Source organism: Prosopis cineraria, unplaced genomic scaffold (genome assembly GCF_029017545.1).
Source record: "Prosopis cineraria cultivar Desert tree isolate PC_DT_omini unplaced genomic scaffold, ASM2901754v1 PC2, whole genome shotgun sequence".
Classification (NCBI taxonomy): Eukaryota; Viridiplantae; Streptophyta; class Magnoliopsida; order Fabales; family Fabaceae; genus Prosopis; species Prosopis cineraria.
In genome coordinates this window covers 21,214,225-21,286,313 of record NW_026555333.1, presented here as the reverse complement: position 1 = coordinate 21,286,313, position 72,089 = coordinate 21,214,225, and the positions used below count along the sequence as shown (strand labels likewise).

General features: G+C 28.4%; 3 protein-coding genes and 1 pseudogene across 8 annotated transcripts in view; all 4 read right to left on the bottom strand.

The window, feature by feature from the left end:
* LOC129302358 (tropinone reductase homolog At5g06060-like) overlaps positions 1-430 on the bottom strand; it is a 2,768-nt gene extending 2,338 nt beyond the window's left edge. The window contains exon 1 of the mRNA XM_054941176.1: positions 255-430. Within this exon, the coding sequence (XP_054797151.1) occupies positions 255-331 (77 nt within the window). The 5' untranslated portion in view covers positions 332-430. The remainder of the gene's footprint in view (positions 1-254) is intronic.
* A 35,555-nt stretch (positions 431-35,985) lies between these two features.
* LOC129302355 (tropinone reductase homolog At2g29170-like) lies at positions 35,986-40,067 on the bottom strand. 6 transcript variants are annotated; one of them, XM_054941172.1, is made up of 6 exons: positions 39,990-40,067; positions 39,381-39,491; positions 38,879-39,086; positions 37,212-37,428; positions 36,710-36,816; positions 35,986-36,599 (listed from the first exon to the last, which is right to left on the bottom strand). In XM_054941172.1, exons 2-6 carry the CDS (start codon positions 39,458-39,460, stop codon positions 36,423-36,425), a joined length of 789 nt encoding a protein of 262 aa, XP_054797147.1. In that variant the 5' UTR covers positions 39,461-39,491; positions 39,990-40,067; the 3' UTR covers positions 35,986-36,422. The 6 variants fall into 6 exon arrangements, 4 of the variants coding, with proteins under 4 accessions (XP_054797147.1, XP_054797149.1, XP_054797146.1 ...); XM_054941174.1 differs by lacking the exon at positions 39,990-40,067 and having other exon boundaries at positions 35,986-36,619; positions 39,381-39,584; XM_054941171.1 differs by lacking the exon at positions 39,990-40,067 and having other exon boundaries at positions 39,381-39,579.
* Positions 40,068-44,843: 4,776 nt separating this feature from the next.
* On the bottom strand, positions 44,844-49,875 carry LOC129302359 (tropinone reductase homolog At2g29170-like; annotated as a pseudogene).
* A 5,266-nt stretch (positions 49,876-55,141) lies between these two features.
* On the bottom strand, positions 55,142-59,035 carry LOC129302357 (tropinone reductase homolog At5g06060-like). Its single transcript, XM_054941175.1, has 5 exons — positions 58,876-59,035; positions 58,408-58,615; positions 56,253-56,469; positions 55,714-55,820; positions 55,142-55,594 (listed from the first exon to the last, which is right to left on the bottom strand). The coding sequence occupies exons 1-5, from the start codon at positions 58,953-58,955 to the stop codon at positions 55,421-55,423; spliced, it is 786 nt and encodes a 261-aa protein (XP_054797150.1). The 5' UTR covers positions 58,956-59,035; the 3' UTR covers positions 55,142-55,420.
* Between the last annotated feature and the right edge of the window lie 13,054 nt (positions 59,036-72,089).

Here is a 72,089-nt window from a genome sequence, read left to right as displayed (position 1 = left end):
CACAATGTACAAGAATTCTACATTTATCTTTCTCTCTCTATATATATATGGAACAAAATTTATTTATATAAAATGCAAAATACTAACACTCTCACTTATTTGCATTAGGAAACTTCAGAAACCCTCACTTTACCAGATATAAATTCAATTGTTTGCGGGAAACTGAGATATATATATATATATATATATATGACTAAAGAATCAAGAAGACGAGATGAAATATAACACACAGAGAAAAGAGAGATAAAGCAAACCCGATTCCTCTGGTTCCACCAGTAACAAGAGCAGTCTTGCCCTGAAGAGACCACCTGCTGATATTTGCCTCTGCCATTTCTCTTTTTCTTTCTCTCCACAACTTCTAAGCTCTCGAAAACAATATGAATGATCCTTAATTTACTCTGCTCGACTCGAAAGGTTTATATATATATATATATATAGAGAGAGAGAGAGAGAGAGATACAATGCATGTGAAAAAAGAAAGCTCTTTCTATGATGAAAAATTGTGAAGTTCAGAGTGGTGAGCTGTAATAAGTTTAAGGAACAATATGAAAGAATTTAATATTTGATAAGGGCTTTCGAATACTTATTATAATAATAATGTCACTCATTATTTGTTAAGTTTTACTTATTAAAAATCCATGCCAAATATTAATTCTTTCAGGCTCCATCGATATTCTCCCAAAGTTTTTAATTCAAAATAATGAGCTCTAGCATTTTTTTTTAATATCAAAAGTAGGTAGCAAGTAAGATTGAACTAGTGATCTAGCGCTAACAAAAAGCAAGGGGTATGTCATTAGGTTACAAGGCAATTGATACTCTAGCACGTTTAAAGCCGAGCATGGACATTTTATAAAATGATGGGTCCTACATATACTTTTCCCCAAAGAATTTATTTTATAAGCAAGCCAATCTGAGACAATAGTTCTAGGCCAAAACAGTTAAAAACCTTGATTATACATGCAAGTCCATCACCAATAGTACACAACATATCACAGCGCGGCTAATTAATTTGGAGAGCCATTTAATCCCACACTTTCAAATTTTTTGTCTTTGACTTATTACGTTGTCATTATATGTCACATGTAGCTGTCGTCTATCTGACAGTTTGTTTTAGTAATTTTGTGGTTATAAGAAATTGTCAGCTGATATTTTTGAGATCCCAATTATTGCCTGGCATTTGTTTCTTGTTTTTCTTCGCATCAATCAAATTTTGAAAGTCATATCTTGAGTCCCCTAACTAATCTAAATTGAAGTTATGCTTGGTCAAACTATGTGATTGTAAAACAATTATGCAAGACTTAATTTTGAGACTTGTTGGTTAAAGGGGACAGGCGCTACAGCTCTTGAACCAATTTTGATTGGTGAATTTCTATGGAAAATGAAAATGTTTTCTCAAGATTAACATTATTCTTATCATAACCAATCTAAAATTCATGGTAATAAATGGTCAAATTAAGTACTAATGCTAGTCTTTTTTATGGATATTTAAATTTATTTTGATTTTATTCTTCTATTTAATTTAATATTTGTTTTTAATAGATGAGTAGTATAAAATAAAAATGAATCCTTCAAATTAAACTTATTTTCAAAGATAAAATGGTTTAAAGAGATTTTTTATTTTTTAAAACTAGTGTAACACTCCACAAGAAGTTAACAATTATAGTATGGGCCAAGAGACTTGGGGCCTGTTTAAAATTGTTTTTATTTTATTATTATGAGAATTAGTGTTTTATAAAACATGTTCTAATAAAAAATAATGAAAATAAGTATTTTTCTCATTCTTCCTTATTCTCTATAACAATAATCCCAAAACACTTAAAAGATATTTTCATTTTTCTATTCTCTAAAATAATATCTTTTTTGGTTTCCCAGAACACTTTTTAAAAATTCAGTGTCAATTTTTTTTATTTTTTGCTCTAAAGAATAGAAAACTATTCTTAAAACAGATTGTCAAATAGGCCCTTATTTTGCCAACATTGATTTAATATTAACTACAAAAAAGGGCAAACTTGCATTACTTTTGAAAGATTTGCTGCATATTATTTCATAATTTTTTGGATGCTTATAGCTCTTTCAGAAATGCTTCTGAGTAAAAACTAAAATTGCACTTTACCCAAAATAAATATAACATAAAATTTAAAAAATTAAGAATATTAAATACTAACCTTCCAAATTATTGTTTAAGCAATAATGAAGTAGCGAATATTGAATGCAAAACAAACTCTATGTGACTTGAACTTTATAAAAGAGATTTGATCATATTATTTTGAGATAGCAAGAGGTATGAATTTCCGAAATTGGATGAAAAACTTGCAAAGAGTATGCACGGTTCATGTGCTAAATTTGAGTTTCAAAATGTAGTGATTTTGTTAACCCCTATATATATATATATATATATATATATATATATCTATAAGAAATGCCAGTTGTAAATATATTGAACATTAATTGTGAATGAATATGAACAAGTTTTAATTGTAAGTTAAGGATTTAGAAACCCTAGCCTTTCATGTTTCTAAATATATCCATTCCCACAGCTGATTTTTTCATAGATTCACAAGCAACTGTCCTATAAATGTACATGTGAGTGTGACTATATGTATATCCACAATTGACTTTTTAAATATTTGCAAGTAATTTTTCTAAAATTAACAACTAACTTTTCTTAAATTTATGAGTCACCCTCCATTGATTATTTCAATATAAGTATTTTAATTATAAATAAAGGTTATGATTCTTCAATCATATTTTAAAATTCAAGATCTTTAATTTAATTAATTAGCCTTAATATCTTTACAAAACCCATAATTGTCATTTTCCATTTATTATATATGGAAGTCCATCACTAATAGTATAAACTTTTGACAGAGCAACTAATTTGAAGAGCCATTCAATGCCCTGCTTTTAAATTTTTGTCTCTGTCTTATTACATTGTCATTATATGTCACGTGTAGCCTTGTCAGCTGATATTTTTGGGATTCCAATTGCCCAACATTAGTTTATTTTTTTATTTTTGAGTATCAATCAAATTTTGAAATTCATACTAAGCAATATTCTTTTAAAAATTAGACTGGATGGTCAGATTGGTTAAACTGTGAACCAAAACTATTAACAGCTTGATTTGAAAAAAGAAAAAAAAAAGATTCACATGGTTGAGCCTGGTTTATAAGAACTAGATTGTTATGGAAAAAAAATTAAAGAGATTGAATTTGTCTCTTATCAAAGTCCAAAGATTGAATTAATAATTATGAAAACGATCGCATGAATCAAAACTTATATTTTGTTTTCCTTTTTTATATCATAAATTCAATTTCTTTGTTGTCGTATGAGTCTTCAAAAGCCAAGTACTCGTGATGCTTGAGGATTGTTTTATGATTTTTCTTATTTATATTATATCTTTTTGAAGATGAAAAGCTTTTCAAGTGTATCATGGGAGCCATATATTATTAGACTCACCCCTAATTAAACTTTCTTACAGCTCAGCACTTGACTTTCCAGAATCATAGAAGGCAACCTCATTTTCTCACATGGTCCACATACTAGATGTCAGTAATCCTTATATATAGCCTTTTGAGTTTGGAGAAGATATATATTGGCTGAATATTATAATATAAAATATCTTTTAAAAATTTTGCCTGATTTAAAATATAGGACACACAATAACAAAAAAATAATTTTTTCATCGAGTTTTCTCTTGAAAAAATATTTGGAGAGAAGTTCTCTTAGAATTTCTCTTAGAAAGTTTCTTCTAATCAAGGAATTTCTCATAGAAACGTAAATAGAGAGAAATTCTAAAAGAATGATGAGAGAAAATTAGAGAGAAAAAAATCAGTTAATGATGGGAAAATGTTGCCTCAATAAAATCCGTGAGAAATATTTGACAAAAACAAAATAAGTGACAAAAAATTACAAATAAGAACTCATTAAATTTCTCTCAATTTTTTTCATGAAAAAGTTTCTTATGAAAAAATTTGAGAGAAATTTAAAGAGTTTTCTCAAATAATATTGAGATAAATGTTCTCTTAAAAAAAGTTGAGAGAACTTTCTTTCAAATTAAGTTGAGAGAAATGTTCCCTCAGACTTTTTTGAGAGAAAACTTGGACAAGTCAAAAAGAATTTCTCCATAATTAAACTGAGAGAAGTATTTTTAGTGGTAAAAGCTTGGACAAAGTGTCTCTCAGAAAAATTACAAACAATGTTTTTCACAGTAAAATTTTTCTCAAATCTTTCTTAGAGAAACTTTCTTTTAAAATTTACCATGAAAAAATTTCAAATTTCTCTCAAATTTTTACAAGAGAAACTATAAAAATCTATATTATATATGTTATTACATATTTAGTACTCATATTATGTATATTATTGAATGATACGGTTTAGAATGCAATAAAAGTAATTGTAAAGTAAGAGTGCCTAGACACAAAATAGGGGTTGGGTCTAGTGTCATAATATAACGATTTAACGTTTAAATCCTTGTTCAGAGAGTTTTTCAAATTTATTTCTTGACCATACTTCAAATAAGATTACCTCTAATAAAAATATACATTTATGCAATTTAAGGAAATAAAAACAATAGGGAGTAGATGTGGGATGCATGAAATAATGTTAATAAATTAATAATTATATATATACATAGAGAGAGAGAGAGACAGAGAGAGAGAGCGGCAATGTTTAGAGTAATATATGATTAAATAATATATGATCATGATTTATATAATAGTATCAATATTAATTTTTTATACACTAACATATATATTATAAGAAAGTTTGCTAAAAAAATTATCTATATTAGTAAATTGCATTATATTTTATTTTTATAATTGAGAAAAATTATTTATGTAATTATATATATAAGTTATTTAGTTTTAAAATATACAAAATTAAGTGACCCCCAAAAAACAATATTAAGTTGAAGTTTCATGGATTTCTAGAATAATTTGCAAGTATATTGTTTTGGTTTACATTTTTATAGGTTTGTTAAATAATTTTTATCTCTTTTCTATGGAGAGAATAAAAAAAATTGTTGTGAAAATTTCTCTTTATTGACAATAAATTATTGCTGATAAAGTTTTTTCTCAAAAAATTTAAAATTTAAACATAATTATAAATTAAATTAAATAATTTTAGAAAAATATTTTTAAAAGTTTAAAAAAATAAAATTTAAAAATATATTATATTAATTTAAAAATAATTAAAAATTAATATAATTTAGTTTAAATCATACTTTATTAAATAATTGTATAAAATTATTGATTAAATTATTAAAAATAATTTAATAATTATTTTTAAATTTCAAATAAATTAAAATAATTCAAAAAAATATGTTATATTATAAATTATTTTTTAAATAAAATAATATAAACTATATAAGAGTGTATATTTTAGTAATATATATTTAATTTTATTAATTTAAGACATCAAATTCACAACATTTTAACTTGCAATACCTTAGGCATTAAAGACAGAACTTACGGTCATGAGTTCTACTCCAAAATATGACATATTTGTAAAATAAATATATGCACGACATGGCTGAAATAAGGTGGATGACATGCCACAACGTGGCTCACATGTGGGAGGAGATTGGAAGAAATAAAATTTGATGTTAATATATTTTTTAAATTTCTCATGTAATTTCTTTCGATATACTCCATGAGACATGTCCTCTAGAAATGTTTTCATAAAAAATTCTCACTGAAATTTCTGATAGAATATTTCTCTTAACTAAATTCAAAATAAGTTTTTCTCAAATGATTTTGAGAGAAGTTCTCTTAAATTAATTGTTTCTAAACATTTTCTCTCATACTATTCTGAGAAAAAAAATTTCTCTTAGAACATTTTAAGAAAAAAAATTACTGCAAATTTTAACTCATTTAATTTTTTTTGAAAGAAAATCTGAGAGAAATCTCTTTTATCTTAGTTTTTTATGTTTGCTCTTAGAATAATTCTAAGAGAAATGTGTTATTTTGTTGTAGTGGTGTTGGATAACTTTTATATTTATTTTTTTTAACTATATCCCTACTTCATTTATTACTCTTTTTGAAAAAATCATGCACTGAAATTTTAATTAGTATTATCAAGGCTCTTATCTAGGGTATTTGATGAGGGTATAAATGAAAAGATGTGAATATTTTTAAGAATTTAAATTTTTGACTAACATTGTTCATAAACCATAAATTAGTTAAATATGACTTATATTATGATCTAGAGGGAGTAGCTCATATTATTGTTTATATATATATATATTATTTTCATTGTAAGAGAGAGCATATATATATATATATAGAGAGAGAGAGAGAGTGAAGGAATTGGGTTAAGTTGTTTTATCCTTTTCAATCTTTCAGTATTATTTCTTATCTTGTCCTTCATTAAATATCTTAGTATTAGTATGAGAATATATATACCCCTCTTATCTTATTTATAAAGTACTTTTAATATATTTCATCGAAATTAAGAAAAACTTTAAAATTTATGAACTTTATTTAGAAATTTAATAATCTCTCAACTTTTTCCTATTAAATATATATACTTTAATAACACATTTTTTGTCTTCAATATCTAGTGGAAGATAGATAGGGACATTTGTGATAAAAAATTAATGAGGTGACTTATAAATAAAATTAAATTTTTTTCTATTTTATAAATAAAACTGGAGGGAGTATAGCACTAAATTTAACTTGAGTGTAGTGTGTGGGAGTTCCTACACTTTCCTGAATGAAGCGAGAGTATTAGGAATTGTTTGATTTCCATTTTTTAAAATTATTTTTTATTTTAAAAACAAAAATAAAAAAACTCATTTAGATAAGTGTTTTGGATTGAATTGTTTCCAAAAATTATTCTCATTTTTTTGTTTTTTAAAAGAAAAAAATTAAAATATTTTAAAATTGTTTTCATTTTATTTTTCTTGTTTTCAAAACACATATTACAATTAACTATTGGAAAAATATTGTTAACTTGATTAATTACCATCATAAACCATTACACTATTAATCATTAGCAACTATCACTATCAACCTAGTTTTTAATTTATCAAGAGTATTTTTTTAATGAAGGAGTACCTCACAACATGCAGCATGTCATACATGTGCTACTATTTTTTTTCTTTTAATATCTACTTCCTCCATTTAGAAATATAAGTCATTTTTTATTAGGTTAGATGTTAAAAGATATTAGACAATTTTAATTTTTTGATATGTAATTAATGATTTTTTTTTCAAAAATATATACCCTTGATAAATAAATCATCCAACTCTTGTCCTTTAAGTAAAGGACCCTATTAAATAAAAACAAATATGGAAAAATGATATTAGTTTAAAAGCAATTAACCAACTTAATGAAACATGTAATTTGATTAAAAATGTATTATATTTTTTTTTAATAAATAGGGTATCTTTTGTAGATTCTCTCACTCTATGGTTTTCTTGCAAACAAAAATCCGTAAGCGAAGAGTAAAGATCACCTCTCACAAGTGTTGTTGTGAAAAACGGGTTGACCAAAGGGCTTCACGTTTGAAGGATTATGTTTATGATAATTATTTATTTATTATGGTAAGCTAATGTCTTATCATAATATATTGTTCAATAGGTGAATGATGTGGGAACAGTTACAATGAAACAAAATCAAGAATATACATGGGAAGATTTCTCTTTTCTGATTATCACAAATCTAGAATCTGCATATCACATAAGGCAACTTGCATATCCTCTTCTAAAAGCTTCAGAATCCTCAAGCATCATTTTCATATCGTCAATTGCTGTGTCAGCTTTAAATACAGGATCCATATATGGTGTAACAAAAGGTAATTAATGTATATCTCTCCGTTTTTTTTTTTTTCCTTTTTACACCAACAATAAGGCCCACCATTTGGTGATAATAACTGAGGAGATGAAGCTTTGGGAAAAGATAACATATTTCATTAATAAATTTTTGAAATGTAGAAGCATTGATCCAATTGACCAAGAACTTGGCATGTGAGTGGGCAAAAGATAATAGAAGAACAAATTGCGTTGCATTATTAAGCATCACCAAGACACCTCTTGCTGATTGAGTAATTATTCTATTTCATCCTTAATTTTTTTAGGGTGTTGAAAGATATTTTTACCTCTCAACTATTTGCTTAAGAGCCTCTGGTATTATAAACTTACATGTGATATAATTTTTCTCTTCACTAATTGAAAATGATGCATTGGGCATTCTGCCGTTAAAAAAAAAAATTAACTTTAGTTATTAATTAATGAATCAAAAATTTGTTGTTTTATGAGTCATTATTGTCTTTCTAGTTTATCCCATATACAACGTTTGTTCTTTTATTTTGGAATATATTTTTGTGTGTGCATGCATGCCCAAAAAGATGATGAGATGGCAATAACAAGTGTTAAATATGCTGACATATGACTAATAACACTGTTAATTTGTGTATTGAGGTGGAATTATGATTCAATACATAGTATTGTCTACCCTATTATATTCACGTTTTAATCTGTTGAATCATAATCCAACCTCAACACATATTAATGGCTTAGTCACGTATCAGTATATTTAATATCGTTACCTCATCTTTTTTTTTTTTAAATTTTTGGACATATTCAAAAATGGAGAAATTAAAGTTGAAGATATGGAATAGACCTGAGGGACATAAAACAACAACAAAAAATTACAAATATCTATACCAAAATACGTTATAATTATAACTACAATGACCAAGAGTTATATTTTTCTAGTTTATGTCAATAGTTTTGTCTTGGACTTAAATTAAGTTAATTATCTATGTTGTGAAAAAATTTCATGATGAAATCAAAACTATTGTCTTTGCATCCATATTGATCACCTAGTATATGGTCGTAATAATGTTTGAAGGGAAAATAATAATTAAAAATTTTATAAGAACATTAATGACAGTTACAAACCTTAAATTATTGAAATCTCACTAACAAAATATGGTCCTTACTTGTAATTAAAAAAGTATGTATAGTTAGTTGGAAAATCAACAAAATACACATGAGATTATTTGTAACATCAGTTGAAAATTGAGAATTTACGAAAGTCAATTGTGAATTTTGTTTTTTAGTTGTCAATATTCAAATAAACCACTTGAGAAATCAAGAAAATATATTTGATATTATTTGTGACATTATTTAAAAATTCACGATAATCAATTGTGAATTACAAGCTAATCACTTGTGATTTTTTACTATCATTTGGGAAATCAACCAAAAAAAAAATACTTGGAAATATTTATAATGTTAGTTGGGAAATTACAAAAGTTCATTGTAAATCTCAAGCCAATCAACAAAAGATACTTTATTACAAGTAATAAGAACTCTAATTTCTCATTGGAATTTCAATAATTTAGAGACTATAATTATCATTAATATACTTATAAAGTCTCTGATTATCATTTTCCCCCTTTTTATAGATAATACTACATAGTATTGAATATATGAGAATTTTTGGAAAGCTGTTCGGTTTAAATCATAAAAAAAGAGTAAAATATGTTGACCTCCCTTTTAGTTCATCTTAATTATAGATACATCCCTTCTATTTTTAAAACCTATATGAACCTCCCTTAGAATCAATAGTTTCAAAACACTAACTTTTTTTCTATTTTCAAAAATTCATTGTCATCACCATTAATTGATTGTTAAGTTATATAAAATATAAAAAAATTAATGCATATGAGTTTAAAATTTTATTCATATTTTAAAAATTTTAATTAATTCTAGAAATTTTTATTTAGTTTTTTTAAAAAAATATAAATACAAAGTTTTCTAAAAGAACATTTCAAGCATGTATTTAAAAAAACATAATGAAATAGTGATGTAATAGATAATAAAAAAATAAATCAGTCAATATTTATTTTCTTTAAATTTATTTAATTTAAAAAAATATTTCTAAATTATTTATTTAACTATTTTCATAATTATTTAAATTTACTGAAATTGAGGGGGAGAGAATTAAAAAATTGGATTATAAGGGAAAATTAATAATTTTAAGTTTTTTAGCATAATAAAAAATAAAAATTAAGGTATCTTACAATATTTAATAGAGTATTCCTAATGGTGTTAGAAATTGGATTAATATATAAGTTTTGAAAATAAAAGAGGTATTTATAATTTCAACAAAATATAAAGGAAGTCATTGTAATTTACTCTAAAAAAATAAGGAAAAATTGGTGAAAAGGACCTAGTTAAAAGCAAAATTAGTCCTAAGGACCCAATGTACTTGAAGGACCAAGGCTAATATTTTATTTATTAAATAATTTGAACAAATGACTAAAATGCCTCTCCATGTTAATTTTTTTTAAAAAAGGCACAAAATCTATTAGCCACTAGAGCTCTAATCATCGATAACTGAAGCTTTGGCAAGTGATAGTGCACCTGCCGAAGCTCCAACCAGCAAGTAAAGGGTCGTCAGAAAAAATTAACACCCCTTGATTATATGTAATCATCAAGGATTACATATAAACTTAACAACTAGAGGGTGTAAGGATTTTGACTTAGAATGTAAGAGTTTTGGTTTGGATGCAAGGAATTTGGCTTGGATGCGAGGCTTCTAGCTTGAGGTATAAGTTTATGACTTGGGTGCAAGACTTCTAATTTGAAGTGCAAGGGTTCTAGCTTATTTGGGATGCAAGACTTCTAGCTTAGGTGCAAGAGATCTGGCTTAGGATGCAAGGGATCTAGCTTAGGGTGTATGTGTTCTAGCTTAGGGTGTAAGGCTTTTGACTTGGATAATTATATGTAATATCTTATAGATTACATGTAAATAAATATGAGAAATATCACGAGTATACCTGAGGAATAATTTACATGTAATATCTAACAAATTACATGTAAATCAAACACACAGAGAGTACACCCCTACCAATCCCATCGAATTTACGTGAAAACAACTATGGATTACATGTAAATCAAAATGAAAAAAAATTGTGAGCATAAGGAATAATTTACATGCAATTTCTAGTAGGTTACATATAAATTAAACACACAAAAAGCATGCCCCGTCAATTCCTTTAATTACATGAAAATAACTGTGGATTATATGTAAATTAATATATGAAAAAACCTCACGAGCATGACTAAGTAATGATTTACATGTAATCTTTAGTGGATTACATGTAAATCAAACACATAGAGAGTACGCCCCCATCACTACCCCTAAATTACATGAAAATGACTACGGATTATATGTAAATTAATATATGAAGAAATTGATGAGCATGCCTGAGAAATAATTTACATATAATATCTAGCATATTACATGTAAATTAAACATACAGAAGCAACCATTGTCGATGCCCCTGAATTACATGAAAATAACTATAAATTTCATGAAAATGACTAAGCTAAAAGCTTTACACCTTAAACCAGATTTCTTGCACCTAAGCCATACCCCTTATACCCTAACCCAAAAACCTTGCACTTAAGTCATACCTCTTGCACCCAAACTAAAACCCTTACACCCAAGCCAGAATCCTTACACCCTAAGCCGCAACATATACACCTTAAGAGCTAGAAGCCTTGCACCCAAGTCACACCTCTTACACCCAAGCCAGAACCCTTACACACTAAGTCAAAATCCTTGCACCCTATAGTTTTGGTACCCTAAATCAAAAAAATATATCATGGGGAGTCAGAACAACATTATGCCCATGTTAAACTACATCTTATCCTATACAAAAAAAAACAAATAAGGGAATACTTACAATAAGTTCTCTCTTTTAATTAGTATACATTGTATAACAAGCCATGTTAACAATGTAACATGGAGGACAACTAAATTGTCATGAAAAAATAAGTAAATGTGAAGAACAAGGATGAATGACAATAATTTCAATAAAAGAATATTAATTTTATTAGGTTTGGTTTATCTTTCTGTTAAGTACAATCAAAATAATAAACAAAGACCATAGGGTACCCCATATTAAAAAATATACCATAGGGGTTAAGAATAATATTATACCTATGTTAAACTATATCCTATCCTATACCAAAAAACAAATAAGAGGGATGATCATAAGTACACTTCAAATTACAATCACAATTTTTCATTCAGTCTTCTAAGGGAATCCCTTGATCAATATTTTCTTGTAGCTCGCTTGATTTATGATATGCATGTAAAAGCTTCTTAACTTTAACTTATTTTTTTCCTCTTTAGACAAAACCTTGTGCTTCGATGCCTTAAAAATATTATGTCTGAAATGAAAATTAATATCTGTCACAAGTAAGTCATTCAAGCATTAATACATAATACCCACAAAAATACTAAATATGAAATGTACTTAAACATCCATGTGACACTTAAATTTTGAAAAAAAATGGAAAGATGAGGGGGAAGCACATCTAACACATATTTAAAATTAATCCCAAACTCAGTTTCATGTCTATCAAAAAGAAAATAAACACATGATGAACAGATAATGGCACTTTCACACATATAAGCACACACTTTCATATTTTAGATTTATCTTTTGCTTTTAGTCTCTAAGAGTAACATGCACTATAACCAATAAGCATAAGAACTTTTCTAAAGTACATGCATAAGATTGTGATGTTAGTCCTATGACAATCACAATTTAACTCCTCATTTTTGACAAAAGCTAATAATGAAAGAGAAATCATCTATACATATGGTGAGATTTTCATACTGATGAAGTGTAAAAGAGATATACTTAGAAGTAAGCAAACCAAATGAAACAAAAACTAATAAAACTTTGACTTTGATATGCAAAAATCCAAAGTATATCCCTCTGATTGGCCTGCTTTATGTTTATCCTCTTTGGGTACAAAAACTTGAGGACAAGACTACAATGGAGCTAAGAGTGCCTTAGCTATTGTTATTGCTTTTGAAGTTAGTAGTGTTCCATAATCTCCGGTTGCTCCAGGAGCTTCAAGAATATCAATTCCAAGTGATAAGCTTAGGCCAGCAATTATTTTTGTTGGAGCTCCCATGCATGGCCACAAGCCATATTTATTTACCAGTGGAGTAACTTGTAAAAAGCAATTTAAAATATATGCATATATAAAACATGTAAATGAAAACATTAGCATCAATAAATTATATTGTAATTCTGGATATGTTACATCTATTTCTCTTATTTGGGATGAAACATCATGTGTTTTAACATCCAATTATTTTATCAAGTTTGTGATCAAAGGCATAAAAAAAACATAAATCTCAAGGTATATAATAGCAACTATACTTCTACCAGAATAGCCAACACCATAATTATTTTCAAGTTTTAAATATTGTTAAGTATTTCCTAAAAATAATTCACTTTAAGTGCCTTCCTCTAAGGTAGCAGACTATGCAAATGGATCATGCTATAAATTTTGGTTCCATTAAGCAGTATTTTCATGTTTGGTAACTAAATGAATGAAATGTGATAAAATTTTAAATAACAAACTTCAATTCAAATACCACAAGCTCTTAAAAGGACTACATTAGCTATGTTCCCATACCATAAGACTCTTGGTATGAGAAGTACACAACTTAGTGAAAGTATCAATTCATTTATAAAAAGTTGCACTAATCCTGAATTGAATATTAGTCAATTCTTCAATGTCTTTGAACAAGTTGTTGTGGATAAGCGATATAATGAATTGCAAAGTGACTTCAACTCACGCCAGAAGTTGTCAAGGTTAATATTAAAGAGTTCGTCTATGCTGCAATAGCTTTCTCAAGTTTACACACCACCAATTTTTGACTTGTTCCAGCATGAGTATGACTTACGTGATGCTACATGTATAAAAGAGAGGAAAGAAAGAAAAATAGCTGCAGATGATGATGCTCTTGTTATTGATTATGTAATCACAATGGTTGATAAAAAAGGAGAGTGGAGATTGACATTTGAGCCATCAAGAGAGGATAAAGAGGCTGTCATTACTTGTAATTATAAGAAGTTTGAACAATAGGGAATATTGTGCTATCATGCATTGAGGATATTGTATGACCAAGATATAAAGCTACTTCCAAAGCAATATGCATTAAAGAGGTGGACAAAAGAAGCAAGGTATGGTGTAGTGCGTGATAATAAGGGAAAGGAAATTGAAGTTGATCCTAAACTAGAATGCTCAAATCGATATAGGCAATTATGCCCCATGCTCATAAAATTAGCTAGTGATATATCTGAATGTCCAGAGGCATTCTCTATGGTTCATCAAGCAATGCTAGAGCTTAGCAAGAAAGTGTCTCAACTTTTTATTAACCACTCATTAGATAGTGTTAATAATGAAAGGGGTGTTGATGATGATGTTGGTAAGAATGATGGTTCAAGCATTGGATTCAAGAAGAGAGAACGCGAAAAGATTAATCTAAGTTGGGTCGACAATCCAAGTTAAAAAAGAAAAAAAGTTAAGACTTTAAAAAAATCTACTAACAAGTCTTCACAATGTTCAAAGGTATAATTTTTTTACTTTGAATTTTTAATAGCATGATTTTTTTATGACATTTAACTGATATTGTTACAGGACACACAAAATATATTAGAAGTGGGTAGATCATCATCTTCGATACAATATGGCCCCCCTGTGTCAAATATGCCAGTGCAAGTGCAATATGATGCCCCTATATCAAATATGTCGATGCAAGTGCAATGTGGCCCCCCTGTATCAAATATGCCAGTGCAAGTGCAATGTGGCACCCCTGTGTCAAATATTCCGGTGCAAGTGCAATGTGGCCCCCTTGTGTCAAATATCCCAGTGCAAGTGAAATGTGGCCTCGTTGTGTCAAATATATCGGTGCAAGTGCAAATGGCCCCCTCGTGCCAAGTATGTCGGTGCAAGTGCAAAATGGCCCCCTTGTACCAAGTATGCCTGTGCAAATGCTATATGGTCCCCCCATGTCAAGTATGCTAGTGCAAGGGCAATATGGCCCTACCATGTCAAGGATGCCGGTACAAGGGCAATATAGCCCCCCCGTGTTAGGTATGCTAATGCAAGGGCAATATGGTTTGCCTGTGCCAAATACACCAATAACAACACAACATGATCCACTTCAAGTAAGTCAAATGTCATTCACAACATTGACGATGGTAAAGATATTATATTTCAAGTTCTTATTCTCAACTAACTTAAATGTCATTCATAACATATTTCATACTATTGTCATTTTATTTTTGTGTTTGTAGGATTCATTGAACAATAATGTGAAGTCACTTGAAGCAATTGAATTTAGTCAAGTATTTGAGAAACGTAAATCATTGTCTAAATGTATTGAAAATTTTATTACAATTCAATTACATTACATTGTTTGAATATAAATTGTTATAATGTTACAGATTCAAATCTGAATGTGAATACAAATCCTCAATTGTGAAGTCTTCATTTCAGTCCTAGCCTCTTGCTTCAGTCTCCATTCTGTTCTTAGCAGTATACACTTATGGGCTAGTCCTCTTTTTTGTCATGCAAGCTCCTTGCTTTGATGTTTGTTCTTTTGCTATAATGCTGCCCAAACTCATTTTGTATACCTGTAAGCTTGCTTCTTCCTGTTTTGTAAAGCCCAAACAAATTTCTATTTTTGTAATCTACACAATTTACAGAGTGTAAGAGAATTATCCTTAGACAAGGAAGAAAATGAAGCAAGGCAATTCCTAAATGATTAGGTGGTCTCTAGTCAATTTACAGTTGCAGCTGGGCTTGGCAAATTTGTATTGCATGTGCAAAGTTCTAATGCATGTGTAAAGTTGATTTTGACTATGGGCTTGGCAACTTTCGATCTTCAGACCAACGTGAATAAGAAAAACCTTAGGAATTAAGAAAATACTAAGCACTGTTCCTCAAATATATATATATATATATATTAAAATTGAACCAACTTGTGAGGAAACGTCCAACCTGAATAAAATAAATGTTACAATGAACCATACATGAGAAAGCTTCAAAATCACTTAGCATCTCTCTCAATCTCACTCATATTACATAAGAATCAGTTGGGTCAGGTCAATCATAAACCACTACCAAGTTACCAAAGTGGAGAAAACAAGAGAAAAATAAGATATCAGCAACAATACCAAACTATCCACGCTTGTTTCACTAGAAATTGGCCAAAAACACAGAAATTAAAAATAGTTAATTCTCATAATCAACAAGGCAAACAAATATAGTGCATAAACTCAAGGTGCAACTAAAACCAGATAATGACAAAAGCATAACAGAGCAAGGAAGAGGTTCCTGGGGCTGTGAAACAACTTTGCCTAGAATTGGTCTAAGAATCAATCATTCATCTCATCTAAGGTTCCTAGGTCTTTCACTTCAAACCATTCATATATATAAGGTCCAAGAATCAATCATCAGAGCTGCCTAAAATTGCCTTAATCGTAATTGAGGATCATTAATTAAGCTACCTCCAACAACAACCCCAAAGGATAAACAAAAGACAAAATTTTCATAATTGATATAGAAGATTCATCAATTAAACATTCTCCTGTTCAGAATCATCCTCATTAAGGAGGTCGAAGGGATCAATGAAGAGATAAACAGAGCAAAACACTGACCTAGATGAGGAGATAATTAAGTTGATGGCAAGATCAAATAGGTCAACAGGGAGAAGACGAGGTGAAGAGAAGTGAGGAAGCTGGAGTTGAAGCTCGATGCTAGTCTGATGGTGCTGGTGAAAGTAGAGTTAGTTGGAAGGTGGCCAGGTGGGGCTCGGAGGAGTGAGACGACGATTCGGTTCAAACTTTAAACCGGAGCGCAAAGATCAATCTCTCAGATATCCTCCTTATAAAGCCGACAACCGAGAGCGAGACAAAGGAAGACAGCAGTCTCGAGAGGGAGAGGGCTGCGTCTGCGAGTGTGAGGATAGAAAGCGTCGAGATCAGTATCTCAGATATCCTCCTTATAGAGCCGACGACCTAGAGCGAGACAAAGGAAGAGAGTGGTGCCGAGAGGGAGAGGGCTGCGTCTGAGGGTATGAGGATGGATAATGATGCAGACGGTCAGGATTGCAATAAGAAATGAATAATGGAGATTTCACCACTAATCAAAACGATGTCATTTTGAAGGAATGGAGAAGAAATGCACAAAATGGAAGTGGAGACACCCTTCACCCTAAGAAGGCTGGCTCACAATAATTTTTTCTCGCATTATTATATGTGACATGTGCCTGTGATGCATGTGACAACTGTTTTACCACAGTAGTTTTGTGGTGATCAAGAATTGTCCACGTGTATTTCTGCTGCACTACTCAAACAATTGCATGGATCACCATCTTTAGAGTCGTGAAGACAGCGGACGGGGCAGCACGACCTCCTTTAATTTTTTTAATTTTTTTATGAAATAAGGGCTATGTATTTTCAACTTCTTCAATTGACACGTTGTAGGAGTCTTAAAATATTAAATAAATTTTTTATTTTTATTTTATATGTTGCCTTTTATGCATGTATAGATAGTATAATACAATTGTCTCCGTAATTTAAAAATATAGTTATCATACATTTTACTTATTTTTAAAATAAAATAATATCACACATACTCTTAAAGTACTGATGTCATTTAATTTTAATTTTATTTTATTTTTAATGAAAGAAATTAAGGAGAGTTATTATTAGCAAACTTTGTCAAGGCAACAAAAAGATATAATTGACATAAAAAATTTATGACAATTGAATATAATTACCATGTTCATATATTTATTTACCATGATTTATACATTTCAATCATTCCATGTTTATAGAAAAGATGAAATTTTTATTAATTTAATGATAGTTTATATTGAGAGAGAAATTGTTAAAAATTTTATCATATATATGATAATTAATAATTTTTATGCAATAAAAAATCAATGAACCGAACTTTGAAAAATAAATGAATATATTTATTTTTATTATATATTTGTAAAATTGAATATAAAAATAAAATTTGAAATATTTATATTATATCAAGGATATATATAAATTTAATTTTCTTTTGATTATTATATACTTCTTTCATTAAAAAATGTAAATTATTTTTTAAAGGGTTAGATGTTTAAAAATATAAAGAATTTTTAATATTTCAAAATGTAATCATTGCTCTCTTTTTTTTAAAGTACCTCAATTAAATAAATCACTTTATATTTACATTTTAAGGTAAAACATTCTATTAAATAGGGATAAATATGAGAAGATAAGGTTAGTTTAAAAATAAACAATTACTTTATTAAAAATTGAGATTCAATTAAAAATATCTTATATTTTTAAATAGAGAGAATATGCTTTATCATCTTGTTTTCTTCTGAGAAATTTTCTAGCTCCACATCTATTTGAAGTGTTTATAATTGATAAATAGCCATTGATTATGAGAAGGAAATTTTTAGCAGTATATAACACGATTAAATATTTAAATTTATGTTTGAATTAATAAATTTAAATTTAATATCTTAAATTTAAAGTGTCATATTTAAAATTTATATATTTATTTAGCAAAAGAATCCATGTATTTAAATATACTCTAAATGATAAAACTCTTGATCAAATTACTCAAAATAAGTTTAGCAATATAATGATGATAAAGTTGCCTCCCCCATGGTGTATTTCTCAACAATATTAGAGCCTGGTCTACATATTTGCCTTGCTATTTGTTTCAGTTTTGATTCTTGTACGGTCGGAAAAATCTCCGGGAAGCTTCGGCTCTCCGGCAGGTCCGTTATGGATCCGGATCAGGTCATGCAATCCGTCTTCATGGGGAAGACAAGGCACGCGATACGCCGTTTTCACTCTCTGGAAAACGAAGCGTCGTTCATGTCTGATGCGGGTCGGACAAGTTGTTTTGGGCTCCAGAGTTCATTTAATGTTTTTGTACTGGACCCTTTTTTTAGGCTGAAAATTTTGTTTTGAAGAAACTTGTTTTTGGGCTATTGTTTTGGGTTGAAAAAATTGTTTTAATTTCTGAAAATTATTTGGGTAATTTTTATTATGTCCCGGAAATTAATTTGGGGTAAATAAATAATATTGGGGTTCTGTTTATTTCAAATATTTTATTTATCATTATATTTTGTTAATTGCTTGTGTGCCAATTTAATTTGTTTAATTTTCTGGAAATATTAGTTTTGGCTATTTTAACATGAGGAAAATTTTTCAATATTTAATTTTTTGTGTTGTTTAATTGCTTTAGATCTTGGAAAATTAGCTCTGGGAAATTATATGATTCTTGGATTTTGCAAGATTATATTTGAGTAATAATTTGTTGATTGTTTGGCAAATAAAATAGTGGGAGATCTTGCTTGATCATTTAATCATATGTTGGTTTTATTGGTTAAATAGATTAAATTCTTGTTGAATTTTTGTGCTTATATTTTAGATGCACATTTTCGATATTAATGATTAGCATGGATATTTTAAAGGACTAATCACAGTATCCTTATGTTTGTTGATGCATAATTAATCAATATGGATTTTAAAATATCAATTCTAATTTAATGTGTAGTTACAAGTTATCTTTGCCCAGAGAGAGATCATTATAGTTGCATGATTAATTAGGATCGGATAGAATTGGCCTTGTATTTCCTAAGTAGCCCACAGGTATTATTAGCAAATATAAATGTATTCTAGTTTAATCCATTATAGATAAATACATGCTATGCAAGTGTCCTTGCCCATGAGTTGATATTAGTGATACATATTCATACTCGTATTCTTTACATGGCTAAACACACATTCATGGCACAATTATTTTGCTTGCCTCAAAACTACTAAAATGTGAGTTTGTAATCTTGCAAATCCTATATCTGTCCCCGGAATTATTACAGATGTTGCCAACAAAATTATTCTAGATGAGACTAACTACCCTGATTGGAAATTAAAGATGAAGTTCTATTGCATCTTGGTTTTGCAGATTTGGATTTTCGCTAGAGGTTTGACGAACTCCAACAACTAGCTTATGACTACGATGATGACCAAGAAACATGGAACTATTATGACCACTAGGAGCGATCTAACGGCTTATCTGTAATGCTTATCCAATCAAGGATCAAAAGAAGCATTCAAGGTGTTATCCCCACATGCAAGACTACGAAAGAATACCTGCAGCTTGTCGACAAGCAATTTAAACCATCTGACAATCAGATGGGGGCACTATTGTGTTTGAATTATGCACCATGAAGCTTGTACGATTGGTGGGGTGAGACATCATATTATGAAAATGAGGGATATTTCTTTTCAACTGAAGCACTTTGAAATGTAACCTACTGAGCAATTCCTATAGTGCAGCTTATATTGAATTCACTTCCTATTCAATATGATGCTTTCAAGGTTTCTTATGACACACATAAGGAGAAGTGGACAGTAGATGAGTTACTAGCCATGTGTGTTCAAGAAGAGACTAGCTAGATTGCAGATGAATGGGAGAGTTCCATCAAAGGAAGCTCATTTGGTTGAGAGTTCCAAAGTGCTAGAAAAGGGAAGAAAATTCATCTCCAAGTAGCTATGCACAAAAGGGATGCTAAGTGCTTTTTCCATAAGAAGAAGGGACAAATGAAGAATGAGTACTGTCTTAAGAGGAAGGCTTTCTTTGAAAATAAAGGTATTTGTAATATCCTAGGCTTCAATCAATAGATAATAAATTAATTAAAATGAATTTCATGGCATAGAAATTATTGAGCATTTAATGAGGATTAATTAGGAATTTAGAAAATAAGCAAAATAATTAGGAATTTAGAAATTATAAGGCTAAGTATCTAAATCTTGCCCGTGTTAAAATGTATAGAATAATTGAGCCACAAGTGTTTGTGAAGAGTGCCAGTGTGGAGGATATGAAAGTGGGTCAGACTAAATCAGTGTTGGATGCAAACGGCATTCTAAAGGAAGAAGCTGATAGGGGACCATGTAAAGAGAATGGGAGGAACACAGAGATACTTATGGAGGATGGAGATGAAGTAGGCTTCGCTTCGAAAGACTGTCGATTGTATGATTGATTGAGGTACTTTCTTCCTTCAATCTGTTTTTACGTTTAAGTTGATTGTATGGAATTGCCGCGATGCGGCTAGTGATAGATGCAAACTTGCTATGAAGGAAGCGTTGAGAATTCATAGGCCAAATATTGTGGCTTTGCTTGAAACCAGAATTAGTGGTAGCAGGGCTGCTAATATTATAAAAAATATGGGTTTCTATTTTTCTTAAAGAATGGAAGCTAAGGGTTTTATTAGTGGCAGTTGGTCGTGTTGGAAAGATAATGATGTGAATGTTGGGGATTTGTGTGAGGAAACTGAATTTATGCATGTGAAATTATCAAAACGAGGGTTCGTAAATTGGTTTTGTACTATAGTACATGCAAATCCTCTAAGTACAGGGCGAAAGAGTCTATAGAGGTAGTGGACTAGTATTGCACATGATTTGTTAGAGCCCTGGTTGTTGGCAAGGAATTTTAATGATATTGTGTCTATGGCTGAGCAAAGTGGTGTGGTTAGTCCTAATGTGAGATGTTGCTATGCTTTTAATAATTGGATCCATGCACTCATTTATTTGGAAACTGTAAGGCCTAAGTTCACTTAGAGGGGTCGGAAGCGGGATAGAAGAGAAAGGGTTTACGAGAGATTAGACCGAAGTTTATGTAATGCTGAGTGGCAGTATATTTTTCCCAAAGCAGTTGTAAGAGTTTTGCCTTGTGTTTCTTCAAATCATCATCCTATATTGTTTGATCTTATGCCAATACAGCTGGTGCACAGAAATAGGACTTCCAAGTTCGAAGCAATATGGCTTATGCATCCAGAATTTAAGAATTTTTTTAAAGGAGAATTGGAGAGTAGGATTAAAAGCTCATAATGCAGTGATGGAGTTTTGTGAACCCCTAAAGAAATGGAATTGGGAAGTGTTTGATGATTTGAATAGAAGGAAGAACAAGTTGTTTGCAAGATTAGAAGGGATTCAAAGAAAGTTAGGCGTTGGTAGAAAGCCTGTCTCGAGGATCTTAATCAGCAATTGCAAGAGGAATTGATGGAGTTATCGCATGTTGAAGAACTTCACTGGTACCAGAAATCAAGAGGTGTTTGTTCAAAGAATGATGATCAAAACACCAAGTGTACCATATAAAGACTCTAAGTAGTAGGTGTAGGAATAAAATTCTGATGTTGAAGAATGAGGAGGGGTTGTGGATGGACAATGAATTACAGTTTTTGGATTTTGTCCAGAAACATGTTGAGAATCTATTTTCAGAAGAGATAATGAATAGGAGATGGCACATTACAAAACAAGGGCAGGGGAATGTGAACAACATTTTATTAGAGGGAATGAATTCAATATGAGCACAGACGAAGCGAAATGTGCACAGACGCTCCTGCTCAAGCGAGGCCAGATCAAGATCAAGACGAAGCTCTTCTCAGTTCCCTCTCTTCCTCTCAAATCAAGATGAAGTCCACAATAGCGTTTGCATCAGCGGTTGGCTCCGGCTTTTAACCAACGATGAAGACAAAGCTCCTCTTAGTTCCCCCTCTTCCTCACCGCCCATTCCCAGAGGACAGCGAAAGCATTGTCCCCCATTGAAGAGGGTCCCAATGGCACCGATGCTAAAGATTCTAGAGGAGAAGGTTGGTGGGGACACTGGATGAAGGGCCCACTCACCAAGGCACCTTCTGTTTCCTCCACCTCTACCATTAGGAGGTTTGATTTCAGATTGTTGTTTGGCGTCCTTCAGTTTTATTTATTCCATAGATTTGAGCTTCCTTGATTGTTCTTCATGGTGATCCAGTTTCGATTCCACGGTGATCTTTTTTGGTTTTTTGTCTAGGTTTTGCTTCAACGGGTCTTGTGATCTATTTTTTGCTTGGACGTTTTGTTGTGATTGACTTAGATTATCTGAGCTGTGCTTCAATGTGTCTTTTTTTGTTTGTGTTTCTGTGAAATTTTATATAGCTTGTTGGCATTACTTATCTTATTATATATAACCTTAGTAGAAGTGTGTGAGGTTAGAGAAGACTGTGAGGTATTTTGAGCATTTGGGTAGTTTAGGATTCTGGGGTCAGCTAGTCTACACAATAGTGGCTGTTGTCATACTGTCATTTTTCGCTGTCATCACCGGCAACATTGCATCACTAGCAACTTTTTATGCTACCTCTGATGGTTTAGTAGCTGATTTTATTTGTGTGTTTTGGTCATTCTGGTATATTCAACTATCAAATAAGCTTCGAAGAACTGCCAATGAGCTAACAAAGGTGGTGTTTATATTACTAATATTGAGAAGGAGATGGAGAAGAGGAGAGATTGAGGAAGAACAAGAGTCACAGAAGAGAGAGAAACTGCACATACATGTTCTTTTTTGTTTAAGAAAACGCCATATGGCTGCCGCATGGTAGTAAAAGTCAAGCACACGGTTAATAAATGGTCAAAGCTAACGATAGGATGAAATTGTCCTTTTCTTAAAAGTTTTAGAGCAAAAGTGCTCTAAAAAATTTAAGATATCAAACATCTTTGAAAAAAAAGTTTTAAAACATTTTTACCTTTTAATTCGTTTTGAATTAGCCATCATTGCATGATCTTTTATGGACGTCATTTTAATAGAAGTCGACTTCTAATAAAGTGACATGGTAATCCTCTTATTAAAATGTCACCACTTAATTGATTGAAAAGTCACTTTCTTTGGCACATTTAACATTTATTTATCAAAATGTCACCACTTATTTTTTTAATAAGTCACGTAAATTAATGTAATAAAAGTTATTATTTTTAAGTAATGCGTGAAAGACAATCACTAATATTCTCCAAAAATTGTCACTATATTAATTTGACCAAAAAAGATCTCAAAAAATTATAAAAAATGACTAAAAAAATTACACGGGTCATTTTCTATAACTTTTAAGATCATTTTCTATAATTTTTAATCAATTAATAGTCACAATTAATATTTAATAACAACTTAACGATATAAGCAATATAGCCCCATTTTTAAAAGTAAAAAAAAATGTTATACTTAAAACAAATTTAGGATCTTAAACGCTTTTGAATTTATAGTTTATATGTAAATTTATCATTTAATTTTAAGTTGTATATCTTAATGGCCTTCAATTTTAAATTGTTCTAAATGAAAAATTACAAATATCTAAACTAAACATATTTAACGCTACATTTTTAGATACCGATGTAAATATTTTTTACCTGCAAGTCTAATTCTTTCATGTTACGTTGGTCATCATTGTGAATAATTTTTTCCTCTACATTATTATCTGTCACGGGCGCCAGTCATACACGTGACAATAATTGTTTGGGAAAATGACAATTAAGTCCCAAAAGATCAATTTTATTCAAGATAAGTCCTAAGACATTATGAAATACCAATTAAATCCCTAAGTCCTTGAATAGCATTTTAATATAATGATAAATGACCAAGACACCCTTATTTGGTTGATGAAAATTTGAGGTTGCTCCTTCTCTACTCTACCTTGCCTTGCAATTACTTATCCGTTTTCTTTTCCCTGCCTTATTCGTCGTCTCTTCCCTGCCTCATTGCAAGCGAGTAAAACTCTCTGTTGTCTCTTTCCTGGGCTGTCCAGTAAAACTATCTGTCATCTCTATTATAGTCATGTTTGACATCTCTTCTCTGCCATAAGTGATTAGTTACTTAGGTCATTAATCTGTAATCTGTTTTGGTTATTAATCTTTGATAGTGTGATGCATTTGCCTAGCTGAAGAGTCTGATCCACATCAACATTCACCATTCTAATTATACAGAAATTGCTTCTTCTTCAATTTTTTTCCTAAAGTGTTTTAGCTTAAAGGGGACTATATAGTTTGTACAAGTGAGGACATGCTCAAATGGATTTTAAGTTTAAAGTTATATATTGTACCCAATTAATTAAGTTTGCAACTTTGTAACTCTTTAATTTGTTTTCACAATTTTATTCCCAAGTTCTAATATTGAAACGTATTTGTAATGTTCAAGTTATACATTATACCCAATCAATCAAGTTGCCAAGTAACTTAGGTACCCAGTTTTGCAACTATCTCTAGACAAATTTGCCACTACTTGTCAAAATTTTAGGTGGAAGAACTATTAAATTTTTAAGAAAGTTATTGTTCTAAGACAACGCTCCAGTAATTTGTAATTCAAACACCAGATTTTGTAACTTTCTTATGAATAATTTGCAACTCCTTTTTGAAATTTTGGATGGAAGAACTATTAAATTCTTAAAAAAGTTATTATTTCAGGATAACGCTCCAGTAATTTGTAACTAAGACACCAAATTTTGTAATTTCCTTACGAATAATTTGCAACTTCTTTTAAAATTTTGGGTGAAAGAACTATTGAATTCTTAAAGTTATTATTCTAAGACAACGCTCTAGTAATTTGCAATTGAGACACCAAATTTTACAACTTTCTTATAAATAATTTGCAACTTCTTCTTAAAATTTCAGGTGGAAGAACTATTGAATTCTTAAACTTACAAAGCTACCAAATTATTTTAGGACATGACTCCAGTAATTTGCAACTGACATACCAAATTTTGCAACTTCATTACAAAAAATTTACAACTCCTTCTCAAAATTTTAGGTGGAATAACTTTTGAATTCTTAAACTTGCAACGCTATCAAATTATTTTAACACAAAGCTTCAGTAATTTGTAATTGATATACCAAATTTTACAACTTTATTACGAATAATTTGTAACTCCTCAAAATTTTGGGTGGAATAACTTTTGAATTCTTGAACTTGCAAAGCTACCAAATTATTTTAGGACATGGCTCCAGTAATTTGCAACTAACATATCAAATTTTGCAATTGCCTTATGAATAATTTGTAACTCCTTTATGAGATTTTGGGTGCAATAACTTTTGAATTCTTAAACTTGTAAAGCTATCAAATTATTTCAGGATATGACTCTAATAATTTGCAACTAAAATACTAAATTTTCCAACTTCGTTATGAATAATTTGCAACTCATTCTCAAAATTTTGGGTGGAATAACTTTTGAATTCTTAAACTTATAAAGCTATCAAATTATTTTAAGACATGGCTTCAGTAATTTGCAACTGATATACCAAATTTTGTAACTTCATTACGAATAATTTGCAACTCCTTCTCAAAATTTTAGATAGAATAATTATTGAATTCTTAAACTTGGAAAGCTACTAAATGATTTTAGAATATGGCTCCAATAATTTACAACTAACATATCAAATTTTGCAATTGCCTTACAAATAATTTGCAACCTCTGTTCGAAATTTTAAGACAACACACTTTTAGTTATTACAGAAGATATGAACTGTACATATAAGCTACATATATTAATTCATCTAATGCATCTGCACATATAAGTTGTTCACATACACAAAAGCATGAACTTGAATTTATAAAAGAGGGGTTGCTATATACCAAAAACATCCCCTAATACTACCAATATATTTGTAAAATACCTTATATATGTTAACCAAATCTAACTTGATCTAAAACTATCCATATATGTATAACACCTAAATCCAAGTTCATGTGATAACCCATTTGCAATAACATCAACTTGGATTTGGATTTCTACACCTCTTCCGTGTATGACCTACTTCATGACAATGAGAACAATGATAAGCCTTCTTCTACTGATATTGAGACTCAACCCTCACACAATGAGGTCTGCTAGCTGATCGAGATATTCTAGGAGGCAGCAAAAAGGTTTGGTTTATGAGCTCAGATACTGTCAACGCATTTGGCTTTGAAATCTCATAGGTCTCAACATGATGCATAGTGCCATTATATATTTTCTCCTATGAGCTACGAAGATAACATTCATTAACATAGTTATACACATTATCATGTGCTTCTTTAATGGTTGCACAAGCATGTGGGCAAGGAATGCCATATATTTGCCAAACTTTGCATGTACATTCCCTTAGTATCAGATTCACACATACATGTCTACATGGCATCCAAACCAATGCAATATGTGAGCCATACAGTTGAACTATCATAACTTCTGCCCTTAAAATATTTTCCTTCAACTTTGCTTTAACATTTAGACCAACTATGCTTTTTCACTTACTCATGATTGTCTTATTTGCAAAAAAAATTCTTGGTCAACTTGTCTCTATGCTCATTTATAAGAACACATATATTATACCTCCTCTCTTTAAGAATCCATACATTGAATAATTCAGCCAAGTTGGTTGTTATCTTATTTTATCTTTGAAATGGGAACAACGATAATGCCCACTAATCAACATTGCCTTGATTTTCAACCCATGTTGTTAATTATGGAGAGAACATCCTCAAATTTCTCATGACTATACGAAATTCATACTCATGCCTTGCATAGGCAATGTGATCCAGCAACTTTACTGCCTTCTGCTTGCCTTTCCTTCCCATTCCCCTACAAATTTTGTTAAACTCGGAGCTAAAATTCTCCTTTACATGCCAATAGCAAAATGTATGTCTATCGCCACCAAATGTGACTCTAACAGCACCAACAATAGTATTATTTCTATTAGAAACAATAGTTACCTATAATAAACTAATGATATCTTTAATATTTTACAGAAATCAAGTCCAATCATCGTGAGTTTCACTACTAACTATTACAAAAGCCAATTGAAATAACTCATTATTAGCATTGTATGTTGAAGCTACTAGTGTAACACCCTCAAATTTACAAACCAATTTTTCACAAATTATTAATTCAATAAATCATTTTTTATTGAACCCTTATCATACTCTAATCATGGTAGAAAAATTTCTACCATGATACATCCAAGACAATATACCACAAGTCTTAAAATATCTCAAAAAAATAATTAGAACCATGAGGGATAGACATAATCCTCATGGCATGATATTCAAATCAGATCATAAATCAAGAGGGACAGACATAATCTTCTTGGTCATATAAATACTTTTAATAAAAAGGATTAGAGTTTACATGTTTCACAAATAAGATATGTCCTAAGTTGGCACAAGATACATTGTATAATCTAAATTAAGAGGCAACGTAAAAGATGGTGTCTCATACACCAAAGTTATACCTCTGGTACTTTCTCGACTGGACTCTCTCCTGTAAAAATATTAACCACGGGAAATGAGACTTAAAAGTCCCAGTAACCAAAAATTAATATGTAATGATGCATGTGGATGTAACTAATCATGCGATTGCTAAGTGGGCACACAAAAACATTTAATCAAACAATATTTCCAAACAAACCAAACAAGTATTTAATTGCATGACTGCACCTTATATCCTCTTTTCGCCATGCTCGGACGCCAAATTACTCGGCCAAAGGTGAGTTGGACCAAGCGACACGCCACTCATTAGGTCCAATGAGGGCTTACCACATGGTAATAATTAACTGAATAGAAATTCTCATTAACACCATATATTAAAATACCCTGACAAGTCATACATCATTCAAATATCCAAACAGGAATATATCCGAACAATAATATCTCATCATGATAAATAAAAATAAATTTTTAACCCACTTGACAATAATTTCAAACAAGTATATACAGTATTTATTTTTTAATAATTTATAATTTTTCCAAACAATAAAACAACTCATAACCATTCACAAACACACCCATCACAACACATTAATAATGGTTACCTTGTGTCTTGAATAATAAGTTCCCCTTCACAACTCCTTTTTCACCACTATCTTTGTCAATATAATCTACATAATTATTTTACAATACTATATATTAATTTTACATTAAAATAAATAACTCTAATTTAAAGAGTTAGAAAGTCTGAGATCTATAATTCATATTAATGCTAATTTAAGATTTATGTCTCATTTAACTTTCCAAATTCTTTTCTAAAATTCTCGTATCCTAATAAACTATTTTTTTATCCTCAAATCACTTCTAGTATCACATTTTCAATATTCTAAAAATTCATCCAAAAATAAATTAAAAATTTTAGAATTATCCTGAAGCCTCAAATCACCTTTCTATTACCTCAAAAATACCTATTCATACTTAAATAAATATTTAATAATCAGAGGTTCATCCCTACATCTCAGATTCCACATAAATTCAACCATATAGATCTAGATTTTAACTCAAAAATTCTTAAACATGAGTTTCAACCTCAAGAAAATATTCTATAATATTTATTATATCCCTAAGAGTTTCAACCTATATTTTTAATCCATCATATCATCAGATTAACTATCTTATAGAAAAATCTTAATCAAAATATTTACTCTATCCTACAAAATAATCATATCACTAGAAAGCTAATATTATTTAGAAAATAACTATAAAATTAATTTTGTAATTAAATAAATTTTTAAATGCTAATCTAAACAGGAAAGTTAGAATACCTGAAGAAAAAGAAAATAATCCCCCCTTACGAGAAAACGCCGAGCAACGTGAGAGGAAGAGAGAAAAATGATATAAAAATGGAATTGTGGGTCCTAAAATTATATTAAAAAAACTATAGGTCTGAATTTAATTATTCAAACCTTTGAGTCATAAGTTATAATTTCTTCTAAATTGCATCTTAGCCTCTCATGCTTCCTAATGCATACACCCCATCCTTTTTATACATGAAGGCACCTCTTCTCTTCCCTCATCTAACCAATGTGGAACTTAGAAACAACAACCTTCCACCCCCTTTTTTTTTTGTTCCTTCTTCTCTACCTTCTCTTTTTTTAACACACACATAAAAAAATTATTTATGTATTATATCTTAACTAAATATTTCTTATGTGGTTTTAAATTTAAATTTTTAAATTCATAATTAAATACCTAACCATAATATTATTTCTAAATAACCTCAAATAATATAAATTCCTATTATTATCATTTTTTCCTCAAAACCTAAATTCCACAATTTCTTTATTATATAAAAATTAGGATGTTACAACTAGTAAGGTGACCCGATAAGGACCACTGAGGAAACATCCATCCACATATAAAATAGGCCTAGCTCTAAACAAGAATCCTTTAATAGAACAACTATATGCAATAAATAATCGTTCAAATCTATTGTTCTTAGAAGCCACCCATTTTGCTATAGTGTCAGCATCAATCTCCATTAGTCTATTACACAACCAAGGAATAAGCATATATGATTAGTCAAGAAGCCCATTTATTTTCACTAATGCCCTCTCTTTTACTCTTAAGGCTTGAGATAAGTTAGACTTATGCCATAGTTTCTATATATGTTAGCTTTGATTTCATTAGGTCTTTTTTCTACGTTAGACCTTACTACGTCATCAATTATAGATGAAGTTAATGTACACCTTGTACTGTAAGAAACTTCAAGGTCTTTTTAGATAGAATGTAAGTGTTCGTTCTTGAAAGTTGCTACACGAAGCAAGGACATTGACTTCCTTAATGAATATGTTGTTATCTTCTATTGACATCCTTTTGCCTTGCATTCTGCAATTATTTTATTTGTTTTGTTCTTTACAAATTTATATTCAAACTTGTATACAATACTATATTTGTAGATTGCTTGTCTACAATCATTAGTACTTGCAAAAATCTGCCCAGGTCCTACTAATAAATCCTTTCACTTTATTACATTTAGGTCAGGCATTGGTGTTGGGATACTTTGTATTGCACATATTAGAACTTCAAGATCTTGTGTAGCATGTGAATTCCCAGCTAAACATCCTGCTCTACATTTCCATTCAAATCATGTTTATTACTACCATTCATATTCATATTAGCATAATATTAATCATGCAACTATTAAAAAAACTTACTCATCAATTAAATCTCTTGTTGCCTCTATACTTTGCTATATCTTCCCAATGATGTACACATGAGCAAAATTATCATTCAATTTGGTTAGTTGATTTATCCCTTCATCATCTTTAAGGTCTAAAAGAGCATTACAATCAAACTTTACTGTGTACTTCAACTCTATTCCATTTAAATCACAATTCGAGCATGATGAAATCAATCTAACAAGTCTTTCAAGAGACATTCCCTATCCGATCATTCTTCCATTACAACTCCCCTATCATAATGCATTATCCCATGCATATGTTTTACAATATCTCCACCAAAATGAAAATAACAAAAACTTTCTTTAAACAACTACTTTCCATTATACCCAATAATATCAACCTACAATAAGAAAAATAAAATATAATAATATATCACTTAGAAACAAATTACTTTTGACATAAGTGATTTTTGTATCGGTGAGATAGTGACAATATAAAAATATGGACACTCGATGATAAATTCTTACACTTTTAGTTGCAAAATATCGAATCTTTAGAAACGTGAAATAAAAAAGAAATCATTCATGTTCAGTTGCAAAAAGTGTTCCATCTTTTTCCTTACAAGAGCCATTTTGCAAGAAATCAAATCTTAATGGAGTCAACCTTTTTGTTCAGATGCAGGGATTTGTCAAAAAAAAAACACCTATTTAAATGCACCAACCAAACAAATTTATCAGAGAATAAGAGCTTCCTTGAGTCAATAATTAAGGCAACTCCATCTCTTTCAAGTGCAACTCTGTTTTAGGAATGAGTATTCTTCAATGTGCAGCTCCACTACTTACATGCAACTCTCATTAATGGCGGGAAAGAGACATATCGAGAGAAAAATCTAGAGCTGATGAGTGTACATGTTATATTTAATTATAGGGACATTTTCATTATTTTTATTATAACTCTAATTTGTAAAAAAATAGTATGGGACTTTATTGACCTTTTACAATTACTTGGGACTTAATTGATCTAAAATTGATTTTTTGATGTCATTTTCCCTAATTGTTTTCCAGCTTTGTGGTGACCAGGAATTATATTGTCGGGTGATATTTTTGTTATACACTACTCAAATAATTGCATGGATTCGAATCTCCAAGTGGTTTGTTTGACAGTACAATGATTATGATAGATGACTGATGAGAAAACTTTTATTATTGTAAAACGGTACACAATTATCTTTCGTGCAATAATTTCTATAGCATGTGTGCATACCTCGCAGACGGTGACAATATAATCAGGGGTAGAGACAAGGGATCTCACAGCCCCCTAATTTTTTTTTTTTTTTACTGAAGTATAGAGTTATATATTTTGAGCTCTTTAAATTAATATATTACAGAAAACATTGAGACACAAAATGAGGGGTTTTGCTTCAATTTTATATATAGTCTTTTATATATATATAGTTCTCATTTCCAACGAGCTAATATTACATATATACTCTATAAGAATTGATATTATTTAATTTTGTTTTTATTTTATATTTTTGGTGTTCTGATTATCACTATATGTTATTGACAGCAACTTTTGTATTTATTCTTGCTTTCATTATTGCCCTTCCAGTAGATATTGGTGGTATTGATGAGCTTATTTTTAGATTTGTACTTTATGCAAATAATACTATAGGGAGAATATCAATGAAGAATTCTTGAAAGAATTTAATATCTATTTGATAATAAAGTTGAATGGATCATATACTTCACTACAAAAAAATTGACTTTTGACGACGACAAAAAGTCGCCGCCAAAAGTCCAAAAGCCGTCGCTAAAAAATTTTAGCGACGACTTTCCGCCACTAAAAATCATCGCTATAACAACCGTTGCTAATAATTTTTTACGGCGACAAATATTGTCGCCGCCAAAAGTCTTTTTTCCGTTAAAAGTCTTTTTAGTAACAACAAATGTCACCGCCAAAAAGACTTTTAGCGGTGACAATTTGTCACCGCCAAAACTTTTTTTTAAGAAATAATAATTTATTTTATGCCACATCACTCTGCCACTTGTGCATTAAGTGATGCCACGTCACCTACCATATATGCAACAGATTATGCCACATCACTTGCCATCTTGTGTCACATCACAGTCTATGTGTTCAACAGATAATGCCACATCACCCAACCATCTCATGCCATGTCACATGACACATGTGCACTTCCTCAAGTCACCTCATGTGCCACGTCACCATCTCGTGCCACATCACCTGCCATGTGTATGCCCCCGTCAAGCTACCTCATGTGCCACGCCACCAGTTCATGCTATATCACCTATCACGTGTGTGCCTTCTCAAACAACCTCACGTGCCACGTCACCACCACACGCCACGTCACATATTTGGTGTGAAATATGACAAAGCCAAGATTTGAACCCTTGACCTCTCCCTCCTCCAAACCTTAAACCTCCCTTCTATGCCAATTGAACTGAAATATACCTGCAGTTATTATATGTAAAATTAAATATATATTATGTAACTGCATACACATATATCAAATAATATATGATTAAAAAGAGATATATATATATATATATATATATTATTTTATTTTCAATTATTAATATGACAAAATGATTTATATGAATATTTAAATTATAATTTTAATAAAATATTATTTTTAACAATAAATATTATTTTTTTAGGAAAATGAACTTAAAATAAACAATTTTTAAATATTAAAATAATATTCTTATATACATTGTAATAAATTTTTAAATTATATTTTTATTTTTTAAATGAAAATTATTAAGTATATAATTTGTTTATAAAAATGTATTATATTATTTTATGTTAAATATCTTTTACTTTTTTCTTCTCCATATTTTTCTCTAAAATTGATAAACTAAATGATTAAATTTTTATCTTCTCTCAAAATAGCTAAATATTTCCCCCTCTTTTAATAAAAATATATTTTATAGATAATTTTTCAATATCTTAAAAAATTATTTTAATAAAAAATTAATTTTAACTACATAAATTTTGTTAATAGTCATTTTGAATAATTTTGAAAATGAATACTAATAACTTTTGTAATATATGATAATTACAAGAATCTCTGTGTGATCAATCTAGTTAACATCTAATCATCTTCAATCTTATAGAAAGGTGGATTTGAGTAGTTATTCATATTATTCTTAGTAATAATTAGTTATAAAATGTTATTATAGCAATGAAAATCTAAATATACTAGGAGGAATTACATGAAATCCTTGTCCAAAAGTCATTAAAGCTCAATAGAAGAAGTAAATACTATATATATATCAAGCTAAGCATAAAGTACGTAATATGCTAAGTAGTCTATAATATCATTAGCATCTCATGATGTTTGTACAACTTTAACTTCTTAATGCCATTTATGTATTTGATTGTAAGTAATAATTTATGTATAACTTAACCTAATTATAATTGAAGTAATAACCCATTAAGATTTAAATTTATCATATTAAAATACTAACTTAATAACATAATTCTTACAAAAAAAAATGAGCTATATATGTCTAAAAAATGATTATGAATAATATAAAATTAAAAAATTTAATAATTAAACTTAGCACACTTTAACTATTATTTTTTATTTCACGTTTCTATATATAATTTATTTTTAATTCTATACATAAAATAAGAAATTTAATTTCATAAATATATTTTGAATAATTTTATTTAATTATTTTTTTAATTTTTAAATTATTTTTTATAAAAATACTTTTGGTTGAAATTATATTAATTATTTTTTAATTTTTAAATTATTTTTTATAAAAAAGCTATTTGTCGCCGCCAAAAGTAAATTATATTAATTATTTTTAATTTTTAATTTATTTTTTATAAAAATACTTTTGGTGGTGATAAAATGTTGCCTCCAAAAGTGAACTTTTAGTGGCGACAAATTAAAGTCGCCGTCGCCACTAAAAGTGACTTTAAGCGGCGAGTTTGATTTATCGCCACTAAAAATATAGTTTTGGCAACAACTTTTGGCGGCAACAATTTGTCGCCGCCAAAAGTGGGCGTCGACTTTGATTTGTCGCCGCTAAAAGTCCACTTTTGGCAGCGACTTTTTTAGTCGCCACTAAAAGTTGTCGCCAAAAGTCATATTTTTTGTAGTGCTTGTTAAAACAATAACTTCACTTATTAGTTGTAAATGTTTACTTGTTAAAAATCCTTATTCAATATTAAATTCCTTCAATAGTCCTTCAATGATATTCTTTTAATAATATTATTATTTTTAGTGCCATTATTCATATACTTCCATGCCTATAGGTTTCCACTTTTACTCTTTGGGGTAAATAACATTCATTAATGAATGGTTATACAATGACGGTCCTTACGAACTAATTATTCCACGCTTCTTACTTAGTTACTAGTGTAGCTTGTTACATGGGTTGTAAGTGTGGAGACTTAGTTTTTATCTAGGTATGTGCCATTAGTTTGTTGCTGCATATTAAATATACTTTTGTCTATTGAAGAATATTTTCAACTATTTCACATATTTTAAAAAAATTAATTTTTTATATCATGAAAAATGAGATGTACTTTTATTTTTTTCCCGTAGCTTTAAATAATAATATAGCTACAATAAATATATTCACTGTAATTAAGAAATGGTAAAATTGGAAAAAAAAAAGTTTAATTATTATAAAGTGTCCTACATTTTTTATCGAACAATACTTCCAAAAGATGTGCTACAAATATGACCAAAGGGATTGATACCCCAATTTATGTACACTTTTGTTGTTGCACATTAGATATATTTTATGTAAAGCTCCAGTTTAGTTTCTTAATTTTATAAAATAAATTTTTAGTCCCTCAACCTTAATATCATCAATTAATGTCAAATGATGATCTTTTGTGTCAATTATTGTTAGTTTAATTAAAAAATGAAATTCAACAAGTCAACATTTAAAAATGTTTTATCAACATTTAAATGTTTAAAATTGATTTTTCTTTTTTTTTTTTTGGTTAATGAAACTAACCATATCAAGGTTAGAGAATATGGAGAAAAAAAAACTTTATAAAATTCATGAATTAAACTAAAACATTGTATAAAATTAAAAGAGACTAGCTAAAGATACACTTTACACATTATCTATTATTTGATAATAAAAATGTAAAATGCATTGCACCACATGCATATACTTAAAAGACAATATTTTTTATTTTGTCATACAATTTTATCCCAACTTAAAAAGACAATGGTAATTTACACCACTTATCTTATTTTATGTCCAAGGCCAAATCATTTGATATAAATAAATACAACTACTATGGAGCAATTCTTACATATTATCTATTAGTTGATAATAAAAAATATGTAACATGCATTGCACCACATATATATACTGGATCAATGTATAACTGATATTGAGAAATCAAAGAGGAAAAGAATATTGATGAAAACCTTTTTTAATTAATCAACAACAATAATTACAAAACATTCCTTCACTTGAAGGATTACAAAACTAATCAACCCATTTGGGTACTAATAACCATGTGTGAGGACCAAGTTAACCTCCCTCTTAAGGTAGGATTTCAACCCCATATCCTCTAAACACAATAAGACACCTTTTATATAGAACTTAGGGTCCAAAACTAACTAATGTGATTAACACTAATCACATGGTAATACTCTAATATTCCAACAACAGAAAAGACAATGTTTTTTTATTTTGTTATAAAATTTTATCCCAACTTAATATGGTAATGGTAATTTATATCGCTTCGCTTATTTTATGTCCAAGGCCGAATCATTTGATATAAATAAATACAACAACTATGGATCAATTCATGGTGATTTGTAAATTTTGCCTCCAAGATTTCTCAAAATTCACAAACCAAATGCAGTGAATCCTCCATCAACACAAATAATTTGTCCTGTTATGTAGGAGGCTGCTGGCAAGCAAAGGAACGGCACCACAGAAGATGTCTCATTTGGGTTCCCAATTCGTTTCAAAGGTATTCCTCTAATGAAATCCTCTTGTAACTTTTTATCTTCAAGGAGCTGCTATAAGAATAATAACAAAACTATTCTTAATTAAATTAAGTACATGACTCTTATGGATTTTGTGCAACAACAAAATGAGAAGAGAATTAAGTATAGAATAGAATAATTACCCGATCACCGAGGGGTGTCTTAGTAATGCCTGGTGCAACACAATTAGTCCTTATATTATCTTTCGCCCACTCACATGCCAAGTTCTTGGTGAGTTGGTTCATTGCTCCTGTATGCATTTCAAATTTTCTTATGCAATGATTGGATTGATGGATTTAGATTTGAAATCTTGCATATTAAATAATCTCACATTTAAAATTCATGTATTTAAAGATCCTTTGCTTTTGTAATTTAAAAAAATTCAAATAAAAAAATGAGTTCAGATTCGAAAGAAAAACATAAAATTGAGAATAGGTTTACTTATATTTTTTTAAATGGGAGTCATCATAGCAGCATCAATAGTCAAAACATGAGGATAACCAAATATTTGAAATGACAGGAATTTCAAATGACTAGTATGTGAAGAGAATTTGAAATTATAAAAGAATTATAATGTACAATTAATGAAATTTTCTACACATATATCTTACCACAAAAATCAAATAAAGGGAACAATATAATTACCTTTTGTTGCACTATATAGGGATCCCACATTTAAAGATACCACACCGGCCATGGAAGATATGAAAATGATGCTCGCAGCTTCTGAAGCTTTTAAAAGAGGATATGCAAGTTGGCTCATGTGATATGCAGATTCTAGATTTGTGCTAATAAAAAATGAGAAATCTTCTGCTGTATATTCCTCAGTTTGTTTCTTTATAGTTGTCCCTACATTGTTTACCTATTTATTAATAAAACATTAGCTTATAAAAAAAAGATATAAATACCCAAAATCTTAAAAGAATAATATATCGTAAAGTCCTAAAAGAAAAAATTAACAACAGTTAAATCCAGACAAAATTTTTAAAAAATGAGTTATAAATATTGATTCAGATAGTTGCAAATAGCTAGAGTCCTAAAGTGCAAACAGAGAGTTACATTGAGAATTTAAATGTTTTATTTACAATTAAAACTTTTGAATTTCCAACTATATATTTATAATTTATTTTTCACAAAATTTTATTAGAGACCTAACTATCATTAATTCTCTATATTGAGACTTAAATGTAATTCTCCTCAAAATCTTTCTAATATGGAGCCTTAAGAAAATCCATGAGAAGAACTTTGCTCACAATTTTTTTAAGCTTTTCTCACTTAATTTGTTAGGAGAAAAGCATTGTTTTCTTGCAGAACTGCTAGAGGCCAAAAAATTGATGGGATCTAAGAAGCACACATCAAATAAAGGCATCTAGCATCTATACTGATCACACACGCTATAATCAAGAGTTAAAAGATAAAAATATTCAAGAATCTTTTCATCAGGAGTGTGTAGTAATTTTAAGTTAGCAGCAGTGCATAAATATCCATAAATTCTTTTCAGTAAGGACAATTTTTCCATGTTTCTCATCAAAATAACTGACGATGAAATCAAAGGAATTAAATAATTATGAGCATGGGAAAACATAAGGACATGGGATGTCCAAACACTGGGATTCATTCGGCTGGAAATTAAATTCTTTCCATCTGACATGATAGCTAGGTTGCGGTATAGGATTTTCCTTCTAATGGTGTTGTGGAATCTTTTGAGAATGCGGTTTCATCAAAAGTCAACTATTCTACTCACATGACTTGACTTTTTATTTTTGGAAAAATGATAATTGAAGACTATAAAAAAAATTAATGTAAAATATAGACTTTAAGTTATAAATTCTTGAATTTTCAGTTATAAAAAAGAAGAAGAAATTAAACATAATGTATAAAAATACCCATAAACTTTATCTTCAAATACAAAAAAATCCCAAAAAAAAATTTCTAGGTATAAAAGTGTCATGCACCATTGTAAACTTAAAAATACCAAAAGCTCCTACAGAAATAGTTTCTGTGTATTTTTGATTCTTAACTCAACATCTTGTGTCCACATTAAAGGATGTTAAGCCATTTTAATGGTTTCATGAAGCATGCCGCCTCATTAAAAAAAGTTGATGAGTACTTCTATACTTTTGTTAACTTAAGGAAGCTAGATGCTCCTAACAAAACAATTCTTATGTATTTTTATCTTTTTAACCCTAATCAATCACAAATTAGAACATGGGAAACATTCTCTTTCCAACACATGAAGAAAACTATTCTATACATTATCAGTGATAAAAAAAAGCACATACATTACAAATATGTAAAATTAGTTTACTGACAAGGATATTGAGTTTTCCATGAAAGACTGAGGAAACTTTAGTGATGAGATTTTGTCTCTGTGCAGAAGAAACCATATCACAGATTGAACCAGTAACTTGAAGTCCCTTTGCAGTCCATTGTTGCAGGCATTCATTAAGCTCAGACTCATTTCTAGAACAAGTATGCACAGCAGCCCCTAACTGTGCTAGCTCCTCCACAATAGCATGCCTAAAATTCATCACCATAAAAAATTGAATTTAGTTTATAGATTTAATGCCTTGAGGAGCAATATATAGATATATTCTATATTTGACAAACCAGACCTTTTGATGAGCAAGTTTCTAAAATTCTGGACTCTAAATTTAATTTTGTTTGCATATATGAAACAACACACTCGCTAAAACCCTAACTTCACCAGATATATTAAATATAATTCTTGATGTAATGAAAGAATGAAAAAGAACAAGATAAGACATGACACGATTTCTTTAACCAGAGAGAGACAGAGAAAGAGAGAGAGACCCGATTCCTTTGGTTCCACCAGTAACAAGTGCAGTCATGCCTTGAAGAGACCACCTATTGGAATTTGCCTTTGATGCCATTTCTCTTTTTCTTTCTCTACTCACAACTAAACTGTGTCAACAATAACAGAAGCGATTTTTCATTCTCTTATCCTTTTTGTAATAGCCCAACTTCAATTCCTAGCTTTCTTTTTATTTTTCCTTTGAATCATTAGTTTCTATATAAAATAAGAGATATTTTAATATTTTAAAATCTCAAGACGGTTGAGTTATGTATTTTTTTAAACAATTTTTCAAAAATAAAAGGTGTAATTGTGATTATTTCCTTAAAAAATCATTCAAGAAAACAAAACTGCCACAGTTGTTTTGAGATTTTAAAATATCAAAATGTCTCTTATTTTATATAGAAACTAATAATAAAAAAACAAAGCTTAAAAGTTAGGACATTACAAAGAATATTAAAGAAAAGCATACTAGAAATCCCTAACCCAAAAAGACCAACTAGTTAGAACCCTAATAGTTACAATTGTTAATTAGCAAAACAAATTAACAAACAAAAAAGAAGGGGAAAGCTTTAACACTAGGGGACATGAACTTATTATCCACAAACCTTATCTAATCCCAAAACCGTGTAGATACCCATGCCTCACCAGTCATCCGTTTGCCCGATGTGGGACAACTTGTTTCCACAACCGACGCTTTTTCTCCATTCATATATAGTAAGTCCCAAAAAAAAAAAAATAACAACAGTTAGGTCCAAACAAAATTTTAAAAAAGAGTTATATATAGTAATTTAGACAATTATAAATAATTGAAACTCTAAATTGCAAACAGAGTTACATTTGAAATTTAAATGTTTTATTTGTAATTAAAACTTCTGAATTTGCAACTGTATATTTGAATTTATATTTATAATTTATTTTTCAAAAAAAATTATTGAGGATTTAACTGTAATTAATTCTCTCTATTGAGACTTAAATATAATTCTCCCCAAAATATTTCTAATATGGGGCCTTAAGAAAATCAATAAAAAGCATTTTTCTCACAATTACTTTAGGCTTTTCTCAAAAACAAAACTGCCACAATTGTTTTGGAATTTTAAAATATAAAAATGTCTCTCATTTTATGTAGAAACTAATAATAAAAAAACAAAGCTTAGAAGTTTGGACATTACAAAGAATAATAAAGAAAAGCACATTAGAAGTCCCTAACCCAAAAAGACCAACCAGTTAAAACCTTAATAGTTACAATTGTTAATTAGCAAAAGAAATTAACAAACAAACAAGAAGAGGAAAGCTTTAACACTAGTGGACATGAAGTTATTATCCACAAACCTTATCTCATCCCAAAACCGTGTGGATACCCATGCCTCATCAGTCATCCGCTTGCCCCATGTGGGACAATTTGTTTCCACAAACGAGGTTTTTTCTCCATTCATGTTTATTTAAAAAAAAATCTTGTACTTTATTTGTTATCAAAACTTGATCCTTTTAATTTTTTTTTATTAGGGAGTGTTTGGTTTTTTATTTTTGGCAACTAAAAGCGGAGCTATCAATAAAAGCTAACATGACCCTTAAGATTGTGACATCTAAGGGCTCAAGCCCAAAAACTTATATATTTTAAATTGATTATGTTTTACAAACCCAACTTTTATTGATAGGCTGAAATCTTGTATACTTTTTTATTTAAATTTATAACAATGTTAATACACAATTTAACAACTTATATCATTTTCATATATTAATTCTAAAATTTGATATAAATCCAACAATTTCAACAATTAAATTTTCAACAATTTCAACCATATACTATTATAAAAAATGAGAGAAAAATGCATGGCCTAAAAAAGCTAGCTCAAGCTCATTTTTAAAAAGCTTATAAAGGCATATCCTTAAAGCTCTTTTATGCAAAAAAAATTTCATTTCAAGGCTAACCTTAGAAAAATACAAGGTCTAAATGAATAGATAGCTTGAAGGGTCTAATGCATATTAATGATTAAAAATACTCTGTGAAGCACATTTTTACGTTCTAAGAGTCGAATTCATATATATTTTAAGAAAAATTATGTATAGATTTTATGGAGCAAACTAATTTATAAATAAGTCCCGCAAAATTTGAAAACTATAGATAGGTCCCTTGAAGCCTAAGTGTAATTTAAAATTAGACTATAAAGACAATAATACCCCTATTAAATATACATTGCATCAATTAAATAATTAATTTACAACTATTTCATCTACAATTTACAAATATAATTTTAAATTTTTATAACTATAATGTAATATATCCAATAGTTAAACAATCATGTGTTACTAATAAAGTTTAACATTAATTATTTACAACAACTTCATTAGTAATTTATAACTATAATTTCAATTTTTTGCAACTATAAATTCACATATTTAATAGTTAAATTGATTAATATAATTATTGGATATATAAAGTTACAATTGTAAAAAATTTAAGATATAGTTATAAATTACTGATAAAGTAGTTGTAAATTATTATGACTTATGTAGTGTGTGTGTGTGTGTGTGTGTGTGTGTGTAATAGAGACATTATTGTCTTTTTATCTCAATTTTAAATTATACTTAAGTCTCAAAGGACCTAGGTAGAGTCGAAAAAATGGGTTGAACCCATGGGCTAGCCTGTTCAACCCGCTAATTTTAATAGGTTAGGTTGAAAGAATTAGTTCATTTTTTAAAATGGGTTGGGCTAGTCCAATCTGCAAAAATAACAGGTTAAAATAGGCTAACTCGCAGGCTAAATGGGGCAGCCTATAGGCTAGCCTATTTTTAAAAAAAATAATTTATTTTTTCAATCATAATATATCTTCTTATAAATATATAATAATGACAATATTTCTCAAATCTATAATTTACAAGTTTCAAATATGTTCTTTACATTTGAAAGATAGTGTAAATCTTTCTTAAAAATTGCAAAATGAAGTTTTTGTTATAGTTTGTAAATCAATTATTTATTAGTTTTTATAGAAATATTTTAAATATATATTATTTATTAATCTCATAAGATCTACTGATTGAAATCACAAACATAAATTCATTGAGAAAAATAATATGGTTTATATTCAAATTTTATTTTAAAAAATAATATGAGAAAAATTATTGTCTATATATATGATAAGTTGATTATAAATTTTAAATTATTTTAAAAAAATAAAATTATATTTTGCGGGCTGATGGGGGTTGGGTTGGGTTTTCTTAACCCGTTTATTTTGGCAAGCTGGCCTAACCCAACCCGCTAAAATGCTAACCTATGCAAGCTAGTCTGCTGGTTGGGCCGCAACTCGTTTGCACAGCTTTAGACCTACGTGTAGTTTCTAAATTTCGTAGTATTTATTTTTAAAAAAGTCTACTCCACAAGACATATATATAATTTTTTTATTTTTTATTTGTAAAAACTCAGTGCTTAATGATTCTTTAACTCAATAAATTACATGAAATTATTTAGATTAAAATTTAAAAATTGAATCAATAATACAATTTAAATTGATAATTCTTCTGCAGGTACTACACCCACATGTTTTTACGTAGGTGGACAACTACTATCCAATTTCTCACTGTAGGCCCTATATTTTTCCAATTCAATAAACAACAATTGAAACTGTAGTTCTACAGTACAATATCAATTGGACCAAACACTTGGCCAACTATTATGGTAATAAAAAATATTAAACCCATTTACAAAATGTCAACCATGGTTAAAAAAAACTAAATAATGAAAAGTCTAGTATCATTAAAATGAATCAAAATACCTTTTACAAACACAAATACAATCTTCCATGGTAGATAGACATTCTCTACCATAATAATCATACTATGATAAAAAAGAGTTTCTAGCCGTTGTAAAAAATAATTTTTAATTAGTGTAAAAAGTGTATTTTATAATAAACAAACTTCAATTATGCTAAAGTAAAAAGCTTTTCATAAGTGACGTAAAAAGTTCCTTCTAGTACTATCATGCTAAAGTAAAAAGGGAATATTGATGGTTTAAAAGTAAAAAAACTACTATGATGCATGCTAAAGTAAATTGAAAAATTAAATTAATCATTGAGGCCACAATATAAGTCGTGCAAAAAAACAACAAACTAAATTAGATTAGAGCTCAAAAAGGTCATGCAACTAAGAGGTGGATCATGTAAAATTATTGGATTGAATGTCTTACAATTAGCATGACAAACAAGTTAGTTAGCACTGCCGTTAGTTTCTTTGAACATGTGATCAAAAGTAACAATCTAGTCTTGCATTAATAAATCTCTAATCTTTTTAATGGAGTGTAAAGAGGGTGATTCGAAGAAAATTCATTGAGTGAGCACGAGGATTTCCATCCAATTAGTAAGAAAACCAATTTTGAGATAATTCTCACTTTGACAGAGTGTTAGCCCTTTCAAGACATATAAGAGTTTTGCTATCATGCTTGATTGAAATCCAATGTATTTTTTGAAACCCTTCAACCAACTTCCATGTTCTTTTCATATTAGATCACCACAAGTTGCAACCACATTAGGAGTAACAAATCCATCAATACCTTATTTTGGGATTAGTTTGTTCATTCTTGCTTCCAAGTTAGAGTCATTGATATTATTTTAAGTAGAAATAAAGGCAATGTCCTTTTCAAGTTCATTATTACTAGAATAGAGTTTGTTGTATCTAGTTTTCTATATGTTTTAGCTTACATGAGTATAGAATCTTTGCCAATTCTAGCATTATTGCCTCCAGCACTATTTTTTGCATTTCACAATACCTAATCCTGTAAGGAAAGATAAAATAAAGCATTTAGTTTGGAACATTTCACTAATCTAACTTTACTTCCCAGGCTTCAGTGCTATCCCAGAGAATGAGAAGAGAGGAGGCAGCAAAATTACAACCAAAGGGACAAGTCCTTTGACCAGTATCAATTTCTTTAGTATTGATAAATTTGGTTTGGAGACAGTCACATTCAGCTTTTAAGAGAAAGAATTTAATTTTTTTTTATAAGTTAGCCATTTCTAAATTTTAATCCAAATTTCAAAACTTTCATAATAGCTTTGTAAGCTAATTTAATATAAAAGTTTCCATCACTTGAAATTTGGAAAGTTAATTAAGTGGTGAGACATAAGAAAGTTTATCTAATGCAAAATAAGGAGCTCTCCCATATTCAAGCTTCGACATGGCTCCAGTTTGGGTGGTCATCACTATGATAAGATCTGGATCATCTAGATTTTGATCTAGATGGTCCAAATTTAAACCATTATTATATATTATATTTTTTAAGATAAAAATTTATAAAAATTATATAATAATTTTAATAATTTTTTTATTTTTAATATATTCTAGTTTTAATTTGAAGGATTCAATTTAATATTAAAATTTTTATAATTGATGTATATTGACTATCCATATGTACTTTACACAATCTAGATTTAATCTGATATTAATATGAACTGTACAGAGTTTATCTAAATAGTCAATATATAGTAATTATAAAAATTTTAATATTAAATTAGACTCTCCAAATTAAATCTAGATTATATAAAAAATAAAAAAATTATTAAAATTATTTTATAATTTTATAATTTTTTATCTTAAAAAATATAATATATAATAACAATTTAAATTTGGACCATTTAGATTAAAATTTAAATGATCTAGATCTCATTAATGATCACCCAAACCAAACGCACTACAACATAGCTGGGCATTGTAAAATGATAGGACCCACTGAATTTCTCCTGTAAGCCTAAAGCCAAAAAGAAAAATCACATGGGCAAGTTGATCCATCCAAGAGAACAATTGTGGGAAAATCAAATTGATCCTACGTAAAAATTCTAATTTTCAAAAAATCCCTGGAAGTGCACAAACGATTTCAAAATCTCATAAACTTTAATTGTAATTAATTTTTATTATACATTTACAAAAATATCATCCCTTAAAAAATTATCTCCCTATGGTCACTAATGTCGAAGCCACCACCATTGGCCAACTGTCAGTGATTAGAGCCCTACCATCTAGGAGTATGTATGCAACCTGGTTGCCCAATAGGGGTGGATGTAAGCCAGGCCACTATTAGAGACTTACAGGCTAGCCTACTTCAGCCAAGCCAAGCTTATTTACTAAATAGGCTAGGTGTTTTGATTAGACCTATTTAAGTAAATAGGCTAGGCCTATTTTTATAAGGCCTAGCCTACAAGCTTTGTAGACCAGCCTTTTACATGGATATTATTATATAATGTATTATGTAGATATAATATGCAATATATAATATTTAATGTAAAATTTTGAATATAATCAACTCCACCCCCTTTCTTCAACTCCTTCTCATTCTTTTTCTAGATTAGAACTTGAAAGAACTAGATGGTTCTTCCTCGACTATTTTCTTATTTATTATATTTTGTATGATAAATTTATAATATACCGGTTTCATCATTTTCTTTTCAATTAATATGTTCTTTTTTTTTTTAGTTTATTAGTTATGTTTTCAATTAGATTGGATTTATATATGTATTGATTTTAATTTTGTTAGTGTTGTAATTGATAAATTTTCTTGCTTATTATGTATTTTAGTTGGCAAATCACATTGTGCATATATAACCTTTAATAATCTTATAGTTTATACAAGACCTTTAAAGTTTATTATGTAAGCCTACTTAAAAGGCTTACTTTTAAATCAATTTTCAAATAAGCTTTCAGGTCAAACCAGGCTTTAGGTAGGCTCAGGTCTGAGCTATAAAAAAAGCCTTATATAGACTTCAGGTCAAGGTCAAGCTTCTAATTTAGCATACAGACTCAGACTTATTTGGGCAAAGCTTAGTTTGGCCTAGCTTATTTGCACCCTTAATTGCCTAAGATCCCACTCGAACCTAGTAAAATTTCTAAAAAAAAAAAAAAGCTGCACAATTGAAGGTCCACAGCTAACTAATGTGATTAACACTAACCACACATTAATACTCTAATATTCCAACAACAAAAAGAAAATTTTTTTATTTTTGTTATAAAATTTTTTCCAACTTAAAATGATGATGGTAATATACACCACTTAGCCAATTTTACATCCAAGGCTGAATCATTTGATTTTAATAAATATAACAACTATGGATCAATCATGGTGATTTGTAACTTTTGCCTCCTAGTTTTTTCAAAATTTACAAACCAAATGCAGTGAATCCTCCATCAACACAAATAATTTGTCCTGTTATGTAGGACGCTACTGGTAAGCAAAGGAACGCCACCACAGAAGATATCTCATTCGGATTGCCAATTCGTTTCAAAGGTATTCCTCTAATGAAATCCTCATGTAACTTTTCATCTTTGAGGAACTATAATAACAATAATAATAAAACAATTATCAATAAATTAAGTACAAGTATATGATTCTTATGGACCTTGTAGAACAACAAAATGATAAGAGCAACAAGGATAGAATAGAATAATTACTGGATCAATGAGGGGTGTCTTAGTAATACCTGGTGCAACACAATTACTCCTTATATTATCTTTCGCCCACTCACATGTCAAGTTCTTGGTGAGTTGGTTCATTGCTCCTGCATACATTTTAAATTTTCTTAGGTAGCCTTTGGATTAATAGATTTTGATTTGAATTTAAAATTCATGTATTCAAGATCCTTTGTTTGTGTCGTTTAAAGAAATCCAAATGAAAAAAAAGAAGATGAATTGAAATTCAAAACAATAGAAGAAATTAAAATTTAGAATGATGAGTTTACTTATATTTTTTAAAAGGGAGTCATCGTCACAATAGCATCAATAGTGAAAATGTGAGGATAATGAGATATTTGAAGTGATAGGAATTTCAACTGACTAAAGTATAAAGAAAATTTAAAATCATAAAATAATTATAATAAGAAATAAATTTTGGTGTAAATCCTCATTAATCCAAATGTACAATTAATGACATTTTCCATGCATACATCTTACCTCAAAAATCATATAAAGAGAACAATATAATTACCTTTTGTTGCACCATATATGGATCCCCCATTTAAAGATACTACACCGGCAATGGAAGATATGAAAATGATGCTTGCAGCTTCTGAAGCTTTTAAAAGAGGATATGAAAGTTGGCTCATGTGATATGCAGATTCCAGATTTGTACTAATAATAAATGAGAAATCTTCTGCTGTTTATTCCTCAGCTTGTTTATTTGTATTTGTTCCCACATTGTTTACCTATTCATTAATAAAAGCATTAGCTTATGAAAAAAAAGATTGATGATACATACCCAAAATCTTAAAAAGAATAATATATAGTAAAGTCCCAAAAGATTAAAAAAAAAATAACAACAGTTAGGTGTAGACAAAATTTTTGAAAAATAAGTTATAAATAGTAATTAATATGGTTAGAAATAACTGAAAATCTCAATTGCAAACAAAGAGTTACATTTAGAATTTAAATGTTTTATTTGCAATTAAAACTTTTTAATTTATAATTTATTTTTTAAAGAATTTTATTGGGGATCAAATGCAAGTAATTCTCCATATTGAGACTTAAATGTAATTCTCCCCAAAATCTTTCTAATATGGAGCCTTAAGGAAATCAATGAGAAGCACTTTTTTCACGATTATTTTAGATTTTTCTCACATAATTTGTTGTGAGAAAAGCATTGTTTTCTTGTAGTACTGCTAGAGGGTAAAAAAGTGATGGGATCTAAGAAACATACATTAAATAAAGGCATTTAAAATCTACGTTGTTCATACAACTCTAATCAAGAGTTAAAGGATGAAAAAACTCAGGAACATTTTCATCAGAAGCATGTAGTATTTTTAAGTTAGCAACAGTGCATGAATACCCTCTTTTTAGTGATGAAAAACTTTTCATGTTTCTCGTCAAAATAACCGGCAGTGAAATTTATGGTCATGGGGAAAAATAGGGACATGTTTTTTTTTTTTTGGGACTTTGAAATATGGACATGGTATGTCCACACGTTGGCATTCATTTGGTTGGATAATTCCTTCTAACGATGCAGTTAAATCTTCTGGGAGACAGGCTTCATCAAAAGTCAACTATTCTACTCACATGACTTGACTTTATTTTTTGGAAAAATGATAATCGATGACTTTATAAAAAAATTAATGTAAAATGAAGACTTTAAAGCTATAAATTCTTGAATTTTCAGTTAAAAAAAGAAGAAGAGACATAATGCAAAAATATTCATAAATTTTTTCTTCAAATACAAAAGCTCTTGAAAAAATTTTCTATGTGTAAAAGTACTATACACTATTGTTAACTTAAGAATACCATAAACTCCTAGAGAAATAGCTTTTAGGTATTTTTGTTTCTTAACCCAACATCTTATGTCCATGTTAAGTCATTTTAACGATTTGAGGAAGGATGTAGCCTCATTAAAGAGTTAATGAGTACTCTTACACCTTTGTTGAGCTAAGGAAACCAGACGCTCTTGGTAAAAAAGTTCTTGAATATTTTTAATTTGTCCTTTTGACTCTAATCAATCGCAAATCAAGACATGGGAAATATTCTCTTTCCAACACATGAAGAAAACTATTCTATAGATGATCAGTGATAAATGATGCCAAACACAAAAAAAAAAAGTAATGCATATGCTACAAATATGTAAAAGAGAAAATAGCAATCAAAGATTATTGGAGTAAATTTATATCAGTCAAGGACCCATTATCATCAAAATTTGAATAGATTGTTGTTAATTTAAAATGAGTAGTTGTAAAAATTTAAATGGATACTTGTTGATCAAAAACTAATCCAAATTAATAAGTTTCCATCCAGGTTTTAATAACAAGTGATCTTTAATTGATATAAATTTGCTCTAGCAGTTCTTAATTGATATTTTTCCTATGTAAAATGAGTTTACTAACAAGGATATTGAGTTTGCCATGAAAGACTGAGGAAACTTTAGTGACGAGATGATGTCTCTGTGCCGAAGAAACCATATCACAAACTGAACCAGTAACTTGAAGTCCCTTTGCTGTCCATTGTTGCAGGCATTCATTAAGCTCAAACTCATTTCTAGAACAAGTATGCACAGTAGCCCCTAGCTGTGCTAGTTCCTCCACAATAGCATGCCTGAAATTCATCATTATAAAAAATTGAATTTAGTTTATAGATTTAATGCCTTGAGGAGCTATATATACAAATATATTCTGTATCTGACAAATCAAATCTTTTGATGAAGAAGTTTCTAAAATTCTCGACTCTAAACTTAATTTTCTTTGCATCTATTAAACAATGCTCTCACTAAAACCCTAACTTCACTAGATATAATAAACATAATTCTTGATGTAATGAAAGAATAAATAAGAACAAGATAAGATATAACACACACACACAGAGAGAGGGAGGGAGGGAGAGACCCAATTCCTTTGGTTCCACCAGTAACAAGAGCAGTCATGCCTTGAAGAGACCACCTGTTGGAATTTGCCTCTGATGCTATTTCTTTTTTTGTTTCTCTACTCACAACTAAAATATCAATAATAACAGAAGCGATATTTCATTCACGCTGCTCAACTCAAAAGGGTTATATATATAATTGATGAGTGGCAAGGTGTAAGAGTGACTAGGATGAGATAAAGATAGATATAATGAAAATCGGGTTAATGAACTCTAATGTATCTTTCTCTAATACTATTTGTAATGTGTTTTTATTTTTCCTTTGGACTATTAGCTTTTATATAAAATAAGAAACATTTTGATATTTCAAAATCTTGAGACAGTTGAGTTTTGTATTTTTTAAAACAATTTTTCAAAAATAAAGGAGTATTATAATTGTGATTATTTTCTAAAAAAATCATTAAAAAACAAAATTAGTTCAATCATTTCAAGATTTCGATATATCAAATCAAATTATTTCTTATTTCGTGCAGAAGATAATGATCCAAAGAAAAAAAAACTAAACTAAAAAATTGAGAAATTACAAAGAACATAGGAGAAAGATACATAAGAAGTCCCTAACCCAAAAAGACCAACCAATAAAAACCTTAATGGTTACAAGTGCTGATTGCCAAGAAGAGGAAAGCTTTAACACTAGTGGACATGAAGTCATTCTCCATAAACCTTATCTAATCCCAAAACCGTGTGGGTACCCATGCATCATCAGTCATCCGTTTGCCCCATGTGGTATAATTTGTCTCCACAAGGGACCATTTTTTTTCCATTCTTGTTTGTATTATTAAAAAATAAAAAAAATTATGTGTTACCAATAAAGTTTAACATTAGTTGTTTACAATAACTTCATCAGTAATTTACAACTATAATTTTAATTTTTTACAACTATAACTTCACATATTCAATAGTTAAACTAATTAATGTAATTATTAAATATATAAAGTTACAACTATAAAAAGTTAAAATTATAATTATAAATTATTAATAAAATAGTTGTAAATTATTTGATTGATGTAATGTATATATGTTTACTAGGAATATTAATGTCTTTGATCCCAATTTCAAATTATGCTCAAGTTCCAAAGAACTTGATAAATAAGTCTGCTCCATGGGACTTATATGTATTTTTTTAATTTTTTATTTGTAACAACTTAGTGCTTAATGATTCCTTAACTCAATAAATTACATGAAATTATTTTAAATTAAAATTTAAAAATTGAATCAATAATATAATTTAAATTTATAATTCTTCTGCCGGTACTACACCCACATGTTTTTTTTTACTGTAGGTCGACAACCACCATCCAATTTCTCACTGTAGGTCCGCATTTTTCCAGTTCAATAAAAAACAACTGAAAGTGCAGTTCTACAGTATCAATTCGAATCTATATTTATAACATCTTTAAAATCTAACCAAACACTTGGCCAACTATTATGGTAATGAAAAAAATTAAATATCTTAAAAATTTTCATGATTAAAATATTAAAACCATTTATAAAATGTCAACCATAGTAAAAAAAACTAAATAATGAAAAGTCTACTATCATTAAAACGAGTCAAAATACCTTTTACAAAAACAAATACAATCTTACCATGGTAGATAGACATTTTCTACCATAATAATCATATTATGATAGAAAAGACTTTTTAACTAGTGTAAAAAGTCATTTTTAACTAGTATAAAAAGTGTATTTTGTAATAAACAAACTTAATTATGTTAAAGTAAAAAGGAATATTGATGGTTTAAAAGTAAAAGAAAACTACTATGATAGATGCTAAAGTAAAATCATTGAGGCCACAATATAAGCCGTGCGGAAAAAGAATAAACTAAATCAGATTAGAGCTCAAAAAGGTCATGCAGCCAATAGGTGGATCATGTAAAATTATTGAATTGAATGTCTCACGATTAGCATGACAAGCGAGTTAGTTAGTGTCATTGTTAGTTTCTCTAAACATATGATTAAAAGTAACAATTCAATCTTACATTAATAAATCTCTACTCTTTTTAATGGAGTGTAAAGAGGGTGATTCAAAGAAAATACATTGAGTGAGCACTAGAGTCTCCATCCAATTAGTGAAAACACTAATTTTAGAATGCACATAGGAGTTTTGCTGTCATGCTTGGTTGAAATCCAATATTTTTTTTTAAACCCTTCAACCAACTTTTATATTTATCTTATATTAGATCACCACAAGTTGCGATCCCATTTTGAGTAACAAATCCATCAATGCCTAGTTGCATGGTCTTTTTGGACGTCATTTCAATAGAAGTCGGTTTTTAATAAAGTGACATGGTAACCCACATATTAAAATGTCACCACTTAATTGATTGAGAAGTCGCTTTCTTGTGCCATATTTGATATTTATTTATCAAAATGTCACCACTTATTTTTTTTAATAAGTCGCATAAATTAATGTAATAAAAGTTAATTTTTCTAAGTAGTGCATGAAAGACAATCACCAATATTCTCCAAAAATTGCCACTATATTAATTTGACCAAAAAGAATTTCAAAATTATAAATAATGAGAAAAAAAAATTACATGTGTCATTTTTTTGTAATTTTTTAAATCTTTTTTTATAATTTTTTATTTAATTAATAGTCACAGCTAATATTTATTGACAACTTAAAGATATGAGCAATAGAGTCTCAATATCAAAAGTTAAAAAAAAATTAAAATAAATTTATAATTTTAAACACTTTTAAATTTATAATTTAAAAATAAATTTATCATTTAATTTTAAAATGTATATCTTAATTGCCTTTGACTTTAAATTGTTCTGTGAAGAATTTTTTTATCTACATTATTATCTGTCACCGGCCCCAATCATACACGAGACAATAATTGTTTTCCAGTTTTGTTTCGTTGTGATCAGGATTTGTCGGGTGATATTTTTGTTACAGTACTCAAATAATTGCATGGATTCGAATCTTCAAGTGGTTTGTTTGTTTGACAGTACAATGATTATGATAGATGACTGATGAGAAAACCTTTATTTCTGCAAAACGGTGCACAATTATCTTTCATGCAATAATTTCAACAGCAAGTGTGCATACCTCACAGACGGTGACAATACAGAATCAGGGATATACAGACAAGGGACCAAGGTTCACAAGCCCCTAATTTTTTTTAATTTTGTTATTAAAATATAAAAATTATATATTTTTAACTCCTTAAATTGATATATTGCAAAAATATTGAGACACTTAATGGAGTTTTTTCAATTTTATGTATAATTTTTTATATTTGTATAATTTTCATTTCCAACGAGATGGTACTACGTATATGCCCCATAAGAATTGATATTGTTTAATTTTGTTTTTATTTTATATTTGTGATGTTATCATGATCGATTCTCATGCCTTATTGACTGCATCTTTTGTATTTATTATTGCTTTTATTATTGCCTCTTCAGTAGATATTGATGGCATTAATGAGCCCATTTTTGGATCTGTACGTTATGAAAATAATACTGTTAGGAGCAAGGTTGTCAAAATCATGAATCTAAGTATACGTGCTAAGGTAAAGTGAACTTATATCATAAATATATAACATAAAATCATAAGAGTTTACCCACTGTTAATAAAATATAAAAAAGGGTGTGTGTGTATTAAAATTGCTGGTAAGGAATAATGATCATTTGTTTACCTTAATAATGATTAAAGACTAATTTATTAATAAAAAATTAAAATATTCTTACAAAAAATATTTTTAAAATATTGTTATTATTTTATAATTAATCAGAAAGCCTCATGGTTTGTTTGAGCTAAAATAATCATAATTATGTTGAGAAAAGTAATTATACAAATAATAGAAACTAATTTACAAATGTCTTCAAAAAATATATAATTTTTAACATATTTTTCGCTGAAAAAGGAGTATATATTTTAAATTTACTGCCGTTAAAATAAGAAACATTCGTTTGGGATGTGTTTTGGGTTTAGAAACCTTTTAAACAGGTGGGGTCCGACTTTTGGAGACTGGTGGTTCTAAAATCCAACTCGCCTTGAGGCGCTGAGCAACTACAATTGAATCGATTTCAACGAACTAACACAATTTTGAGCGTGTGGAGAAGAGAAGTGTGTCCACATATTCCCTCCCTTCAAAAAAAAATATTTTTAATCAAATCTCATTTTAATAAAATAATTATTTATTTTTAAATTAAATATAATTTTTTATATTTACTCTTATTTAATAGGGTATTTACCCTAAAATAATTTATTCAATAAAAGCACTTTTGGGAGAAAAAAAGCCAACGATTACACTTTAATAAACTAAAAAATATATTTTTTAACATTTAACCTTTAAAAAAATATTTTATATTTTTAAGCGGAGGAAATATGAGTTAAATAGATAAAGTCATCTAAAAATGCAAAGTCAATGATTCTAACGATTTAAATCGTGATTTTAATAATCATGGTTGGGAGAATACCAATGGAAAATCCTTGAAAGAATTTAATATTTCTTTGATAATAAACTTGATTAGATTTGTTACTTGTTAAAACAATAACTTCACTTGTTAGTTGTAAATGTTTACTTGTTAGAAATTCTTATTAAATATTAAATTCTTTTAATATTCCTTCAATGGTATTATTTTAATAATATTATTATTTCTAGTGTCATTATTCCTATACTTTCTTGCTTATAGGTTTCTACTTTTACTCAATATGGTAAATAGCATCCATTGATGAATGGTTATACGGTGGCGGTCTTTATAAACTAATTATTCCACACTTCTTACTTAGTTACTAGTGTAGCTTGTTACATGGGTCATAAGTGTGGAGACTTAGTTTTTATGCCATTGAATTGTTGTCTCATATCAAGTATTCTTTTATCTATTGAAGAACACTTTCAACTATTTCACCCTGCATCTTAAAAAAATTAATTTTTTTTGATATCATAAAAAATAAGATGTACTTTTATTTTTTACCTTTAGCTTTAAATAATGATATAATTACATTGAATATGTTCACGCTAATTAAAAAATGATAAAATTAAAAAAAGTAGTTTAATTATTGTAAGGTATCCCACATTTTAAACCAAACAACACTCTTAGAAAATGTCACACAAATAAGACCAAAAGGATTAATACCCAATTTTATGTAAACTTTTGTTGTTGCACATTAAGTATATTTTATGTAAGGTTTTAGTTTAGTTTCTTAATTTTATAAAGTATATTTTCAATCCCTTAACCTTAACATTATTAATAAATCTCCAATGATGATCTATTGTGTCAATTATTGTTAGTTTAACTGAAAAAATTAAATTTAACAAGTCAACATTTGAAAATTCTTTTATAAACATTTAAATGTTTAAAGTTGAATTTTTTTTTTTGTTAACGAAACTAGCCATGTCAAGGTTAGAGAATCTGAAAAAAAAAATTTATAAAATTAAGGAACTAAAATAACATATTGTATAAAATTAAAAGACTAGCTGAAGATACACTTTACACATTTTCTATTATTAGGTAATAAAACAAACGTAGCATGTATTGCACCACATGCATATACTTAAAAGACAATATTTTTTTATTTTTTCATACAATTTTATCCCAACTTAAAAAGATAATGGTGATTTATTCCCCCTAAGCTTATTTTATGTCCAAGGCCGAATCATTCGATATAAATAAAAACAACTATGTAACTTTTGCCTCCAAGATTTCTCAAAATTCACAAACCAAATGCAGTGAATCCTCCATCAACACAAATAATTTGTCCTGTTATGTAGGAAGCTGCTGGTAAGCAGAGGAACGCCACCACAGAAGATATCTCATTTGGCTTCCCAATCCGTTTCAAAGGTATTCCTCTAATGAAATCCTCATGTAACTGTTCATCTTTGAGGAACTACAATAACAATAATAATAAAAAAAATTCTCAATAAATTAAGTACAAGTATATGACTCTTCTGGACCTTGTACAACAACAAAATGATAAGAGTAGCAAGGATAGAATAGAATAATTACTCGATCAGCGAGGGGTGTCTTAGTAATGCCTGGTGCAACACAATTAGTCCTTATATTATCCTTTGCCCACTCACATGCCAAGTTCTTGGTGAGTTGGTTCATTGCTCCTGCATGCATTTTAAATGTTTTTAGGTAGCATTTGGATTAATATATTTAGATTTAATTTAAAATTCATGTATTCAAGATCCTTTGTTTGTGTAGTTCAAAGAAATCCAAATGAAAAAAAGAAGGAGAAGATGAATTGAGATTCGAAACAATAGAAGAAATTAAAATTCAGAATGATGGGTTTGCTTGTAATTTTTTTTTTAAAGGGAGTCATCATCACAGCAGCATGAATAGTGAAAATGTGAGGATAACAAGATGTTTCAAGTGATGGGAATTTCAAATGACTAAGATATAAAGAGAATTCAAAATCATAAAAGAATTGTAATAAGAAATAAATTTGGTGTAAATCCTCATTAATGCAAATGTACAATTAATGAAATTTTCCACACATACATCTTACCACAAAAATCAAATAAAGGGAACAATATAATTACCTTTTGTTGCACCATATATGGATCCCACATTTACAGATACCACACCGGCAATGGAAGATATGAAAACGATGCTCGCAGCTTCTGAAGCTTTTAAAAGAGGATATGCAAGTTGGCTCATGTGATATGCAGATTCCAAATTTGTACTAATAAAAAATGAGAAATCTTCTTCTGTATATTCCTCAGTCTGTTTCTTTGTGTTTGTTCCCACATTGTTTACCTATTCATTAATAAAAACATTAGCTTATGAAAAAAACAAAAGATCGATGACAAGTACCCAAAATCTTAAAAAGAATAATATATAGTAAAGACCGAAAAGTAAAAAAAAATAACAACAGTTAGGTCTAGACAAAATTTTTGAAGAATGAGTTATAAATAGTAATTTAGACAGTTACAAATAATTGAAAATATCAATTGCAAACAAAGAGTTGCATTTAGAATTTAAATGTTTTATTTGCAATTAAAACTTTTAAATTTGCAATTGTATGTTTGAATTTATATTTATAATTTATTTTCCAACGAATTTTATCAGGACCTACATGTAATTAATTCTCCACATTGAGACATAAATGTACTTCTCCCCAAAGTCTTTCAAACATGGAGTGTTAAGGAAATCAATGAGAAGCGCTTTTCTCACATAACTAGTTGGGAGAAAAGCATTGTTTTCTTGTACTACTGCAGGAAGCCAAAAAAGTGATGGGATCTAAGAAGCATATACTCCCTCTATCTTAAATTATAAAATACTTTTAAATAAAATTTTATATATCAATAAATCTTATTAAATATACTTAACGACCTTATTTTTCCCAAATAAAAATATAAACTTTTAAAAATGCCCATCATTTAATATATTAAAAAGAGAAAAGACAAAAATTAATTATAGAGAGAGAGAAAGGGTAATATGAGAATTGGTACATTCAATAAAATTTTAATCTACTCAAAGTGTCTTATACTTTAAAAGAAAGAAACTCTTTTAAAAGTGCATTGTAATTTAGAATGGAGGGAGTATTAAATAAAGACATTCAGCATCTCTGTTGATGATACACACTCTGATCAAGAGCTAAAGGATAAAAAATTCAAGAACTTTTTTATCATAAGCGTGTAGTATTTTTAAGTTAGTAACAGTACATGAATACCCATGAAGTCTTTTTAGTAAGGAAAAACTATCCATTTTTCTTGTCAAAATAATCGACAGTGAAATTTGTGGTCATGGGGAAATATATGAACATAGTGTTTTTTTTTTTTTTGGACCTTGAAATATGGACATGGTATGTTCACATGTTGGCATTCATTTGGTTGGAAAATTCCTTCTAGCGATGTTGAATCTTCTGGGAGACAGGCTTCATCAAAAAGTCAACTATTCTACTCACGTGGCTTGATTTTATCTTTGGAAAAATAATATTTGATGACTTTATATAACAAAAAAATTGGTGTAAAATGAAGACTTTTAAGCTATAAATTCTTGAATTTTCAGTTAAAAAAAAAGAAGAAGAAGAAACATAATGTAAAAATATTCATAAACTTTCTCTCCAAATACAAAAAATCTTAAAAAAAATTTTCAAGTGCAAAAGTACCAATCACTATTGTCAACTTAAGGATACCAATTTCGTATTTTTACTTCCTAACCCAATATCTTATGTCCATGTTAAGTCATTTTAATGGTTTAAAGAAGGATGCAGCCTCGCTGAAAAGAGTTAATGAGTACTCCTACACCTTTATTGACATAGGGAAACTATACGCTCCTAATAAAAAAGTTCTTGAATTTTTTTTAATTTGTCCTTTTAACCCTAATCAATCACACATTAGGACATGGGAAACCTTCTCTTTCCAAGACATGAAGAAAATTAATATATAAATGATGCCAAACACAAAAAGTAGCACATATACTACAAATATGTAAAACAGAAAATAGCAATCAAGGACCGCTGGAGCAAATTTATATCAGTCAAGGACCCATTCTCGGCAAAATCTAAACGGACTGTTGTTAATTTAAAATGAGTTGTTGCTAAAACCTGAATGGATACTTGTTAATAAAAAAACTAACTGAAATTAACAAGTATCCATTCAAATTTTGACAACAAGTGATCCTTGACTGATACAAAATTTATTTTAGTAGTCCTTAATTGATATTTTCCCTATGTAAATTTAGTTTACTAACAAGGATATTGAGTCTGCCATGAAAGATTGAGGAAGCTTTAGTGATGAGATTATGTCTCTGTGCAGAAGAAACCATATCACAAACTGAACCAGTAACTTGAAGTCCTTTTGTTGTCCATTGTTGTAGGCATTCATTAAGCTCAGACTCATTTCTAGAACAAGTATGCACAGTAGCCCCAAGCTGTGCTAGCTCCTCCACAATAGCATGCCTAAGATTCATCATAGATTATAAAAAAAGGAACTTAGCTTATGGATTTAATGCCTTGAGGTGCTGAATATGACAAACCAGATCCTTAATTTAATGAGGAAAATTTCTAAAATTCTAGACTCTAGATTTAATTTTCCTTGCATTTATGAAAACAATACTCTCACTTAAACCCTGACCTCACCAGATTTGATAAATATAATTGTTGATGTAAGGAAAGAAGCAAGAAGAACAAGATAACATATATGAGAGAAAGAGAGAGACCCGATTCCTTTGGTTCCACCAGTAACAAGAGCAGTCATGCCTTGAAGAGACCACCTATTGGAATTTGCCTCTGATGCCATTTCTCTTTTTCTTTCTCTACTCACAACTAAAATATCATCAATAATAGAAGCAATCTTTCATTCACGCAGCTCAACTCAAAAGGGTTATATATATATATATATATATATAATTGAAAAGTGACAAGGTGCAAGAATGACTAGGATAAGATAAAGATAGATATAATGAAAAATCTGGTTAAGGAACTCTAATGTATCTGATATTTTTTGTAATGCCCCAACTTCAATTCCTAGCTTTTTTTTTTTTTTGGATCATTAGCTTTTATATAAAATAAAAAATATTTTGATATTTTGAAATCGTGATACAGTTGGATTTTGTATATTTTTTTAGACAATTTTTCAAAACTAAAAGAGTATTGTACTTGTGATTATTTTCTTAAAAAACCATTAAAAAAACAAAATTAGTTCAGTTGTTTCAAAATTTCAAGATATCAAATCAAAATATCTCTTATTTCGTATAGAAACTAATGATCCAAAGGGAAAAAAAACAAAGCTAAAAAATTGAAACATTACAAAGAGTATTAAATAAAGACAAGTAAGAAGTCCCTAACCCAAAAAGATCAACCAGTGAAAACCATAATAGTTACAAGTGCTGATTAGCAAGAAGAGGAAAGCTTTAACACTAGCGGACATGAACTTATTCTCCATAAACCTTATCTGATCCCAAAACCGTGTGGTCACCAATGCCTCATCAGTCATCCGTTTGCCCCAGGGCCCATGTGGGACAATTTGTTTCCACAAGAGACGTCTTTTTTCCAATCTTCTTTGTATTTTTTTAAAAAAAAAAATCTTGCACTTCTTTTTTGTTTGGGAGAATGGTAAGTAAGGATCTTGTAAGAATATTAATATTAAATTAAAAACTTTGGTGTTGAAATGTAGGAGAATGAGTATCGAATTGGAAAACATTAGTGTTAAAAAAAACTTAATTCGATATTAATGTTCTTATAAGGCTATTACTTGTCATTCTCCCTTTTTGTTATCAAAACTTGATCCACAGTGGCCCGATCTGTTGGCTGTACATCAAAACCATGAACAATGCTTAAGCATTATCATGTCTTTTATAACGAAATAATTGAAATATAAATAGTTTAAAATTAAATTATATTTTACATATTTGGTCAAAAAAAAAATTGGAAACGTTCATATAGAATATAGATCTTTTTCACCCTCCAACAAGTATATTGATATGAGGGGTGTGTCTTGTCACCCAAAAAAAAAAATACAAATTCCGTGTGGGACACATCCAACCAAGAGTGTTATCAAGTCATCTTCAAAATTAAATTAGATTTTACATATTGGGTAACAAATTAGAAACAAACATAGACTAGTCACTAGATATTTTTTTTTCACTCAGCAATAAGTGTTGATATTAGTGAAAAATACCGAATTATTTGTAAACTATAAATATTGCAACTTATCTCAAATACCATACGAAATATGAGAATCACATTCTAATTGTTGCTAAAAAAATAGTTCTCAACAGGACAAATGTCATTTGGAAGCTCTAATTTTATATTATCATTCACTTACATTTTATATTGTGCTATAAGCCCCCCTTGCTAACTAGAGTAGCTTGTTTGATATAAAATGAGAATGAGAATAGAAAATCTCCAATGAGGTGTTTGGATTAATGAAGATTTAAATTTGGATTTGAATTAGATCTTTCATTTAAATACACAAAAATTTATGAATTTAGATTCAATTCATTTCTTATTTTAGTTCCTTTGTAATTTTTAAATTCTCTCTGGTACCTTAGTCATCTAAATTTTAATTATTTCAAACATCTCGTTCTCTTTGTGAGTTTACTATTTATAAATCTTTCACTTCTATATTTTTTCTCATCTCTTATTGATTAAAAATAGAGATAAATTCATTATTCTTAAATTTCTATTTTTGTTTCAAATTTTAACTTATCTCTCTACCTCATTTAAAAATTTTTAAATTAGTCAAATAAAAAAATATTAAATGCATGGATTTTAAATATGAGGTTTGAAATACAAGACTTCTAATCTAAAATTTAAATATAAATCTATCTATCTAAACATTAGCTAGTATCAAAAACAGTCTCATCATAGTTTAGTTTTTCAAATTCAATACACATCCTTCTATGTTTAAGTAGAAAATCTTTTAAAAAAATTGATTTGGTATTAATTTTTTTGGAAATTTTTTCATTTTATTTTTGAAAAAACATAACTTTGAATCCCTACACTTTGCTCGATTTTTGTTATAAGTCTCTGCACTTTTTTTTATATTCTAAGTCCCTACACTTTTATTTTTTGATGTTCTAAATCACTACATTTTATTTATTTAGAAACTTAGAACATTAAAAAATAAAAGTATGAGACATAGAATACCGAAAATAAAAATTTATAGACCTAAAATATCAAAAAAGTACATAAACCTATAACAAAATATGAGAAAAGTGCAGAAATTCAAATTTATATTTTTCTTTTATTTTTTCACACAACTATCTAACTAAATTACATTCGAACACTGTCAAGTCCAATTAAAATATCTTTTCTAAAGTCATTTTCTACACTAACACAAATATAGCTTCTTTCACTAGGAGTAACAACACTTAGTCCTATTACTATTACTATGACAAGAAGCCCATTTAAAAATAATCCATATGAACACCACGACCCAAAGATAAGAGGAAATCAAACAATTGGGCTGAATGAGTCCAATAGTGAGCCCAATTCAGCTAAGCGCTTTGTGAAGAAAAACGTGTTATGAGTTGTTGGAAATTTCTTTCTTTCTTTCTTTCTTTTTGGTGAACTGAGCAGGTGCAATGAGACATGGAGAACATACCATGTTTAATAATAAATATGAATGATATAATAATTTTATACTATTGGAGATTTATTTCTTGAACTGAGTTTTTGTTGCATTCCCCCCCCCCCAAATTTAATCAAGTTTATGATGAATATGAATGATACAATTGATTTTTTTAGTCTATGCAATTTGTTTTTTTTTTAAAAAATTGCAGGTGGCTTGAATTGAGGTGAAATAATTCGAATGTTTTCATTTTTTTTCTTATTATTTTGTTGAAAATACATCAATTATAAATTCTGATTATGATGGTTACAATATATATATATATATATATATATAACTTCATTCCATTAAAATCACTTCCACGTTGCTGTTTAAAAAAAAAAAATCATTCTCACGTATCAAAGAATTTTATGGAAAATGACAATTAAATTTTAGAAGATCAATTTAATTACAATTAGGTGTTTGAAAAAAAATTTTGATAAAATAAATTGAAAATAAAAATTCATACAATTACAAATTAGGTGGTTTAGATTTCAAGTCAGATTTTTTTATGTTTCAAGCAAAACTCTCAATTTGAAGTAGAGATTTACACACAGAGAGAGCTATTTTGGATTGATATTAATGAATCATTTTAAAAAAAATTATCAGAAATCTAATTATCATTAAATTGATATTTTGGGACCTAAATTTTTCTCTGAGATTGTCACCTAAGTAATTGGACCTCACATGGCATCTTACCTCATGGAAAAAGATATTTGAATCTAATGAATAACCTAAATCTATTCATTTAATAAACCTTTCATTAAATTTTATCAATATTTAAAAATTATTAAGATACATTTATCTCCAAAAAAATTAGAATAATTATTGACCTTATTTGCAGTTAGACTTGATAGGTGAGATTTGATATTTTTTAAGTATTATATAATAAAATTCTTGATAATCATTTGATTAGATTGATAATTGTTATCGCGCGAGTTGAATCTAGATCCAACAAAATTGACCTTTTTAGATTAAAAAAAAAAGTAATTAGGCCTTATCTACATAATAAAGTGGGCCGTCACCTTTCTTCTACTAAGGCTATTTTAAGATAAAGCCTTTTCATTCTTTAGCCCTATTAGATTCATGTTGGGCCCAATTTCAATATATTTGGTTCCACAATGCGAAGAGATAGTTTTGCAAGTTTGGAGTTATTATTATTCTTTGTTCATATAATACTGATTACATTAATGATAATTATCATTAATCATTTTTGTAAATTTATTTGTTTCCATACCTCCAAAATTATGAAGTATGTTGGTGAAATTGTTAATATATGCGATTATAAATTGGTCACATGTTTTTAAGAGACATAAATCAGATTATGTGATCTGTATCTGAAAACCTTTTTAAAAAAGAAAAGAAAAGAATTGCAAACATGAAGTTTTTTTTTAAAATCCTTTTTTATAGATATTTTCTTCATGTTGAGAACATTTTCACAAAATGAAATGAATTTGCCACAATTAAGGTGATCAAGAGCGAAAATCTGCTATATATTCAAAAAAATTTAGGAAACTAACAACTTATCAACAATACTTATTTAGTTTCTCGTGTTCTTTGTCTATTATTTTAGAGAAAATGATAGAAAAATTTTTCTAAAACATGTAAATGACAATAAGATCACATGAAATGATATAATTTTTTCTTAAATCCTTGGATACCTTTTTACAGTAATGATTTATGATGAAATGACTAAAATACTCATAGTTTAAAATATAAAAATAAATATTTATAATTATTTTAATTTAAACAAGAATTATTTTTCTTCACATAATAATTAAAATAAAAAAGTAAATTCAATTTTTCTTGTACAAATTACAACTTCATTGGATAAAATATTTGTACAAGAAAAATTATAATTACTTGTTTCATTTTAATTATTGTCAAAAGAAAAATAATCATTATTTAATCTAAAATAGTTATGAATATTTACAACAGTTAGACTTTAATGAATAAAAAATTTGTGCAGAAAAAAATATAGTTTCTTTTTTCTATTCTAGTCATTGTTAAAAAAAGTCATTACTTAAATTAAAATAATCACTAATATTTATTTTTTAATTTTAAATTGAGAGTATTTTAGTCATTTCACCAAAAATAATTAATATTAAAAAGGTTCATAAAAATTTGAGAAGAATTAGGATATTTTATGAAATCTCATTATCATTTGCATATTTTAAAAGATTTTTCTTTCATTTTCTCATTATTTTATACGTTTTTTATTTTTTTCATACTACTCTTTTTAATTTAATTTGTACACGATACATTAATTATACTTTATTTAAACACTTCCACTCTTAATTGTTTTGACTTTCTTATTGTTATTTTTTATTTTCATTTCTCTAAAAAAATTTAAAATTTGAATTTTACTAGAAAAAATGACAAAAAAATATCTATTTAAAATATGCAAATGATAGTTAAGTACAGTAGAATATAATAATTATTATTTAGTTCCTAATAATTGTTTGACACTTTGATTTTCGATTAAATGATATATCTGCCCTTAGTAACTATTATAAAAAATGACTATTTTGCTTGTAATCTTAAAAGAGAATGAAAAATAAATCTTATTGAAATAGACAAATGACAAAAAAAAAAAATCAAGTTGCTTTAAAGTTCCTAAAAACTTGTTTGGTACTCTCTCCATTAAAAAATATAAAATATTTTTTGAGAAGTTAAATGTTAAAAAATGTAAGACATTTTTAATCATTCGAGGTATAATCATTGCCTCTTTTTTGTCCCTATTGATAATAATTTTATATTTATTATAAGGTGTTTAATAGGGATAAATATGAAAAAATAGAGTTAGTTAAAAAATATGTAACTACTTTATTAGGAGTGAGATTCAGTTAAAGATATCTTATATTTTTTAAAGAAAGGAGTATATATATATATATATATTTTTACAAAATTACGTTTCTGATCTAACATAAAATAATTGAAAGGCATAGTTGTTAAAATCAATGCCCCAATGAAGATTCAAACATTAATTCTTCATACATTATATTAATTTTTTAGTCCTCCAACTTTTAATTTACTTGTAACTCAATCGCTTAACTATAATTCGCTGTAACTCAATCTCTCAATTAGGACTTGTCTATGATTCAATCTCTCAACTTTTGCATCACTTACAAATTAATTCCTTAATTTTTGTTAAATTTTTTTATGTTAGCTTATATCTCACATCAATGAGCAAGATGAGGGTATTTTAAAATAATATATGAACATTTTTTATTCCTATTATTTGATAAGAAATTTTTTTAAAAAAATTAAAAAATAAGGATTGAATTACAGGTAAATTAAAAATTAAAGAATTGAGTCGCAGCAAATTATAGTTGAGGAACTAAGTTACAGTGAATTATAGTTGAATAAAAAGATTAAAAAATAAATTTTTTCTATTTTATAATATGCTCTTTTATTATTTAATTTTTCTCTTTTTTTTTATTATATTGGAGTTGAATAATGTGATGGATCAGGGATTGAATAATGTGATGGATCAGGGATTGATGCTGTCGCTTTTCCGGGGAATGATTCAGTGACATGATTAGGAAATGCAACCGTTGCCCTTTTTGAGGTAACCACAGTGGCTGAGTCACTTACTTTTGCTTTCCCTGTTAATCCTTCATTATTACCGATATTGGGTTTTCTCTCTCTCCTTATATTATATTCACAGTATGCAATTTGGGCGGATCAAATTTATATGTATCAAATTTAATTAAGGTTAGATTTATTTAGATTGAATTTAAAGTATTTTATCTTTTTAAAAAAAATTTATATAGTTAAGCTCAATTTTAATTTTTTTTCCACTAGTTTTGGACTTGGCCAAAAATATCAATTCTATATATAGAGAGTTGTAAATTTTAATGATCAAGCTCAATTCAGGTCAAGCTTAAAGTATTCTACTCTCTTAAAAAAGTTCATATAGCTAAGTTTGACCCTAACTTTTTTTAGGTTGGTTCAGATTGGCTCATCAAGCTTGGCCTAAATTACTGGCTCTATTTATATTTACAGTCTGTATTTCAGGTGGATCAGATTTATTTGGATCAAATTTAATTTAGGTTGGATTTATTTAGATCGAATTTAAAGTATCCCACTCTCTTAAAAAAAATTCATATCGCTAAACTCAACTCTAACTTTTTTTCTATAGGTTTAGACTTGGCCAAAAATACCAATTCTATATATAGAGAGCTGTAAATTTTAATGATCGGGCTTAATTCAAGTTAAGCTTAAAGTATTTTACTCTCTTAAAAAGTTTATATAGCTAAGCTCGACCTTCACTTTTTTCAAGTTGGTTCAGGCTGGCTCGTCAAGCTTTGCTCGAATTACCGGCTCTATTTATATTTACAGTCTGTAGTTTAGGTGGATCAGATTTATTTGGATCAAATTCAATTTAGTTTGGGTTTATTTAGATCAAATTTAAAGTATCACACCCTCTTAAAAAAAAATCATATAGCTAAAATCAACTTTAACTTTTTTCGCAAGGTTCGGCCAAAAATATCAATTTTATATATAGAGTGTTGCTATAAATTTCAATGATCAAGTTCAATTCAGATTAGGTTTAAAGTATTTTATTCTCTTTAAAAAAATTCATATAGCTAAGCTTGACCCTAACTATTTTTAGGTTGGTTCAGGCTAGCTCAGCAAGCTTAGCGCGAGTTACCGGCTCTATTTATATTGAATTCTTGAATGCATTAAAATGTTGAGAGAATTAAAAAAAATATTTAAATGAGTTTATTTTTCTCCTTATTGCTCCCTTAGTTAAAAATTATAAGGCATTTTAAATTAAATTTTACCCTAATAAAGTAGTTATTTGTCTTTAAATTAATCATGTCTTTTTATATTTACTCACTATTTAATAAGGTATTTCACTATAAAATAAATCTAAAATGATTCATTTAATAATGGTACTTTTGAAAAAAGGTAATGATTATATCTTAAAAGACTAAAAATGACTTATATTTTTAAACACCCAACCTCTAAAAAAAATGTCTTATATTTTTTAATAGAGTGAATATAAAATATTATGGTTTCCTTGTTTTGTACTACAAATTTTATCTTATTTTTATATAATGTTCCACAAAATGAGGTGGTATATATGATGCTTAGAGCCGGTAATTCGGGCAAGCCGAGCTTATTTGGGTCGAGCTCAATTCGGGCTGAACTTATTCGGATCAAGCTTACAAAATCTTATTCATTCTAAAAAGCCCATATAATCAAGTCCGATCCCAACATCTTCGAGCTTCGGGCTTATTCGAGTCGGCCCGAATATCCAAAAATTTTTTAAAAAATATTTTTTCTTTATTTTTAATCAATTTTAATTTTTAAATAATTTTATTAAGCATAAAATATTATTTTAACTTGAAAGGAATAAAAAAATAATAACTTATTAACTTTATAGTTAAGTACTTAAGTAAATCTATTACTATTTTGTTATATTATATGTAATTTATTCATGAATATTTCTTTTACTTGTAAATTAATATCTTATTTATTTAAATATTGCCCTTAACATGGTTATATAAAAATATTTATAAATTTTAATTGAATTATATTATTTAATTATGATTAAGTTAATCTCAATTCAACTACAGTTAATCCACTAATTTAAAATCATTGCTCTAATTAGCTTAAAAATTTTTAATAACTATTGGATAAACTGTACTTTTTATTTTTAAGAATATGAGAAAAATAGACATCATTATATTATATAAAAAAGTTATTTAATTATGAGTAAAATACTATTTTTTTTAAATTTTTTTCTTTAACTTTTTATATTGTTTAAGCCCTATATATAAAGGGTATTTACTTTAATTTATTTTTAATTTTAACCAAGTCTGGCATGAGTGATAATTAAATAATTATTTAAAAATATTATTTTATTTATTATGTTTGTTTAATAATAGAGTCAGGAATTCGTATATATTCAAATTTATTTTTAAAATTATTTTTAATTTAAAATTAATTATTTTATTTTATAAAAAATATAAAATATAATTTTTTGAACAAGAAAATGGTGTATATGGCTCAACTTTTTTTTTTTGAAAAAAATTGAGTCTTAAAATATAAAAATTAATATTAAAATATATTTTAATTATTGTTTTGAGATAATTTTTTTGATTAAAAATAATAAAAATAAGAAAATATTTTTATTTTTATTTATTTAAAATAAAAATAATAATACACTCAAATATATGATATTTTAGAATAAAATAATATAAAAATTTAAAAATAATTAATATTTATTATATTATATATATTTTTAAAAAGTTATTTTTTTCTATTCGGGTATTCGGGCTCGGGTTTGGCCTGAATTTTCTCAGGCCTATTTGGGTGACCTAAATAGGCTCAAATAATAAAAAAATATTATTTTTTTAGGTTTAGGGTTTAAATTTTTCGAGTGAGTTTGTATTGACCTGTCAGACTTGGTTTAAATTATCGACTTTAATAACACTCCATCAATAACTAATATTTGACAATTCTTGAACGGCTTAAATTTTGTTGGGAAGAAAATTACTCATATATTAACAACTATTATGATTCTCTAGAAATTATTTATCTCATGAAAAAAAAAAAACTACTAAACTACCTTCTTCTCAATCATATTATAAAAAGAATTAAGAATTTTATATACGTGATTGATATGTCTCCATCGCTCATATTTTTAAATAAGCAAATTGTTTTGCTAACTGATTGGCTCATCAAGCAAGTAATAATAGTTAATTTCAATATTAAAAACTTTAATGATCCACTGCTAGGATATATGAACCCTTTATGTTTAGGTATTTTCTAATTTATTTATAATTTCACGGTTTTAATTGTCATCTTATCAATTAAAAAAGATAAAACATTTACTAATAGATAATTCGATATAGTTCTCGACAACTTCCTGAAGTTCGGGGATTGAGAGGGGATTTTAATTCTCACTGGTAATCCCCCCGCCACCCTCTCTCTGTGTGTATCCATACATACATACATAAAGTAAGACAACTAAATTTTAATATATTAATAATAATGAATAATTAATAATAATAATAATAATAAAAGTTTGTTATAAAATAAATAGTTTATAAAAGATTTATATTTCTTGATTTAATTAAAAAAATAAGTATTTTAATATATATATATATATATATATTAACTAAATATATAATTTTTTTCCTTTTTCAATTTTTGTTTAACTCAGTTCAAGCTTTGCGCGCGCGCGCATAAATATAATTATGTTTAATTAACTCAGATTGGCATGATAAAGTAAGTGATTGAGGATTTGAATCTCAATTCTTGTATATTATAAGTATCAAGATTCAAGAAACTAAATGCATGTTTAGTATACAGAAAATTGTTTTCTAAAAAAGAAAAAGAAAACTATATTAAAAAAAAGATATGTGTATTTCTCATTTTTTAGATTTTTTTACTTTTCAAACAGTGTATAAAACTATAAATACTCCCATAGTTTCTCAACGCTCCCTCCATTTCTATTTATTTATAGGATTAAATTTGGAGGGTGATTTGTTTCTATTTACAAGACAAATTTCAAAAAGTCATTAATTATAAAAAAAAAAAGGTATTAAAAAAAGGATAAAATCGGTCAAATAAAAAAATCGATTAAATTAATTTCAATGGCGCGTGAGGATTAGATAATTTTGTCCTATACAAAAAGTGAAAGAAATGAAGGCGTGAAAGCAATAATTTAAAGAATAGAGAAATATATTCAACCTCTTTTTCAAATTTTTTATTGTAAATAAAGATTAATAACAAGTAATATTAAAAAAAAATTTATTTTTTTATTTTAATAATAATTCATTTTACATTAATCTTTATTTGTGATTAATTTTCTTGAAATGGGGCTGAATGTATTTTCTTTTTAAAGAATTTTAAGGATAAAAATTTTCTTACCACAAAACTTGAAGGATAACAGTGAGTTTGTTTTAAAAAAAATTAGATAAATTTAAGAACATACTGACTTTAACTAAATTTCATAATATCTATTTGTACAAGGAGTTAAAAAGATTTAAATATAAAAAAACCAATTATAAATTTTTAGACAAAACAAGCTAACTTAAAAAATGAAAATATTTAAGGGGACCGAAAAAAAAAAGAGAATGATTAATGTAGCAAAAATTAAAAGTTTGATAGTTGATGAATTTAATATTTAATATAAATAATAAACATGGGAGTAGGTAAGTAGCAAAGTTGCAAGGGCATTATAAAGTCAAAGAACCAATATTTTAACACAAAAAAACAATGAAAGATGTCCCGTGGATGCCATATTTTCAAAGCTTCCCCTTTCATTTATGTTATCTGTTCATTATGGCTCCAATAATAGTCAAGATTTGCTGACATTACTTTGGCTGTAAAGCCGATCACACACAACCCCTTCATTCTTATCAAAAAGACTATGAAACAATTGCACTCCTTCGAGTGCTTCATAAAGAAATAAATTTAACCAATTAGGTGTTTATTAAGAAATAGTTATTTTATCTTTAATATTATGGAAAAAGTACAAATTTACAATTTTAACCTTCTTTATAATTAATAAACGTGATAGATTGTTATCTAGGAATTCAAACTATTTTTTGTTATGATAATTTATTTAATTTTTAAGTTAGTCTCTGCTTAAAAATTCATAATCCCCCCAAAACACAATATAAGCTATTTTATAAAAGATTTGCTTAGTCCAAAATATAGGGCTATAAGTAGGTGTTATATATATTTTTCAATCATATCCTTACTTTATTGAGTACTCCCTTCATTTAAAAAGATAAGACATTTTTTGAATAGTTAGATATTAAAAAATTAAAATATTTTTAGTCTTTCGAGGTGCAATTATTATTTTTTTTTCAAAAATATCCCTATTGATAATGATTTTATATTCATTGTAGGGTATTTAATTGGAATAAATATGAAAAGATAGAGTTAATTTAAAAGTAAGTGCATATTTGAAAACCTATTTTGAGAACAATTTTCTGTTCTCTAAAACAACAACAACAACAACAACAACAAGCCTTTATCCCACTAGGTGGGGTCGGCTACATGGATTGCAAGACGCCATTGTGCTCTATCATTTATTAAGCTTTTAGAAATATTATTAATTAAGAGATCACGTTCAACAACTTCCAAGAGTGTTCTCTTAGGCCTTCCTCTACCTCTCTTAATCGGACTCAAAGTTATATGTTCCACTCTTCTCACTGGTGCCTCCCTTAGTCTTCTTTGTACATGCCCAAACCATCTCAACCGATTTTCTACCATTTTTTCCTCAATAGGTGCCACCCTCACTTTTTCACGTATGTGCTCATTTCGAATTTTATCTTTACGTGTATGTCCGCACATCCATCGTAACATTCTCATCTCTGCTACTCCAACTTTATGCTCTTGCTGTCCCGTTAGAGCCCAGCATTCACTACTATATAACATTGCCGGTCTGATAGCAGTACGATAAAACTTTCCTTTAAGTTTATTAGGCACCTTACGGTCACAAATAACTCCTTTAGCTTTTCTCCAATTAAACCACCCAGCTTGAATTCTATGTGAAATATCTCCACTGATTTCGCCATCATTTTGGATAATGGCTCCCAAATATCTAAACTTTTCCACTTGAGGTATAATTTGATCTCCCAATTTTACTTCCAAATTATTTTCGAATAGTCCTTTATCAAATTTACAATATAAATATTCCGTCTTACTTCTACTCAGACGAAAACCTTTCGACTCCAATGTCCTCCTCCATAACTCAAGTTTGCAATTAACCTCTTCTCTTGTCTCTGCTATAAGAACTATATCATCCGCGAAGAGCATACATTTCGGGATTTCCTCTTGAATATGTTCCGTCAAAACATTTAAAATCAAGTTGAACAAATAAGGACTCAGAGATGATCCCTGATGTAGCCCAATCTTTATAGGAAAATCCTTTGTTTGACCACTAGGCGTTCTTATACTAGTTTTTACCCCCTCATACATATCTTGTATGGCTTTAATATAAGCAATCCGTACTCCCTTTTTTTCCAACGCTTTCCAAAGCACTTCTCTTGGTATACGGTCATAAGCTTTTTCCAAATCAATAAAAACCATGTGTAGATCTTTATCTTTACAACGATACTTTTCCATTAATCCCCTTAGTAGATAAATCGCCTCTGTAGTTGATCTACCTGGCATAAAACCAAATTGATTCTCAGAAATACTTGTCTCCAATCTCAACCTATGCTCAATTACTTTCTCCCACAATTTCATTGTGTGGCTCATGAGTTTAATCCCTCTATAGTTAGTACAATTCTGAATATCTCCTTTATTTTTATAAATAGGAATTAATGTACTTCTCCTCCACTCATC

Excerpts from the sequence above, each read along its gene's own strand:
- LOC129302357 (XM_054941175.1), bottom strand. The coding sequence starts at position 58,955 with ATGGCATCAGAGGCAAATTCCAATAGGTGGTCTCTTCAAGGCATGACT. Across the intron at positions 56,470-58,407 it reads ATGGCAGACTCAATATCCTT|GTAAACAATGTGGGAACAAA; the intron begins GTTAGTAAACTA and ends ATTAATGAATAG. Across the intron at positions 55,821-56,252 it reads CATATATGGTGCAACAAAAG|GAGCAATGAACCAACTCACC; the intron begins GTAATTATATTG and ends AAATGCATGCAG.
- LOC129302355 (XM_054941172.1), bottom strand. The coding sequence starts at position 39,460 with ATGGCATCAAAGGCAAATTCCAATAGGTGGTCTCTTCAAGGCATGACT. Across the intron at positions 36,817-37,211 it reads CCTATATAGTGCAACAAAAG|GAGCAATGAACCAACTCACC; the intron begins GTAATTATATTG and ends AAATGCATACAG. Across the intron at positions 36,600-36,709 it reads AGACACCCCTCGGTGATCGG|CAGCTCCTTGAAGATAAAAA; the intron begins GTAATTATTCTA and ends TTATTCTTATAG.